The 72,089-nt window shown below is 34.9% G+C and overlaps 2 protein-coding genes, 1 long non-coding RNA gene, 6 other non-coding genes and 1 pseudogene across 10 annotated transcripts; all 10 read left to right on the top strand.

Annotated features, from left to right (window-relative positions):
• The first annotated feature begins 19,054 nt into the window (after positions 1–19,054).
• LOC146921963 (lysine-specific demethylase JMJ25-like) lies at positions 19,055–24,778 on the top strand. Of its 2 annotated transcripts, none has more exons than XM_085715155.1 (11): positions 19,055–19,674; positions 19,891–20,029; positions 20,468–20,534; positions 20,627–21,365; positions 21,498–21,815; positions 22,306–22,683; positions 22,844–22,916; positions 23,013–23,098; positions 23,688–23,807; positions 24,412–24,470; positions 24,599–24,778. In XM_085715155.1, exons 1-11 carry the CDS (start codon positions 19,186–19,188, stop codon positions 24,624–24,626), a joined length of 2,496 nt encoding a protein of 831 aa, XP_085571281.1. In that variant the 5' UTR covers positions 19,055–19,185; the 3' UTR covers positions 24,627–24,778. The 2 variants fall into 2 exon arrangements, with proteins under 2 accessions (XP_085571281.1, XP_085571282.1); XM_085715156.1 differs by having other exon boundaries at positions 24,412–24,512; positions 24,588–24,778.
• Positions 24,779–31,572: 6,794 nt separating this feature from the next.
• On the top strand, positions 31,573–32,207 carry LOC146921962 (agamous-like MADS-box protein AGL80 pseudogene; annotated as a pseudogene).
• Positions 32,208–38,185: 5,978 nt separating this feature from the next.
• Positions 38,186–41,160, top strand: LOC146921961 (uncharacterized). Its single transcript, XR_015012283.1, has 2 exons — positions 38,186–39,024; positions 40,963–41,160. It is a non-coding gene; the product is annotated as an uncharacterized LOC146921961 (long non-coding RNA).
• Positions 41,161–43,192: 2,032 nt separating this feature from the next.
• Positions 43,193–46,597, top strand: LOC146921960 (receptor-like protein EIX1). The gene has a single exon (XM_085715154.1). It carries the CDS (start codon positions 43,239–43,241, stop codon positions 46,515–46,517), a length of 3,279 nt encoding a protein of 1,092 aa, XP_085571280.1. The 5' UTR covers positions 43,193–43,238; the 3' UTR covers positions 46,518–46,597.
• Positions 46,598–53,360: 6,763 nt separating this feature from the next.
• Positions 53,361–53,466, top strand: LOC146921959 (small nucleolar RNA R71). Its single transcript, XR_015012985.1, has one exon. It is a non-coding gene; the product is annotated as a small nucleolar RNA R71 (small nucleolar RNA).
• A 2,448-nt stretch (positions 53,467–55,914) lies between these two features.
• On the top strand, positions 55,915–56,021 carry LOC146921958 (small nucleolar RNA R71). Its single transcript, XR_015013007.1, has one exon. It is a non-coding gene; the product is annotated as a small nucleolar RNA R71 (small nucleolar RNA).
• A 2,473-nt stretch (positions 56,022–58,494) lies between these two features.
• On the top strand, positions 58,495–58,601 carry LOC146921957 (small nucleolar RNA R71). The gene has a single exon (XR_015012987.1). It is a non-coding gene; the product is annotated as a small nucleolar RNA R71 (small nucleolar RNA).
• A 2,488-nt stretch (positions 58,602–61,089) lies between these two features.
• On the top strand, positions 61,090–61,196 carry LOC146921956 (small nucleolar RNA R71). Its single transcript, XR_015012986.1, has one exon. It is a non-coding gene; the product is annotated as a small nucleolar RNA R71 (small nucleolar RNA).
• Positions 61,197–63,726: 2,530 nt separating this feature from the next.
• LOC146921955 (small nucleolar RNA R71) lies at positions 63,727–63,833 on the top strand. Its single transcript, XR_015012999.1, has one exon. It is a non-coding gene; the product is annotated as a small nucleolar RNA R71 (small nucleolar RNA).
• Positions 63,834–66,288: 2,455 nt separating this feature from the next.
• Positions 66,289–66,395, top strand: LOC146921954 (small nucleolar RNA R71). The gene has a single exon (XR_015012993.1). It is a non-coding gene; the product is annotated as a small nucleolar RNA R71 (small nucleolar RNA).
• Positions 66,396–72,089: the final 5,694 nt, after the last annotated feature.

Raw genomic sequence — 72,089 nt, 5'->3', positions numbered from 1 at the left:
TCACGAGACAACACTCGCTCCATGATTATACGTAAGAAGGTCTAACTTGAGTGTAGTATCGCGTGACGACTAAAATTCGAGACAACACTTGGTTTAGCCTCCGCACTACATCCTAGAAAATGGCCATGGATGGGTTCGGTTATCTACGGTTCATAGCGTCATAGAACAATTAGAAGTAAAGAGCCTAAACGCGACAACACGCGCCGACAACATCACCCCCAAAATGCCTCAGCTATGTGCGATTGATCGCATAATCCAAAACACGAGGCAACCCCTGGAATGAATTGTCGATTATATCCCTCCTAAATCCTAAGTTCACTCAGTCCAGGTGTAGGACTTTTGATATTCTCACCCCACACGTTTGCAAGAATTGAAACATTTATTCACATAGGAAAAGCAAATGAAAAAAGCAAATTGAATTGAAACATTTTGGGTGTCAAACATTGATTACGTTTGAACCTTTTTAACCGGTGATATCTTATTTTTTTCTTGGGAAGGGAAAAAGTAAGCAAAACCCTTGAGAATCGAGGTCCGGGAGTTGTTTTCGCTACGGGAAGGTGTTAGGCACCCATAACGACTATAGTACCCTATAGGAACCGTCTTTATTTTCTACGCGCGCGCTTTATTTTTAAATGCTATTTTGAAAAGTGATATTAAGCCTAAGAGTTTTCTAAGTGAAGAATTGGAGGGAGAAGAAGATGTTTGAATTTTTAATTTATTTGAATTGAAGGAATTTTGTCCTTGCCTACGTACCCGTTTAAGGGATCAAATCCACCGTAGTTCTCTTCCAAAAAAGATTTTTGTTTTTGTTGGTTGATTTTAAGTTTGAAGATTGGGATTTTGAAGAATGGAGATTGAGAGGCCTTAAAGGCATGAGATTGGAAAAAAGTGAGGTGGAATTAGTTATTTTGAAAAATGAAAGTCAAAGTATGATTAAGATTCATTAAAATTTGATTAAGAAAATAAAAGAGAATACAATGGAATTTTGGATCCCAAGGTTTGTTATGAAAAAAGATTTGAGTGATGTTGTTCATATTTTTTTTGGAAAAGGGATTTTTCTAAGTGTAAAGCCTAAGCATACATCTAAGCATTCAATCCTAAACATACATCTAAACATGCATATCCTAGCCATACATCTAAAATATCTATGTGATGTGTGTGCATGTGTCGGTGCTTGTGTCGGTGTACATCATTAGAGTCCATTGTCCTTTACATTATTGGCCTAGATACATTCTATGGTCTTGCAAGAATTTAGACATAAAAGGAAATTGCAAAATTTCTAAGTCTTAGCATAGGAATTAAAGTGCAAGAGATGGAGCTAAGGTTGAATGATGGAATATGCTTATGGAATGTATGAGACATGAAACACAAGAAAATGGTTAGTAGCACATAATAATATAAAGGGAAGTAAGGCAAGGAATACTATGGCCAAAGTATGGAAACTAACACAAAATAAAGCCAAAAACAAATGCAAAATATGACTAAAATTCACCCACAAAATGTAAGAATCCTATTGCCTAAAATCCTCTCATTCTCATACATTTTCCAAAGGCTTAGAATCAAGTCTTAAAGTGAGAATTAGGGCAATATGATGGACTTGAGATTTTTTAAGGTGAATTTAGACATATATGCATTATTTATTCACAAATGTGACTTATAAACCAAGCAACTAACCAAGACCCACACACAAGCATCAAAATTATGTACAAACAGTGGCTAAAGATTCATAGAAACACATATCATGTATATCAAATAGTCATCAAGGGCATAGCATAGAATTAAACAAATTTTAAGAGGTTTTTCACATAAAAAGAACAAGAAATAATGCAAGAAAATGTGTTAACACCTCTTGGCAAAATTTTCAGTGAACTAAATGTATAGATGTATCACAAAATTAACAAGAAACATACAAAAGATTTTTATAGAATTTTTAAAGGATTTTTAAAGCTCAAGAACATATAAAACTCCACAAATTTCAATTAAAATAGGAACAATTAGCAAGAAAATACCACACATATTTTTTAATCAAGGTTTAACACATAACACATCACAAAAATATCAAGAAAAAAGATCAAGAACACATAGGAAATTTTTTAGGAATTTTTAAAGGATTTTTAATGAGACAGGGGTGCAATTTAGCAAGAAAACAAGTGCATATAGCAACAAAAACAAAAAAACGAAAAGAAAAGACCCAGGCCCAACGGGAATATGGATCCTGGATCATCTAAACACATCAGGAGCGTTGGATTGATCCAGGAAGCCAAAACCCTAGATCCTACGTCTCAGAACGCAGGGGAGCATGATAAGCAGGATAAGGTGCATGGAAACACAAAATTTGGGACGTACACGTGTCATGAACGGTTAAGATGACAGGAGGGAGGGTTGAACCGAAATGAACCGGCCGGTCCAAGCGTCTATAAAGGTGAAACCTAGCCGGTTCACCTCATTTTCTTCTCTTCACTCTCTCTCTAAGTTTTAACTTAGAGAGAGAGGCTCTCCCTTCTCTCTTCTTCGCCGTTCATCTCTCTTTGTCAATTCAAGCAAAACGAAACCCTAAATTAACCCAAATTCCACACAGTTCATGAATATGAACTCTAATTTTCGAAATAACGATGAAACGTTATAGATCTACATGTTGATGTTTCGGTTTCAAGATTTTTTAAGCTTTTTCTGAAGGAAAAGAGTTCTAAACTCTTCGATCTAACCTGTTTCACCGTTTATTTCGTCATGTGAACCTTCGTTGAGCCTTGGCAATGAAAACGAAGAAGTTTCAAAGTGTTACCTGAGTTTAATTCGGAGATTGGTACGGAGATTCTTCAGAAATCTTCGTGATATTCTTTGAATCTTCTGGTAAGTGTTGGTGAATCTTCTTCTTCTCTCTTTGCTTCTTCCCTGTGATCGTACCGAACTGGTTCTTTCTACTTCAATCTCTCTTCTTCTCGCTTTCCCTGTGATCGTTCAGATTCACTACTTCAATGGTGATCTTGAGCTCGAATTGCAGGGAAGAAGGTTCGATGATGAGATTTTCGCAGAAAATCCTGAGAACCGATGCAAATCGAACAAACTCTTTTTTCCGAAATTTTACTGAACTGGAGTGATTTTGATTAGGTTTCTGTGAGATTCATGTTGAACTTGTATGATTGATGATGAATTCTGTGAGAATCAGTGGACAATTTTGTGGATTCGTGGTGAATTGAGTTCGGTTAGGGTTAGAATTGGGGATGAACATTCATGGTGTTCATGTGGTTTCTGGAATTTTCTGGTGTTTGATCCTTGATGATCAGAGAGAGAAGTTGAGAACTGTTTTTGGTGATTTGGCGCGTGATGAATGGTTATTCTGACACATTGCAGTAAATGCTCCTTTTATAGGGAGCCATGTGGCTCTTGACCCTATGAGTGGCTGACACGTGTGCTAGACTGAATTGTAAGCTTGGGGACCTTTCTGCAATTTGTTAGAAATAAGGACTGACCTGCAAATTTGAAAAAAAACTGGACTGCAAACTTTTGGACTAAAAGGACTTAATTGTAAAAAAATAAAAAGATTTAAAGGACTGGAAAGAAAGAAAAAAAATGGACCAAAATGCAATTTTAGGAATTTTAGGACTAAAATGAAAAAATTAAAAATAAAATTGAATTAAAATTTGGTAAATGGAAAACAACGTAAAGTGAAACCAATAAAAGACACAAAACGGACTAAAACGAACCAACTACTTAAATGAGGTACTTTAAAGCAACCTCTCTCTGTCAAAATTCCGTGTGAAATGACCAAAATGCCCCTAGGGACTAAAATGACTAAAAATGACTCAGATGCAATTTAAAAGTGGTTTTTAACGGAGAATCAAGGCAGGATTTTATTCAAACCAATTGAAAAGACTCAGAGACAATTTTTAGAAATTAAACAGAGCTTTAACATATGAAAAGACTAAAATGCCCCTAGGGGCTAAACTGACTCAAAATGACTTCAAATGCAATTTTTAAAATGGCTTTTGACATGGAATTGAAATAAAAACTTATTCAAACAATTGAAAAGACTCAAGCAATTTTTAAAGGACTAAAAATGAGCTTCGACACAGGAAATGACTAAAATACCCCTTTACATGAATTTTGCAAGTAATATTGAAATAAAACGCAGAGAAAGATGTAATTGATCAGAGACAGTTCAAATGACCTGAAATGCAAGAAAAGAGGAATGGAGCTAGTATTTTTAGGTCCAAAATTAGGGTATAACACCGGGGTAGTGGGACGGCTGAGTGTGGGACCACCTGGGCTGTTACAAAAAAACCTGGGGATAAGTACTACTTCAATGCATTCCCACTACCAATGACATCTATACATGAGAATGATGAGAATGCTTCTTAGCCTTTGGATTAAAATTATATGCCCGAGATTAGATGGTCCACTTAAATAGTTCACGCGCTAGATTCTTCTTGTCTCATCATGGTTTGATTTTTTTTCAATGACTATGACAAAAACAAAAAAAAACTAAACTTCCACCATTTCATTGTTATCGTCATCACCATGGATGATTCCTCAACATAATAACGATGTTGTAATTTTGCAGATCAAACTGCTCAGATCTTAAAAACAAATCTTTTTACAACCTATTCAATTTCAATCCCTTATTTTTTAATTAAACAACAACCGTGAGTGGTGGTTAGGGGTTATCGGTGACCCTCTTGGTGTCGACCATGGTTCTAGGCACAGCAACTGCCGTTTCCGAAGTCACTAGTGTTTTGGACTTGCTTCGACTCCACCGCGGGTCGCCGGTGTTTTCGACTTTGGTGGTTCGAAGAGAAGCGGTTGCGCCACCATAAGTGGAGAGATGCGGTTGCACCGCCGTGGGTAGAGAGGGAGACGCGGTGGAAGACGAAGAGGCAGATGGCAAGGACGCAGGAAGAAGAAGAAGCCAAAGGATGCGAGTTACATGGAGAAGATGAACAGTGAATGGTTCATGAAAATTGATAGGCTAGGGAGAGTCCATGTGTTGTTTAAAATTATGATTTTTAATCTGGACCATTTATGTTTGATCTAAAGGTTCACATGTATTCTCATCATTCTCATTTAAAATACTCATTCTCATAATATATGTCCTATATATATATATATATATATATATATATATATATATATATATATATGTGTGTGTGTGTGTGTGTGTGTGTGTGTGTGTGTGTGTGTGTCTGGTTTTTTTCCTTTATCATTTGAAAAGTGTAACAGACTATATGAGCGTATTTATACTGACTTTTTCATTATCTCAATTATACCATTAAACAATTTTTTCTACAATAAAGATCGTTGTTGGTGTCATTAAAAAAATTTAGATTATATATTTTTTATATTGTTGGTGTCATTGAAATAAATAATCATGATTTACATGCAGTAGATATTAAAAAAAAATTTGGGCCTCAAATTTTTGAAGACCCGATTCGGTAGAGCTGTTTGCACCCCTCAAATTTGGCCCTGATGTTGTATAATTAAGGTCCTACATTTAGTCCTAAATTTGCTAACTATTTTGGAGCTGATTGTGTTATTAGATTTGAAGGTACAAGAAACACAAGAAGTAAGAGGTTTGGGATAGGTTTAATTAAAAAATAATCACAAATACCTTTTAGATGCTTGTTTTTCCTATCGAGAAATTATGTTTTATCAATATAAGTACAATAACGATAAAATCTAATACATAATTTTGCTATAACTCTAGATAAATTTCCTCAAGTGGATAATGAGATTGGACCCATCAGATTAATGACCGGAATATCGAGTTTAAAAAAAACAATAAAATATAATAAAAGATAAAGAAAGAAGAGAGTAGAAAATCACACAGAGACTTTTATATTAGTTCACTTTCCTACTTGAGAGCTACTTAAAGTCCCGTTATACTTGAGATAATTTACCTTTGAACACCAAATTATTTAATCCACTATAACCAGCATTGATTATAACAATTTTTCTCCAATGTGACTCCCTACCTCAGAGGCAAATCAAAACAACTTGAAATAAATTATAGTCCTCTCTAATCCAACTACATGCCTTTGAGGAAATCAGTCTACCACTATAGGGAGTTTTTCAAAATCAATTTTGTGATTGGCTAACACAAAATTTTGTCAAATGACTACTCTCTACAAGAGAGAATAAAGACTTTAGCTTGGAAGAAATACATGATTCCTCACAATAACATAATATCAAGATGAAATCATCTTCAATGGCTATTATGAGTGTGCCTTTCTATAGTGATGCCAATATTATTTCAATGTTTCTCTATTCGTCTATATTTCTCAACTTCAACGGTAAGGGAAATTTTTTATCAAGGTGCAAGTAATTACATAAGAAAGGGGGTTTAAACTATTTTAAGACACAATTGACCTTTTAAAGTTTTTGCTAATCTTACTTTCTTTTAATGAGAGTACATTTTTATGATCAAATGAATAACTTTAGAGCTCAATAAAAAGTAGAGAGAGACACAAAAACAAACAGAATCACTCGTGTAGTTTAAACGAGTTCACAACCCAAATTGGGTGATACATCTAGTCCTCTTTTTACAACTAGATTATGTTTCTTTCACTCGAAGAATTTAATCCAGAAATAATAACATTGATTAGTTTTAAAACTCTCATCTCCAAAATAACATTGATTATGTAAAGAGAATAATAGCTTTTTAACACCCCTATTTTTTCTCACATTATAGGGTGCGTCACATACAATAAAAATCGCAAAATGTAAATAAATATAATCCGGCCGCGTCAAAATAATAATATTAATTTTTTTCTCGTCTTAACTATTATGTTTTTTTTCTTTCTTTCTCACCATTTTTTTTTGTATGTTTCTTTTTAAAACAAAGAAACAAAATAATAGCATGCTTCAGTATATTTCTTTAATAACATTCTTTCTTTTTTTCTACTGAATGTTTCTTCTGTAGGTTTACACAACAAAATAAATTTGAAACATAATTAACAAATATTTACATCATAATATATATACATATCATTCGGTCTAAGCCTGCGGCTCATAATGCTAAAGTCATCATAGTGAATATTTTACAATGATCCATAAGTCTTCATGAGACTTAATATAAACAAAGCATAATTACCATCTAGCTAGAGCCAAAATGCATTAGTCAAAACTACATCAGTCCTATTATGTTACCAAGGCTGACTACTATCCAAAATAAAAGAGTTTTAAGAGACATTAAGTACATAACAAACTAATTAGCACTCTTAAACTCTTTCCCACACACTAGAAGTCACATCTAAACATGGCCATTAGGGTCTCCCCCAATGAACTCTCCCTCCTCAAGGTACTCCTCTGGGTCCTCCTCTAGTTCCTCCTCTGGATCCTCCTCCTCAGGTGCATGGACTCCTCCTCCTCCCTGCTCAGCAACATCAACAGGATCAACAACCGGGGGAACTATAGGCTCCTGTGGGTCTGGTCCTACAGGTGGGAGAGCACCCATGTTATGGAGAGCTAGGTACAACCTCTGCAATGGTAGAATCATCTCTGTGGTCTCATGAGTAACAATAGTAGTAGTAGGCTGGCCACCAAACCCTGTGGTAGTGCGAACAAGTCCGGTAAAAATCAATGTTTGGGTGGCCAAATTTATTTCCCAAACATCGTCCCTCGGATCCTCAAGGAACTCGATCATGCGTGTTCCTGAATGAGCTAAATATCTCCCTGGCATCATCTACAAAAACGTCCGAACATACCCAAAAAAAAACAACAAGATACAAAAACAAACAAAGAAGGGTGAATTACTCGTACACAAGTTTTCCACGTGATTTATTACATAAGGAAAAAGAAAATAATCTATATATAACAATATGATAATTACATAAATATTTTTCTTTACATCCACTGTCCAACAATTACAAAGCATATTATATATAAAAAAAAAACTATCTTTTAAAAGGTCAAATTAGAATTAATAGTTTGACATTCAACTTGACACATGCATGAACTCTTTTGACTTTTCTCTCGACTCTAGTTTATTTTTCATTTCACATTTTACTACTCCATGGAGGTTCCACTCTAATGAGCATAAGGCCGTTTCGGAGACTATAACATGATTATTAGTATTCTGAGCAAGATATACTTAAACTCTAATCATTCTAGTCTGATCGCACTACCTTATTATAGTCACAATCATTAAAGGCCAATTCAATAGTTGTTTCCTCCTCTTAAAACAGTATTCCTTTTAAATTTTGTTTCAACCTTTACAACTTATCAGTGTAAAATATAACAAATTAAATCTTGCCTTTTTCTACTGAAGTCTGAAATAGATCTGAGATTTTTTTTTCTTTTTTTTTTATTGAACAATGTTTTTTGTTAAAAAAATGGTTGAAAAGAATTAAATTACTTTCATCAATTGTTTTGCTTAGGTTGAAAGAACTAAACCTGATAAAAGAACATTATAATCCTATGTTGTTGTCTTCTTCAAAAAAAAAAAAAGGTTGTGGGGACCAAATTGGTGGTTATTTTAGTAACAAAACTTGTCTCTTTCAAAAGAATAAAGAATAAGTACAGATTGAATAGAGAAAGTATAATTCAGAAAAGGAAAGGAAGAGAGAGAGAAGACTAACCTGGTTTGGTTTTACAGAGAGAAGAGAGTTTTTGTGGTGTGTTGGTGATTAGCAAAAACCCTTATTTATAGGAATATGAATGTGTACTCTTACTAGAAAACTTACGGTTCCTATCTTCTTCCTTTAATTATCCATTCCATTTTTTTAATTTTTTTTTTATAAACAAAGTAACGTGGGGAGAAAGATAATTTTATTCTTTTATATTTTTTTTTCTTTTAACAACAAAAATACTATTTCCACCCCCCCCCCCCCTTTTACTTTTCAATTCTTATATTATTATTATTATTCTATTATTTATTTTAAAACACTTTTAAATATAAGTTAAATTTTTGGATGTTACATTACTACCCCACTAAAAAAAATTTCGTCCTCGAAATTCGTATACCTTCAAATAATTCTGGATATTGAAATCTCATCTTCTCTTCTAGTTCCCACGTGGTGTCTCCCGTCATTTGATCCCAGACTACTTTAACCAAAGGAATTTTTTTACCTCTAAGTTGTTTGATTCTTTTGTCATCAATTCGTACAGGTGATGACTCATATGACAAATTTTCTTTTAACGGTACTACATCAGGCTCAATTATATGAGATGGATCGGAAATATATTTCCTTAATTGGGAAACATGAAACACATCATGGATGTTTGAAAGAAAAGGGGGTAAAGCAATTTGATATGCCACTGGGCCAATACGATGAAGAATTTGATATGGTCCAATAAATTTAGGAGTGAGTTTTCTGGACTTAATAGCTCTACCTACCCCAGTCATTGAAGCGACTCTCAAAAATACGTGATCACCTTCCTCAAATTCAAGAGGTCTTCTTCGTTTGTCTGAGTAACTCTTTTGTCTGCTTTGCGCGGTACGCATCTTTTCACGGATCTGTTTGACTTTATCGGTCGTTTGTTGTACAATCTCTGGTCCTAAAATGCTGCTTTCCCCATCTTGATACCAGCACAACGGTGTTTGACATTTCCTTCCATACAGAGCTTCATAGGGTGCCATTCCTATGCTTGAATGAAAACTGTTGTTGTAGGTAAACTCAATTAATGGTAACAATTTATCCCAACTTCCCCGGTTATCTAAGACACAAGCTCTCAATAAATCTTCTAGGGATTGAATCGTCCTCTCGGTTTGTCCATCGGTTTGTGGATGATATGCAGAACTTAATCTTAATCTGGTTCCTAAAGATTTTTGTAAACTCCTCCAAAAATGAGATGTGAATTTCGGATCCCTATCTGAGACGATACTTGAGGGTATGTCGTGCAGTCTAATGATTTCCTTAATATAAATCTGAGTCAGCTTTTCTACATTGTAGTTAGTGTTAACAGGTAAGAAATGAGCTGACTTTGTCAATCGATCGACAATGACCCATATTGAATCAAAATTATTGCTGGTTTTTGGCAATCCTACGACGAAATCCATTGAAATGCTTTCCCACTTCCATTCAGGTATGTCTAAAGATTGGAGCATTCCAGCAGGTCTTTGATGTTCTACCTTTGCTTTTTGACATGTCAGGCACGAGGCAACATACTCAGCAACTTGCTTCTTCATTCCTGGCCACCAAAACTTTTGTTTTAAATCTTGATACATTTTGGTTGTTCCTGGATGAATACTTAGATTGCTTTTATGTGCTTCGTCCAAAATCATTTTTCTTGTCTCCGGATTATTTGGGATGCAAACCCTCCCATTACAGCGTAAAATTCCGTCTGCTCCTAAACCAAATTCCGAAGTTGTTCCTTGTTCAATCAATCTTATCTTCTCCTGAAGTTGGTCATCTGTTGCTTGTTGCTCTTTTATTGTATCCATCAATCCATTTGATATCTTTACCATTCCCAAATGAATTATTAGGTCTCGATATTTTTCTATCAGCTCTAACTCTTTGACCATCATTGCAGACATATGAATTGTCTTACGACTCAGCGCATCAGCTACAACATTTGCCTTTCCAGGATGGTATAGCAGGGTAAAGTCGTAATCTTTGAGAAATTCAATCCATCGTCTTTGCCTCATGTTGAGTTCCTTTTGATCAAACAAGTACTTTAAACTTTTGTAGTCGCTAAAAACTGCAAACTTCGCTCCATACAAATGATGCCTCCAAATTTTCAACGCAAACACAACTGCAGCTAACTCCAGATCATGCGTAGGGTAATTCTTTTCGTGGTTCTTAAGCTGCCTTGATGCATTTGCTACTGCCTTTCTATGTTGCATGAGAACGCAACCTAATCCTTGATGTGAAGCATCACAATAGACTTCATAAGGCTCGTCTAGTTGCGGTAGGACCAATACTGGTGACGTTGTTAATTTCTCCTTCAATGTTTGGAAACTTTCTTCACACTTTTTAGTCCAGATGAATGCTTGGTCCTTCCTCGTAAGTTGTGTTAATGGAGCTACTATCTTTGCAAATCCTTCAATGAATCTTCGATAGTATCCCACCAATCCAACAAAACTTCTGATCTCCGTCACCGACTTTGGTTGTTCCCATGAGAGTACCGTCTCTACCTTCGCTGGGTCTACGACAATACCATCTTTTGTGATGACGTGACCTAAGAATTTTACTTCTTCAAGCCAGAACTCACACTTTGACAACTTTGCGTATAACTTCTTTTCACTGAGAATCTTCAAAACTTCACGCAAGTGTTCTTCATGCTCTTCCTTGTTTTTAGAATAGATAAGAATATCGTCAATAAATACAACTACGAACTTATCGAGAAAAGGGTTAAAGATCCGATTCATGTAATCCATGAAAATTGCAGGAGCATTCGTCACTCGAAACGGCATTACGAGATACTCATAATGTCCATATCGAGTTCTAAATGCAGTTTTGGACACATCCTCTGTCTTTACCCTAATTTGGTGATAACCTGTCCTTAAGTCAATCTTTGAAAAAATAGAAGCTCCTTGGAGTTGATCCATCAAGTCGTCTATGCGAGGTAATGGATACTTGTTCTTGATCGTCACTTTGTTGAGTTGTCGATAATCCACACAAAGTCTCGAGCTTCCATCTTTCTTTTTCACCAACAACACTGGTGCTCCCCAAGGTGAAACACTTAGTCTAATGAATTGTTTCGATGATAAGTCCTCAATCTGAGTTTTTAGTTCTGCTAACTCATTGGGTGACATCTTATACGGTGCGATTGAAATTGGACTTGATCCAGGTACTAGATCAATCGAAAATTCGACGTCTCTAACTGGGGGTAAACCTGGAACATCTTCCAGAAATACATCCGGAAAATCTTTTGCGACCTGTATTTGGCTCAATACTAATTCACTCTCGATTTCTAAAGAAGATAATAACATGTATCCTTGAGCTCCTTCTTTTAAGGAAGCTTTTACTTGATTGGCAGATATAAATCCAGAAACCTCAGGGTTAGGAAAAATTATGTTCTTATGTGCACAATCTAAAAGGATCTGGTTGACAGATAACCAGTCCATGCCTAAAATCACATCTAATTGTTTTAAAGGCAAACATATCAAATCAATAAGGAATTTTCTATCCTGAATAACAATAGGACAGTTTTGACATACAAAATGTGCAGAAATAGGTTCAGAGGTTGGAGTAGAAACAATTAAGTTAAAAGGCAATGCTGTAATTGGTAAATTTAACTGGTTCACACGATCCATGGAAATAAATGAATGAGTTGCGCCTGAATCATATAGTACAGTTAGAAGATTACCTGACATATCGCAATTTCCCTGAATGAGATCTTCTGATTGAGAAGCTTCAGCACCATTCAGAGTGTAAATTCTTCCTCTAACAGTTGGTTTGACAGCTCTTACATTGTTCACCTTTGGTTCAGCTTTTGGATTTGGGCAGTCTCTAGCAAAATGTCCTGAATATCCACATTGATAACATATCAATCCCTTAAGTGGACAAGTGTTCGCCAAATGGTCTGTTTTCTGACATTTGAAACACTTTCGGATATTGTTTAGAGATTGGTTCCTCGATTGTCCTCCTCCAAAAGCATATGCAACTGGACGATAAGGTTGTTGATCGCGGTTGTTACCTGAAGGTCGTGAGTAGGGTTTCTTTTGTGGTGCCTTTCCCTTCTGGTTCGATCCTTGTGAAGGATATTTCCCCCTAGATGGTCCTCCTACATTGTTTCGATTAATTCCACCTTCTTTCATCCTTTCTATCTTTCTGCATTTTTCAACCAAAGGTTGAAACTGACGAATTTCCAATGGCAATACAGACTCCTTGATACTAAATCTAAGTCCACCTTCAAATCTTTCACACAGCCAATCTTCGTCAATTTGGTCCTGGAAGAAACGAAAATGTTTGGACAATGATTCAAACTTAGCCGCATATTCATCAACTGTCATTCCACCTTGTTTCAAGAGAAGGAACTCTTGTTCTTTGTTAGTTCTAGCACTTCTAGGAAAATACTTGTCGAGAAATTTCGTGCGAAATATTTCCCAAGTAATATCTTGGTTGTTAGCTTCAATCATCTTGCGAGTTCCTTTCCACCAGTATTCGGCATCTCCCAATAGTAAGTAAGATGCATATGTTACCTTTACTTCGTCAGGACACCTCAACACAGCGAATATCTTCTCTATCTCTTCGAGCCATAAGTCAGCTTTCTCTGGTTCGGTTTCTCCAAGAAATTGTGGAGGATCGTGCCGTCTGAAATCTACCAATCCTTTATTTTCAGCGTTTCGTTCTTCCCTTTGTTGCTTTCGAATATCCCTTTCAGTCTTCGCAGCAGTTTGTTCTGCAATGGTTGCTGCCATTTCTGCCATAGCTTGAATAGCTCTTTCCATACCTCCTTCGGTATTGCTTGCTTCTCCATTATCTGCTTCTATATGATTATTTCTACGAGTCATTGGGTTCCTAAAAGTCATAATTGGTTAGAACCTAATTATTAAATAATATAATAATCTATACAAAGTTAGTACAAACAAACGTAATTAGTACAGACATCCTCTAACGTTCCCGAAAGAATCAACCGTGCTCTGATACCACTAATTTAACACCCCTATTTTTTCTCACATTATAGGGTGCGTCACATACAATAAAAATCGCAAAATGTAAATAAATATAATCCGGCCACGTCAAAATAATAATATTAATTTTTTTCTCGTCTTAACTATTATGATTTTTTTTCTTTCTTTCTCACCATTTTTTTTTGTATGTTTCTTTTTAAAACAAAGAAACAAAATAATAGCATGCTTCAGTATATTTCTTTAATAACATTCTTTCTTTTTTTCTACTGAATGTTTCTTCTGTAGGTTTACACAACAAAATAAATTTGAAACATAATTAACAAATATTTACATCATAATATATATACATATCATTCGGTCTAAGCCTGCGGCTCATAATGCTAAAGTCATCATAGTGAATATTTTACAATGATCCATAAGTCTTCATGAGACTTAATATAAACAAAGCATAATTACCATCTAGCTAGAGCCAAAATGCATTAGTCAAAACTACATCAGTCCTATTATGTTACCAAGGCTGACTACTATCCAAAATAAAAGAGTTTTAAGAGACATTAAGTACATAACAAACTAATTAGCACTCTTAAACTCTTTCCCACACACTAGAAGTCACATCTAAACATGGCCATTAGGGTCTCCCCCAATGAACTCTCCCTCCTCAAGGTACTCCTCTGGGTCCTCCTCTAGTTCCTCCTCTGGATCCTCCTCCTCAGGTGCATGGACTCCTCCTCCTCCCTGCTCAGCAACATCAACAGGATCAACAACCGGGGGAACTATAGGCTCCTGTGGGTCTGGTCCTACAGGTGGGAGAGCACCCATGTTATGGAGAGCTAAGTACAACCTCTGCAATGGTAGAATCATCTCTGTGGTCTCATGAGTAACAATAGTAGTAGTAGGCTGGCCACCGAACCCTGTGGTAGTGCGAACAAGTCCGGTAAAAATCAATGTTTGGGTGGCCAAATTTATTTCCCAAACATCGTCCCTCGGATCCTCAAGGAACTCGATCCTGCGTGTTCCTGAATGAGCTAAATATCTCCCTGGCATCATCTACAAAAACGTCCGAACATACCCAAAAAAAAAACAACAAGATACAAAAACAAACAAAGGGTGAATTACTCGTACACAAGTTTTCCACGTGATTTATTACATAAGGAAAAAGAAAATAATCTATATATAACAATATGATAATTACATAAATATTTTTCTTTACATCCACTGTCCAACAATTACAAAGCATATTATGTATAAAAAAAAACTATCTTTTAAAAGGTCAAATTAGAATTAATAGTTTGACATTCAACTTGACACATGCATGAACTCTTTTGACTTTTCTCTCGACTCTAGTTTATTTTTCATTTCACATTTTACTACTCCATGGAGGTTCCACTCTAATGAGCATAATGCCGTTTCGGCGACTATAACATGATTATTAGTATTCTGAGCAAGATATACTTAAACTCTAATCATTCTAGTCCGATCGCACTACCTTATTATAGTCACAATCATTAAAGGCCAATTCAATAGTTGTTTCCTCCTCTTAAAACAGTATTCCTTTTAAATTTTGTTTCAACCTTTACAACTTATCAGTGTAAAATATAACAAATTAAATCTTGCCTTTTTCTACTGAAGTCTGAAATAGATCTGAGATTTTTTTTTCTTTTTTTTTTATTGAACAATTTTTTTGTTAAAAAAAATGGTTGAAAAGAATTAAATTACTTTCATCAATTGTTTTGCTTAGGTTGAAAGAACTAAACCTGATGAAAGAACATTATAATCCTATGTTGTTGTCTTCTTCAACAAAAAAAAAAGGTTGTGGGGACCAAATTGGTGGTTATTTTAGTAACAAAACTTGTCTCTTTCAAAAGAATAAAGAATAAGTACAGATTGAATAGAGAAAGTATAATTCAGAAAAGGAAAGGAAGAGAGAGAAGACTAACCTGATTTGGTTTTAGAGAGAGAAGAGAGTTTTTGTGGTGTGTTGGTGATTAGCAAAAACCCTTATTTATAGGAAGATGAATGTGTACTCTTACTAGAAAACTTACGGTTCCTATCTTCTTCCTTTAATTATCCATTCTATTTTTTTAATCTTTTTTTTTTTTTTTATAAACAAAGTAACATGGGGAGAAAGATAATTTTATTCTTTTATATTTTTTTTTCTTTTAACAACAAAAATACTATTTCCACCCCCCCCCCCCCATACTTTTCAATTCTTATATTATTATTATTATTCTATTATTTATTTTAAAACACTTTTAAATATAAGTTAAATTTTTGGATGTTACAAGCTTCATCCACCATTTTATTCTTAGATAATACATTAATCATGACATTGTAGTTATGAACATTATAAGTCACTCCCCCTTCGAGCGATAGTGTTGAATACATATGTGGTCTTGCTCACAACTTTAACCAAAAAATACCCATCAATTTAAGAATTATATAAGTGACAACATTAGGTTTCACATCGTGTTTTTTATTTTATTTTAAAAAGACACTAATCCACCAAAATTAGCATCTAAGAGAGTTGAACTAATTAACCTTGAGAGGGATACACTCTATGATCTCAAACCAACACTACAATGTTAAGTGCCAATCCAGGTGGATTTTCACACCTAGCTTTATTATAATAGCAAACATGTTTCCAGCTTTCTTAATCTCCCCCTCCTTACATAAACCGTCAACCAATATAGAAAGAGTAAGAACATTTAGGTTGATATTTCTCAACATTTCTTTTAACAAACCAACTGTTTCTTGCAACTGACCGACAATGTCACAGCCATATATTAAAGTAATGTAAGTGACAACATTGAGATAAATTTTCTTGACAATCATTTCATAATATAAATGAAAGACATCAGTCCCATTTTTCAACATAAGGAGGAATTGTTGCAACACTAGTTATACAAAGTTAAACTTCTATCTTTTTTTTTGTTTGAAAGCAAAGAATGTTACTTTTCTTTTATATTTTCATAGTCGGTGACTTAAGCTCTTTAGTTTTGTGGCTTCTGTTTTAGCTTTGAAACTATTTGTTCAAACTTCTAAGTTATCTCTTGGCATTCCTTATACTCGTTAGAATTCATCGTTCGATTTAAAATATGGTTAGAATCAACATGAAAGGTTTTCTTAAATATAAAAAAAAAGCTGCTATTTACTGTGATACTTTCTTCTCGAACGGGGTGTGTGCGGCTACACCTTGGTTTGCTTTGCTCTCACCAATGAAGCCCATACACTTGATACAAGATGGATCTGATATGTTACTGATACGGACAATTTTTAAAAGAGTGTTACTTTTCCCACCCTACTGCTTTCTCACATGCCCTGCAAAATTTCAAAAATGCCATTGATCCGGATTTTATTTTTCGAACCAGATTGTTAGTGTTTTCCGGAAATTAAAATCCGGACAAATACGATATAAAATTTTGTGTCTTTCTTTGACGTCAAGGGTCTCTGTTGACCGTCATATAACACCCGCATAAGCAGCAATGCAATTGCAGGGGTAGTATTTTTGATGCACCATGGCTGACTAATGGCGAGTGTATTGATGGTAACATAGCTGAAGGTCTTTATGTTCGTGATTTCAATGTTCAAAGCTTATTATCGGAGCATGATAAGAGTTGGAATGTGCCTCTTGTTCAACAAATTTTTAGTAATGACATAGTTGAAGCAATTTTGCATACACCCATGTATGATCAAGTTATTCATGACCGTCTCATTTGGAAAGCGGAAGGAAACATACGTTATACGTTGCGGAGTGCATATCGGTTATGTGTGAAAGAGCTGATGGATGTTTCTCACCTTCGTCGTCCAGGTAGTTGGCAGAACATTTGGAGTTTAAAGGTTCTGCCGAAGGTTAAAAATTTGTTATGGCGTATGTGTCAGGGATGCTTACCGACTAGAGTTCGCTTGCAAGATAAAGGAGTCTTGTGTCTGACAAATTGTGAAAGTTGCAGTGCGGATCATGAGGACTTGGTTCATTTATTGTTTGAATGCACTTTTGCAATTCAAGTTTGGAATTGAGCCGGAATTTGGCACGAGATTCAACATGTTGTCATGCAATCGGATTCTGCTATTAACTCCATCTTCTATTTGTTAAATAATCTTCCCATGAATATTCAACAACGAGTTGCTGCTATTTTCTAGAGTCTATGAAGCATTGGAACCTAAAAATTTGGGATAATGTTGATGAAAATAGTGTGTAGGTTGTTGACAGGGCTCGGAACATGATTGAAGATTGGCAAGAGGCCAATCTGCCGCGTACAGCCAAAGCACAGCAAGCAGATGAGCAGCTGCAGCAACCTGCTGCATCCCTACAGATTCACGAACAGAACCATAACAGACCAGCAGGTTCTGTTCAGCCGACGTGGACGCCACCGAGCAATGGGAGATACAAATGCAATGTAGATGCGGCTTTTTCGGAACAGTTTAAAAGGACAGGTATCGGCGTGTGTATTCGGAATGATTTCGGAACCTTTGTGCTAGCTAAAGTGCTGCAATTTGATCAAGTCTATCCTGTAGCAGTCGGTGAAGCGTTGGGTTTGTATCATGCTCTTCAATGGATGTAAGACATGCAATTTGATAATATAAACTTTGAACTTGATTCAAAAATCACACGAGATGCTTTCCATTCTCACACGGTCGATGGTACAGAGTTTGGCCATATAATTGATCGTGCCGAGACATTTTTTCCACCTATTTTACAAATTCCTGGGTCGAGTTCACTAGGCGACAAACAAATGCGGCCGCTCATGCTCTGGTTAGAGAAGCCACATCCTTAGCTAGTCTCATTATTTATTATGCTATCCCACATTGTATTGAAACTATTTTTGACAAAATATTTTTTCACCTGTATCTAAAAGCAAACTAAATTAAATTGCTTTAAAATGGATTAGATCAAAATTATTTTTAGTTTTATAATTCAAATTCAAACCAGACGACATGTAATCTTTTGTTCTCAAAATTGTAAAATTCTTCTACGACCACAATTCTAAATTAAAAATATTTTAATGCACTCACATCAAATAAAAACAACTAAAAAAAAAACTTAATCACATCAAACTTATTCAAACACTTTTATTAAATCTAGGATAAAACTTATGTTTTTAGTAGCACAAACACTTTTATTAAAACACTTTTATTAAATCTAGGATAAAACTTATGTTTTTAGTAGCACAAACACTTTTATTAAAACTTGGAGAGAAAAATAAATAATATTTACAACTTTGTCTCATATGCTCACATTATATTTTTGTTTTATTTCTCTATTGTTTTGACTTTCATATTAATATCTATTTTTATTTTTGTAAATAAATAATTATTTTATAAGTTGTTATACAAATGATTGTTCAAATAACATATTCATGATAAAAAAAATAAAAAATATGAGTTGATTTAATTTATAGGTTAGATAGCTTTCCATCAAAGATCAATCGGTCATAAAAAAGATGCATTCCATCATCAAACAAAATCTTTGGGTTAGATTTGAAAACCCCACTTCCTCGAAAACACTACTTGTTATTATTACTCTAGTGTCTAGTCTAATCACATTGCATGTTTGTTTCTACTTTCTCTGTGTTAAAATCAGAAGAAACCCAACATTTACCTCGCTTGTGCTAGCAAATAAAAAAAAATATTAAATACAAACAAAAGCTTCAAGGAAGAAGAAACTTGAAAGAATGAGTAATGCAGAGAAGAAGGAGGCTTTAAGGAGAATGTTAGAGAATGATGAAGAAACTGGTAAAGATCCTTCTTCTACTGATCTGAGAAAGAAACGTGGCAGAAAGAAAAAAGTGAAGATGGAAACTGAAACAGCGCAGGAATGTTCTTTTTTTGTTGCTGTTGCTGTAAATAAGAGTAAAGTGGTGGAAAAAGTTGTGAAGAAGAAAGAAAATCGAGGTAGGAAAAGGAAGACAACAATTTCTGATGAAAATAATGCTGCCAAAGAGAAGAAGAAGAAGAAGAAGAAAGAAAATCGTGGTAGGAAGAGAAAGAGAATGTTTAGTTCTGAAGCTGTAAAAGAGGAGGAAAATGGTGGTTTTGTGAAGAAGGAGAAGAAGGAACCTAATGGGAAAAGAAAAATGCCTGTATCTGATAATAATAATAATAATAAAGGAGGTTATGCTTTAAGAAGTGCTGAAAAAATGAAACTTGATTGCATGCATAAGGTAACATCACATTACATGATATCTTTGATCTTTGTAGTTATTGCTATATGCATGTTTTTGTTGATGCATGTGCTTTGGTTTGTGGTAATTGCAATTACAAAGCTAGTTTGCATTCATGTGATCAACTAATCAAATTCTGTTATTCATGGAATATACTATTTTTTTTTGTATTCTATATTTGATTTGAAATGTGATTCATCATTTTATTCACTACAGAAGACTAAGAACAAGACAGAAAGCAACAATGATCATGACATTGAAGCTTCCAAGTATATGCTAGAATACCTTCTTCCATATTTAAGACAATTAGATCTAGAACAAATGGCCGAAATGGAGATAGAAGCCAAAATACAAGGTGTTCTTTTCCTTCAATCCTTGTTTTTTCTTATTAATGTCATTTGCTTTGCTCATGATTCATAGTTTTGATACTACTACATAATTGATATCCTGGTATGCACTATTTTTATTGTATGTTTTTTTTTCTTCTTGTTATGTGTTAAGTTTGAGGGGTAACCTTGACGCAACTGGTAAAGTTGTTGTCATGTGACTGGAAGGTCACGGGTTCAAGTCCTGGAAACAGCCTCTTGTGTAAAAAACAGGGTAAGGCTGCGTACAATACACCAAATGGTGGGACCTCTTCCCGAACCCTGCGTATGCGAGAGCTTTAGTGCACCGGGTTGCCCTTTTTTATTATGTGTTAAGTTTGTATTTCATCTCATGCATGATCCAATAGGAGATCATTCTTAGTTTCATATATATATTTTTTAAATTGCTATTGGAATGATCATTACAGGGCTCTCATCACTCTCTGAGCTAAAGATAAAAGTAGCATATTGCTCTAAAGATGAGTGTGCTTACTGGTCAGGACTTATACTTTACCATGTTTTGGTTTTCTTAGTTATAATTATAATGCTATATTATTGTTGTTGCTGACTTAAAAAACTTTTTGTAGTGACAACTGCCAGACCTCGATATTTGACTACCACAGAAGTTGTGCAAAATGCTCTTTTGACCTTTGTCTTCGCTGTTGCTATGAGCTTCGTCGTGGGGAGCTTCTAGGTGGTACTGGTCCAATTGAGTTTGAGTTAATCAACCGAGGGCAAGATTATCTGCATGGTGAGATAATAATCAGAGAAAATGAATCTCATGCTGCCGCCCAGCCTGAGATTCTGGAACGGTCAAAATCTGAGTGGCATGTAGGCAGAGATGGTAACATTCGCTGTCCAAAAGCCAATAATGAAGGTGATCATGGTTTCCTTGAGCTGAGACGAATGTTACCGCCAAATTGCATTTCTGAGTTGGTATGTAAAGCAAAACAATTTAAAGAAGCCGTTAATCTCGAAGATATCGAGGGGACTCTTGATAATGTTTGCTCTTGTTTGAAGCCTGTTAAGAAGGAAGATAATATACTGAATAACACAGGGAAGGCGACTTTTCGTGAAGATTCCAGTGAAAACTTTTTATACTGTCCTAAGGCTATTGATCTACATAATCACGAGAAGGATTTAAGACATTTTCAATGGCACTGGAGAAAAGGGGAGCCTGTAATTGTCAACTACGTTCTTGAATCAAGTACGTCTCGTTTAAGCTGGGAACCGATTGCCATTTGGCGTGCATTTCATCAGATAAGTGATACCAATGACAATTCACTTTCGAATGTGAAGGCAATTGATTGCTTAAATTGGTGCCAGGTTTGTTCGATTTCTTAATCCTGAACTTCTCAAATGACTGCTTAGTTTTACTAATTGTTCTTACTATACTAGTAGTGTCTACGTGTTGCTGATAATTTCTGAATTTTTATTTCTCTTGTTGATTCAATGCAGGGAGATATTAATGTGCATGATTTCTTTACTGGGTACACAAATGGTCGCAAGGATAAGCTTGATTGGCCTCAGCTATTGAAATTGAATGATCGGCCTCCTTATTTATATGAGAAAAATTTGCCTCGCCATTGTACCGAGTTCATATCCTCCTTGCCATATAAAGAATATACAGATCCTTTCAAAGGTGATCTTAACCTTGCTGCGAAGCTGCTTGATAATGTGCACGTGGGACCAAAAACATATATTGCTTATGGATTTCATCAGGAGCTTGGGCGGGGTGATTCTGTGACTAAGCTCCACTGTGATATGTCTGATGTAGTATGTTTCAATTCTGTCTTTCCTGGACTGTATTTTCTAGAATGTCTTACAAATCTTTCAATACTTATATTGTTATTTTTATTTGCGTAGCATATTGAAAGGTGCATAGTTTGAAGGATGTATACTGATAGTTATGAAGTTTGACGTACATGTCTTGATAATTTGCTTATTGATGTCTTTGAAAACACTCATTTGATTTTATGTTTTATTTTGTGTAATTTACGTTGGTGTTTTGGTAATTGATAATGATAATTTGAAGAAAAATACTCTTTTTATGATAAGTTGTATCATTAGATAGTCTTGAAGTATGAATGATGACTTTCCATTAGAAAGTTGTAATCAATGTAAACTCCCAATAAATAAATTGTCTATCCGGATTAGTTCTTTGTCTGTGCTTTATATTTTTTGCTTTGTGTCTCTAAGTGCATACTCTATCAAGTGGAGAATGAAATGTTGCCGTGTTTTTTTCTTTGATAATTTGGCTTTTTAGGTAAATGTGTTGACTCATGTTGCTAAAGTGGAACTGGAAACTGTGGGCATTACTGCAATTAAGAAATTAACACAAAAGCACCTTGAGCAAGACAAGAGGGAGCTACATGGTGATAATCAGGATGGAGAGACCAATGTTGACAGGCTTGATAATCCGTCTTCTTCCGTAATTGCTTCAGATGAGCACAATAGTGTTCGAGTCATGGAAAATGAAAGTGGATTATGTGATGCGAAGGTGGTTGATTCAGTTCATCAAGAAAATAGTTTAGATGGTGCTCTCTGGGATATTTTTCGGAGAGAGGATGTACCTAAATTGAAGGAATATCTGAAGAAGCATTTTGGAGAGTTCAGGCATATCTATTGTTCTCCTTTAAAGCAGGTAAAGTCAGATATGCGAATAAGAGATCTCAATTATCTGCCAACATTTTCCTTCATTTTCTCTTGTTTTCTCAGCTAGTGATAACTAAAACCTGGTGGGTTCACTAATTATGTATGCGTGCATTTTCTTGAGTTGAATGACGTATCCATTGGTAATGTAGGTTATTCATCCCATCCATGATCAGACGTTTTATCTTACTAACAATCATAAGAAGAGGCTTAAGGAGGAGTATGGTTAGTAGTGTTTATAATATTTGTACGCTGTTTGGTTTGTTGAGTGTTGATCCATAGATTGTACCATTTTGTTAACAATTCAACATTGACTTCTAGGGATTGAGCCTTGGACTTTTGTTCAGAAGGTAGGAGACGCTGTTTTCATTCCAGCTGGTTGTCCCCATCAAGTCAGAAATCTGAAGGTAAAACTTATGTACATGGTGGATTTGTTTTATCTTTAATGAAGGTGCAAGTTTTCCTTCTATGGTTAAAAAAAATAGAGAGAATTAATATTACTATGGTTAAATATAATTGATCATGACTTGAGAACCAACATCATATAATGAACTATTATGAAAGTTTGAGACCGTCGTAATTGTTTTATACTTCCATATTCCCATTAGATCATTCCCAAGTGAGGCGGTTGAGAAAATGGATTCTCGTGAATGTGGGCCGGTGTAGAATTTGGATTGAGCCTACAAAATAAATACTTAGTAATTGGTAATCCAATGGATATAGGATAGGTTTTGATATCTTAGTATTTTGGTTGGTCGTAACTCAGACGAATGAATCATTTAAGTTGATGATTTTAGTTCCTGTCAATTCTTTTTGGATACTGCATTTGTTTTTTTATAATAACAGCATGAAGATTTGAACCAACATACAATTTTTTACAAATTACCCTGGCTATTTACCACTAGCTCATCACTTTTATGTCTCGATAGCTATTCTTTCTAGCTAATGCTTGAAAAGTTTGTATGAATGTCAATGATATGCATTGTTGTGTTGCAGTCATGCACCAAGGTTGCACTTGATTTTGTCTCTCCTGAAAATGTTGGTGAGTGCTTCCGTTTGACAGAGGAAATCCGTAAACTTCCAGTAAATCACTATTTCACAGAGGACAAATTGGAGGTATGCCAGACTACTTTTATGGATTTGATTCTGACGAGTATACTCTTATCAATTAATTTGAGATATTGCATCTTTTATTCTCTACTTTAATGTTATTATAGCTTCATAGAAATTTTAGAATCCGGGCTTGACCTGCCAAAACAATTGGGCCTGATTGGAAGCTGTCAGTATACTACACCTATCGTTGGCACTCTCATGCTGCATTTGTCCAAATCCGAACACTTATATTGGTTGAAATGGTTCAAGCATATTATTCATTGAAATGGTTCAAGCATATTATTCATATTTCCTTGAATTAAACTTATTTTACCATCTAGATCCTTGACTCTGCAAGGTGCTATTCGGTCTACTTTTGTAATTGTAATGTAATGTCAATTACTGAAAATACGATCGGAATGGGAAAAATGAAAAATGGTTCTGTATATTTAGTAGGCAATTTATAATTTTGATTGAATGTTTCTTTGAAAAGTCATTAATTGGTTTTATATTTATATTTTTCTATCAAGTGTTCATTTCTGAATCATACCATCATGTCATGTCAATAGATTCTTATTGGTATTTTGTGTACTGTTTTTCTGATTGCTGCTTTTTTGGTAACCAACAGGTGAAGAAAATGATTATACATGCTATGCTTGATGTGGTAGAAAAGTTGGAGAATGCAAGGTTAGTGATTGCATACTTAAGGCTCAAGGTTATGAATTTGTGATACTTTCAGTTATTGAATATACCATGTTCACTTTGCTGGTCAAATGCATCGACAATCATATATTGTATTTCTACTTTATTTACAGGTCTGAGGAAACCGATGTTCCTTCGTAATGTATCTGTGAGAGATTGGAAATTTTTGTAAGTTGCTTAGTAAGGTGTGGTGATCTTCAGTTCTTTGTATTGCAACTGTAGGAAATGTTCTGTAATTTGTTCTATCTGGCACACCTTCATGACATTATGTGGAATTATTGTATAACTTCTCATATCACCATACCTAGTGTGCTTATTCTTGTGATGGTTAGATTTATTGAGAGAAGCTAATATTAGTATCATATATTATGATCATAATTCTACAAGTGAAGTGAACTATACCATGAGCAGCGGCGAAGATAGATAAATTTTTACGAGGGCGCCAAATAGAAAGAGACTAACAATTTCTTTTTCAACGTAAACATAAGCTATTTGCATTAAAGTGTTGTCCATTATGTTGACTATTGGTAATTTTTATTGCATTAAATGTTTTCTCTATAGTTGTTGTAGATACCGAAATGTTAAAATAAGACAAATTAAGTTTATTAATCAAGTAATAATTTTTTAACCTTTTAATTTATACTAATTTTTTGCAAATAAATTTGTTTGAGGTAGCTTTTTTTTTTGACAAAAAGAAGCATATAGTGGAAATGTTAAGATGAAATTGGAATGTTGAGGTAGCTTTTTTTTTATGAATACAATGTGGAATGTTAAGATGAAATTGGAAACTAGCAATTATGTAATGCCTCCCTAGCTAAGCTATGGGCAACACTATTGGCTTGTCTTCTAATGAACTTCACATTAGAGTTCGCTAAATCAGTCATCAACAAAGTGTTTACAATCATGAATTATAACCATGAAATTAGAGACACCATCCCCTTTGTAGATACTATTTGCCACAACTTTTGAGTCGGTTTCAAAATCCATATTTACAAGATTTTTCACTCACTGCATAGCATTTAGGAGGCCTATAGCTTCTCCCATCTCAATATTGAGTAAAGGGGTGAAGCAAGCAGTCCGTCCTATAACATAATTTCCTTCGGCATCTTGAATACAAACTCCGAAACCAACTTTATTGAGAGAAGTGGAGAAGGATGCATCAACATTGCACTTGAATCTTCCAACACTTGGCTTTGTCCACTTTGCTATATCAGTGTGCGAGCTATTAGAAGTGTTGTGAGTCCTTGTTTCTTGCGCATTCATCCAGCTACTTTGAAAATCCTCCGCGCATGCACCAATCTGTTGAGTAGTTTCCAAGACATTGTTCCACACTTTGTTGTTTCCACATGCTCCATAAGGTGACCGCAAAGATATGTTTTTGAACGATGTCTAGCTGTTGGAATAAATGAAAAATCATGTCGGCACAAGAAACAGTAGATGACCAAACATGTTGAATTGAAAATTGTAACACTCTAAACTCTAAAAACGATAATCTACACAAATGATATGATCATATAAAGAATTTAGATGTTACTTCTTCAATAAGTTCAACATGCATAAATAATTTTCTCAAACATCGCAGTGGAATAATAATAATATCTCATCAGATAAATAAAAATAAAATATCTCAACAGTTTCATCGATAATAAAATAATTCTCCAAGTAGTCATGTCAACATACTAAACATATCATCATCAATACATAGACTCAAAAATCTCTAATTGTAATAATATAGGTAAACATCAAAGACCGACCCCTAGTCAGAGCCCTAGAGACTAAGACACCAAAAGCAGTAAATGAGGTAGCTCCAAGTTATCCTCAAGCAACTCACCAAAGCAAAGCAAACTATTCATGCACGTCGTCTACCCATTCATAAGAATAAGGTAGGCGGTCAATCAAACGACCAATGAGGGTTAGTCCACAATTCATAATCAAGACATAAGCATTCAAGAATTTCATGCATAGCACATATACATACTCAACATTCCAAGAATACTAACTCCACATGAATATTATCTTCAATTCAACACAAATTATATCATCCTACCTCAATCATAGTACATCAAGTATATTCATACTTTAACTCATCATCAAAGCTCATCATTTATAACATCAATCAATATAAGAATTACTCACGTTATTCCTCATTTAGCCTAATTAACTCAACAAATGAAATTCATCATTTCAAAGTATAATTAAGGAAATCATCGTCACCAAAGAAATCATCAAATCACATACATATAACTCACACTTTATTATTTTCATCAAAATAAACATCATCAATTAAAATCACGAAGTGTACAAGTATCCCCAAAAATAACAAACATCATAAAGTACACATCTTCACATGTTCACCAAATTTCACCAAGTACATAATTCACCAAGTTCACCAATGCACATAAATCACCAAGGGTCACCAAGTATATAATCAAATATGGCACATTTATCAACTTCACCAAATGTATGCAATGCTCCTAGACACGGCTCTATATGCATATGGTCTCAGTCGTCACCAAGGTCGTCACCTCAAGATACATCTGTATCATAGTCATCGCCAATATGAATACAAAATATTCGTCGTCGCCAATATGGATATAAATATCCGGTCGTCGCCATTATGAATATGAATATCTGACTCAACATTTATGAATGCATAAACATATGACTCAATCAATGCATATGTTCAACAGCAAATTGTCAACAATCAACATCAACATTTTTCAATACATGCATATACCATCAAAGTCGTCGCCAATTTGCATGTAAGAATTCATCACCATTAATAATTTATCAACATATTCATCATCAACATCATTATAATCATCATAAATCATAATCATATATATCACCAAACACTCATCAAATAGTCATCACCAAATGAAACACCTTCACTTCATAATTCACAAGTCATAACTCAACAAGAGTCATCACCAAATCATCAAGTTAAAATCACCAAAAGAATCATCAACAACAATCAACTTAGAGAACATAAAGTTCAAAATCACATCTTTCATAAAATACGGACAACTAACCACATCACGTCATTCATCAAATTAAACTTCCAATTATCTTGATTCATTCTTATTCTACCATATCATCATGAATATTAAGAAAATTGTAAGTTATTCGACCATGAAGTCTTAATTTGATAAACTTCGTCTATATTTACAAAAACTAGCATTTTTCGATTATCCCACGAAAATCAAAGTAACCAAGTTCAAACGCCTCAACCGAGTATATGCACAATTCACATATGAGTGCAATGGCATATACATATACGTTTCATAGGCCAATTCCGATGAATTCCAAAATTTCACAAAGTTCGTATTATCTTGTCATTTTTCCAAAGAATTCAAGTTTCCAAAGTAAAACCAAATTAAAGCTCATGATTATCATCCAAAACCATTTCATAAATCATAACTACAATAGACAATCCTAATCATATCCTTTCACTTTGAGAAAACGAGTTTTCGGAAAATTATGCGTTCTTGACATTTTTCACAAAGTATGATTCGATTTCACAAAACCTAGTTCAATCTAATTCATTTGATGTTTCCAAAGGTTTAGAAAGCTTAAATGCAGTTAAGTACATCTAAAGAATTGTGTGGAACCGCCCGGATGGACCCCGGGTGCCCGGAACGACCCAAAACATGGGTGTCTATCCTGTGCAACTCGTTGCAGCGAGCTATACCAGAACAGGTCACCCTGTTTTGGTTGTTCTCTCTCGGGAACTCTCCAATTTTCACCCAAAATCCCCATTTTTGATTCCCCTTGACCCAAATTCAACCCCAAAACTTGTACATTAGTTTGTAAACATCAAAAGGCTTTCAAACAACAAAAAACTTGGAATCATAACACCAATTCACCTCAAATACATCATCTAGTTCATTTTCACCAAAACCCTCAATTAATCAAAAATCATCAAAACAACTTAACAACAACAACAACAACAACAACAACAATGAAGTTTAAGCTCTTAACACAACAATTTCATGAAGTTTATCATACCCACAAATTCACATGAATTAGGAGCACGAATTTCATCATTCAAAACCACAAAAAGTCACTAGGACTGAGCATGACATCCGGACCCGCCCGAAAACCGATGTATCCGAATAAACCGCGGTTCATACGGGTCGGGTTAATACTAGCTTCGGGTGAAGAAAAAGGGAAAATTGGGTCCATGTGAGTTTGTACGGTCGGGCTCGGTTTTTTCAAATCCAAAACGCTATACCCGTAACCGACCGCACAAGTGGAATACTTTGTATAATAATCAAATGTTATGCTGTACTACATCCATACAGGTCCTTGTCCAATCAATACATGTACATATTTTCTTGAGACCACAAAGCACACTGCCATATGCCCATAAAGCTTTTACAAGCTACCTGTTTTAACCTTGTATCTACACGTTAACCAACTCAAATGAAAAAGACAATTTAAAAATTTTAAAATATTTGGCACTTGGCAGACATGTTTAAGCTACTAGCAGGTGTGGTGTGTATATGTACCAACTTACTACCATGAACTGATGAAGATAAATAAAAAAGTCAACAAAAGCATCAATAATTGAATATCATTTAAAAGCATTGTCCAATCCTACACTGTTTTGAGACTGACTTTAATACCTTGAGACTCACAATTCACATTCACAGAATAAAAATTAACTACTCCAATATTTAGTTTAATATATGTTCTAGAATTTGTGCTTTCTTCCCGGTTCATACTTTCATTCTTCTTCCTCATGTTCTTGGCAATGGTTATTTCCCCCTTCAGTTTCACCCAATTCAACATCATCTCCTCTCCAAATTCATCCTTCCTCTTCTTCTCTCTATGGCCAATCTCCAAAAACTGATTTCATGTAACAATAATTAGAAAACTAAAGTCATGGTGGTGCAGTTTTCACTAACAAAGATCGTTTCTCCATCTATCAATTTCTTTGTTCGTATGTTTCTGAAAAATGTCATGGACAACATATTTGATTTGCATAACCGATTCAACCCACCCGTTGAACCCGTCACCCGTCGTACCCGTCACCCGCTGTGCCCGTACTCTCTCACGGTCGGAGATGGTTTTGTTTATTATGTCATCGGTTTTGAGCAGATCTGGATTCTCGAGCCCGAACCCGGCCGTACCCGACCGATGCTCAGCCCTAAAAGTCACAATTAACACAAAAACACTTAAACTCATAATTGAAAATAATAGATTATGACTTAATTGATGAAAAGAAACCATCCCCCTTGCCTCTAGCTCTTGATTCCTCTAGCTTAAGCTTCACTTTAGCTCCTAGCTCTTCAAACCCCAAGCTCTCTCTCTAGCTTCCTCTTCTATCTTCTTGATTCACTTTCTCTCTCTACCTCTCTCAAAATATTTTGTGAAATGAGTTAATGAATGTAATGACCTAATTTTCTCACAAGTGTTGCGTTTATATACTCACCATATAATTGGGCTAGGTCTCTAATTATATTAATGTGATCAATATTCTTACCAACTATTTTACCAAAGTTACTACTCACTTCAACCGTTAAAATAACGAATAATAATTGTCTCTAAATAATTACCCCAATTCACTATTAACTTAGTAAAAATAATTATTCTCACTTAAAACACCAAAAATAACCTTTTAAATAAAATGACTAATTTACCCTTGCTCACCAAAAGACGAAAATACCCCTGAGTCTACAATGACTAAAAAATGCCCTTCTTAAGCCAAAATCCAATAATCCCGAATAAAATACACATAGAGACAATTAATCACATATAAACACACATAATAAATAATTAAAATAATTCTAGCGAAAAACGGGCTGTAAAAAACTTCTCAACATCTAACTAGAAACCATATCTAAGAGGTTACTGATGACTTAATTTGGCAACTGTACTAAACTGTTTTCAAGTAATAAAGTAGTAAGTAAAATCGTCTCCACAAGTATTTCCGTTTTAACTAGGCTACTAGCTATAATTATTAAAGTAGAAAATAAAAAGTGAATAAAGTAAATAAAAGCGAGTAAATTGGGGGAAGTTTGCATGTTTAGTTTGATTGCATAAAGCAGTTGAGTTTGATAGAAGAAAAGTAAATGCTTGATTGCAGAACTTAGTGGTGGTTAGCTTTGAATCCTCTTTATTTACTTGTTTGATTAAGGTAAGTAATTACCAATTTTGAGATCATGGTTCAATTTAATTGACGAGTCAGTGGAATTGTTACGGTCCCTTCAGATGTCTAGTATCACCTGCTAATCACAATAAAGTTATACGCGCTATACATACATACATACATACATATATATATATATATATATATATATATATATATATATATATATATATATATATATATATATGGTTGTCAATACTACATGGTCTGTATGCCTACGTAACGTTGTTAAAGTAGAGCCTTACTCTCTTTAAATAATCCCACTAACCTTCTTCTATGCACAAGATTTACATTTGTCTTTTATTAATCTAAGTTTTCATAAAACTTCATCGATAAAACACAAAAGTCAATTTCAAAAAGTTTTCTCTAATCCATAGATAAATTTTGTAACTTATATATGTTTCTAGCATCCTCTGAGTTAACGAAATCGTGTGTGTTTATATATCTTTTAATATGTTTTTGTTTTTTTAGTCAAACATATTTTTTCCCTAAAAAAAATCGTCAAACATATTTTTAGTTATACCTTACCGAACATGTTATAGTCATTAGAATAATCATAAATATAGTAATTAGTCAATAGGATCTAATGAATTTAATAAAGAAATATTTTATACCTTGTATAGTTAGCAACTAGTCAAAATATATTAATAGATATAGTAACTAGTCAAAGAATAAAAAAAAATGATAAAATAAATTAAGTTTATAGCAATCCTAAAATTTTATTTAAGTTAATTGTTTATTGAAATAATCGTCTTTAATATAACTTTTTTAGTAAAGTATATTAAACACATAGATTTTGTTTTGACTAATAATAAACACACACACGTGCGTGCTCGCGCACACACACGGACACCTATATTTGTTTGACATAGCTCATTATAAAACCCACAAGGTTCTGAAGAAATAATGCAAAAAATATTATAATTCCTCATTTCTTTCTTTGCAGTTGCATCACAACGCCATGACTAGGAAGAAGGTAAAACTTGCTTTTATCTCTAATGATTCGGCAAGAAAGGCAACCTACAATAAAAGAAAAAAGGGTATCATCAAGAAGGTTAGAGAACTCACCATTCTTTGTGGTATTCCAGCATGTGCTATAATTTCCAATCCTTTTAATTCTAAAACAGAGGTGTGGCCAGATCTAGAGGGGGCCAGACAGGTAATTGAGAGGTACCAGAACTCATCAATGAAAGATGAAACAAAGAATGTGAACCAAGAGAGTTTCCTATTGCAGAGGATTACTAAAGCCAGAGAGCAACTTCAAAAGCAAAGCCATGATAATCGTGAGAAGGAGCTGAACAATCTTATGATTGGGTATATGAAAAATAAAAAGCTACCAGATGAATTATCTGTTTCTGAATTGAAAGACTTTGATAAGCTTATTGAGAAAATTCTGAAGGACATGGATAACAAGATCGATGCACTTGGTTGATCAAATTAATGTTGTCTTAAACTTTAGAAACTTTTTATGTTGTGATTTTGATCAATGTTATTTTAATTGAAAATGTGATTGTTGTTTAGAGAGGCATTACCTTGTTGTTTAGTGCATCTGAAAAAGCTCATGGATTTTGAATTAAAAAAAAGATTGTTAGATAAAATAAGTAGTAATATTCACACACACACACACACGCGTGTGTATATATGTCATATCTAGTGAGAATGAGTTTCTTATGTGAGAATGATTTATCAACCATTAGATCAAAATAAATTGTTCAGATCAAAAGTTTCAATTAAAATAACACACGTGTCTTTCCATACTCTCTATCTTAAACCTGTTTACCTTCTCTCCTTCTTCAACCCACCTTCTTCCCCCAACCCACCATCACATGAATCCTTGGGCCCTATATTATTCTGCCGTGACACCTTCAATTCTATTAAAAACACCATCACATCTTTTTTTAATGTATGAAATCTGATTTTTTTTTGTATTGTTGTTTTAGTTGCCTGAGATTTTAAATCTATGCAGTGACAAATAAAAGTGTTTTCCTTTTGCTTATCCATCATCTCAACAACCATTTCCATCGCTACTAGAATCCAAAACAGAAGTTACGGGGGATTTGCGGTCATTTTGGTTTAGGGTTACGATTAAGAATTATTAAAGTTTGGGATTTTTTTTTTGAAAGGAGAGATTCAAAATTCTGATGATTGGAACATGGTGGTTTACTGATTGATGAATTAAAACCAATTAGAACATGGTGTGGTGTATTGGTGAATTAAAATCGGTCAGCCATACAATGTCGCAGAACGGTGGATTGGAGAAGATGAGAAAGTGAAAGGTTCTATATTGATTGACTGTGGAAAGACACATGTGTTAATTAAAATTGAGTTTTTAATCTAGACCATTTATTATAATCTAATGGTTGATAAATCATTGTCACGTTCTCACGTAACAAACTCATTCTCATATATATATATATATATATATATATATATATATATATATATATATATATATATATAGGGGTTTGTTAGAACACACCCACTAGTTTTTATGTGGGAGTGTTTTAGCAAAGCTACACCTTAGGGTGTAATTAACCACTTTTTAGTTATTTACTTGCTAAAACACTCCCACATAAAAACTAGTGGGTGTGTTCTAGCAAATGCCTATAGGATTTGCTAGAACACACTCACTTGTTTTTGTTAGAAGGTGTGTTATAGCAACATACACCTTAGGGTGTATTTAACCACTTTTTAGTTATTTACTTGCTAAAACACTCCCACATAAAAACTAGTGGGTGTGTTCTAGCAAACCCCATATATATATATATGCTTAATGGGGATCCATTTACATAATCATAATCTAACCAGTGGTCACATTCAAAGGATATAATAATAGGTCTATCATGCACTTAGTTTAATCTAATGGATCCTTCCCCATCTCTATTTGATACAGCTAGAGTTTTAACACAAACGCCTTGACTCGCCTATCCTTTTCCTCTACTTTCCTTGGTCGTTCACCTGCCCTGCCCGGTCTGGTGAACCTTACCCGCTGGCTTGGACGAGTACAGTTCACTGATTTGAATCACTTAAACTAAGGATGTTCGTATTGATTCAGAAGGGAAGAAACATGAGTCTTTCAAATTTCAGTTCCAGGTGCGCCTAGAAGCACCTCGCTTAAATAATCAATATGCGGGAAGGTCCTGGAAGTATGATTTTATTAACAAAACTACTATTCAAAGAGAATCTTATTCCATCTAGGGGAGATATTCGTTTATTCAGTATCGGACCATCCATATCAGTAATATCAATTCTAATAAGTTATTCAGTAATTCCTTTTGGCTATAACTTTGTTTTATCTGATTTCAATATCGGTGTTTTATATATATATGGTTTTGCTAATACACACCTATTCATTTTTATGAATGTGTGCATTAGCAAGGTGCACCTTTTTGAGTTGGACAAAAAAACCAATATTTTCTTTCTTAAAGCAATTAAAGTAACATGTATATTGGTAATTTAAAATTTCATATTATTTTTAAAATCAAAATCCTTTTCGTTAATCTCCTTCCTCATTTCCTTTCTCTCTCAAGCTTTTCCTCCACCTCCTCTTTGAATCATGTGTCATGCACTTTCCCTTTGCATAGTCAATTCCATGAAGAAATCACAACTTCTATTTAGTTCTATATTCGTTTTCATATTGAACTCAGGAGATCCTTTCATTTAAATCGGTATTGTTCTCCTATATCTCACCTTAATACTAAAATTGGGTTGGTAATTTGGTGTAATTTACTAGGTGTCCTTTTGTTCTTCAATTTTTACCATCACCTTCTTTAAAAAATTAACTATAACTAATTTAACCAATATGAGTAATCTGCAAATAATAGAGAATGAAGATGAGGCATGCTCCCAAAGAAACAAAAATGGCAACACGATTTTTGCCCCTTTTCAAAGTAATAATGAATGTGGAGATAAAGAAGGAGGAAGAGCGAAAATCCACAAACAAGAGAACGAAAAATGGAAAGAATTCCGATTTAAAAAAGATATGAAATTTTAAATTACCAACATACCCATTACTTTAATTGCTTTTAGAAAGTAAATGTTGGTTTCTTTATCCAACTCAGAAAGGTGCAACTTGCTAATGCACACCTTCATAAAAATTAATGGTTGTGTATTAGCAAACCACCCCCCCCCCCCCCCCCCCCCCCCCCCCCCCCATAAAGCAATGGAATAATTAATCAACGTCAATTAAAGTAATTTAAGGTCTCAAACCATGGTTTACTATTCAAGACTAAAATAAAGATGGAAGCGACTTCCAGCATCATCGTCTCACTACCTTGCAGCTAAAGCTCCTCAACATGAGTATCTATAAACATATATTTGGTACACATAAAAAATATTAAATATTAATAGGACTTTTTAGTCATCAACATTCGAACACATCATTCACATAGCTGATCAGTTTCAAACATGAACAATTCATGTATATTTTCAAAACACCACCATCTTTCAAACATTAACAATTCATATATATTTTCACAACATCACCATCTATCAAAACATCGTCAATTCACATATTTCACAACATCACCATTTCAAACGTCAACAATTACACATCACTCACAGTACGCACCATGTTCAAACATCATCATTTATATGACAAATGTTATTTATTCATTTCATCAGTATGCATATGTGGTACCAATTCTACTCATCAGTTTTTGTATGTCAGAGTTGTGTTACTGAACATACACTCATCAATCTCATCAATTTCCTAATAATAATATGATGCATATGGAAAACTCATCAACACAAATACGCAAGTAAAAAATTACCAATAAATCAACATCATAATTAGATTGATCTCATCATCATAAATAAAGATTATCTCATCAAACAACATCATCATAAAACAATGTTTAACTAATCAAAACATCATCATAAATAAAGATTATCTCATCAAACACCATCATCATAAACAAGGTTCAACTCATCAAAACATCATCATAAATGAATATTATCTCATCAAAATTCAACATCAAACCAATATTTAACTTACCTGTAACGACACATTATCACAGTTTATTCATCTCCTTTAACTCATCATTTTAATACATTACTTGATCTCTTTAATGATAACTTTTTAATATATTAACTCGTCTCACGTTTAACAAAACTTTACTCGCAATCATGACTTTAATAAAACCTAAAACTTCATCTCACATTTATCATCTTCTATAACCTCAACCATCCCCATAATCATACCATCATTTTAACTTAAGATCTTTATCTCACCATATTATTATTCTTCCCATTTTCAATTATCTTAAACGACCACTCCCTATTTTTCGTTTATTTTAATCTTATACCCTTTTATGTGACAATTACCTTAGACACATTACTACTTTAAGAATATCACCCTCATCCTCATCCATCATCTTAAAAACACTATCACATACTTTCAATTATAATTGTCTTAAACTTCTCTAGCTAATTTGCATCTTAAGCTCACCATTTCTCTAAGGAAATCACTTCTATAACACTTAAACACACTTCCCTCAATTAGGAAAAAAATATATAATATGACGAAATATCAGTTAATAATAAACATGACATATATTTGTCATGATAAATATATAAAAAAATACATAGGGTAAATATTTATCATTGATACATAAAAATTATAGATTAAGTATTTGTCATTAATAAATATAAATAAAAAAACCGTAAAAATATTAGTCATTGATATGTAAAAATTAAAAGTTAAATATTTGTTATCGATAAATCTAAAATAACAATTGACAAATATTTGTGATTGATAAATAAAAAACATGGACAAATAATTTTTTTTTCGTTGATAAATATAAGAAAAAAGGAAAAAAAATAGTTTTTACTATTATATAAAAATCACATGACACATATTTATGACTAATAAACATAAAAAATAAGTGACATATATTTATCATTGTTGCATAAAAAACACGGGACACACGATTCACATTGATAAATGAATAAAACACGAGACAAATGCTTTTCATTGATAAATTGAAGAAAAAAAATGAAAAGCAGTATATATTTTTTTTGGTAAATAAACAATTAATATATTTCCATGTACAAAAAGATAATAGTTTGTCACCCGTACATGACACAGTTAACACCACTAGCTTATTTATAATTGTAATCAGTCAGCCTTCACAAATGAGTCCACAGTAGGCATGACATGAAAACCCATATCGCGGTTGTTCGTCTAAACCTATCCTAATTTGATGAGTTTTTCCCGCTTTAACTAGGTTTGTGTATGAGTTTGAATTTTCTCCAGTTTCAAAACATAGCTACAGGACACGTAACAATGACATATGTACCCACTCTGAACTGAGTTCAGGTATGCTCCATTTAGGCAATGCTCCATTTAATCCATTTAGGGTCTAGATGTATGACATGTGGCAAAAAAATATTTAAGGGTTGAGATTTAACGTTAAAAAACAAAGTTTATTTAATAAAAAAAAATAACAAATCATGTGAACATGTTTTCTCTCTTCAGAAACCTCCCCTCTTCCTCTCACAAGCTTTCCACCGTCCTTATTTGCACACACCAAGTCCTATTCACATATTTAACAGGTAAACAAGTTATGTATTCATGGTACTGCTACATCTATTTGATATAATGATGTCTTTTGAACAAAATTTCCAAATCAATTATAAAGCCACGATTGTTCAAATTACAAAGAGTTGTATAAAATTTTAATGGATATTGATATTGATAACACACGATGGTGGAGGTTGGAACGACGGCGTTCATAGCATAACTGAATTTACCAGTAGAACAGTAACAACAACGCTGAATCAATTTTTGACGGCGGCGGCGAGACAACGATGGGACGATAAGGGTAACGATGCGAGCATAGATAAGAGGAAGAAGAAGATATGGGTGTTGTGATTGACGGTGGTGGACGTAGGTTGATGGCGGCGACACTAATGGAAGAAAGAGGCTAAAGTGATGGTGCGTACAGAAGAAGAGAGGAACGTAGGTTGATGGGACACAGATGGGAGAAAGAGGCTAAAATGGTGGTCCGTACAGAAGAAGAGAGAACAAAAGGATAATTTTTTTTAATTTATTAAATAAAACTTGTTTTTTAATTTTCAATCCCAACCGTTGATTGATGTTTTGCCACATGTTATAGATCATAAATGGACTAAATGGAGCATACTTGAACTCCTTTGAACTCATACCCAAACCCCGTCATGAATGTAAAAAATTACTCCCTCCGGTCACTATTATAAGCAAAAGTTCACTTTCTAGATTCATATATTGAATGAATCTAGAAAGTGAACTTTTGCTTATAATTGTGACCGAAGGAAGTACTTATTACTCTTTAATATTTGTTTGTCATGTTATAAAAACGGGTAAAAATCCTCTCCATTTATAACTTTCTCTATAAAAACTATCATTGAAATTTAAAACATCTACCAAATCTTTCGATCAAGTAAATGTTTTTTTTTGAGAGATCGATCATATTCCTGACCCTTACAATGGAAAAGAAACTTTTTTTATTAAGATCAAGTAAATGTTAAAAAACATATTCCTGACCCTTACAATGGAATAAAAAATATTCACTCTCGGCAGTGACTTTGGACCGGTCATAGTCACTCTCTCCGACTCTTAAACCCTAATCTGAATATTCCCTCCCTCTCTCTCTCTCTCTCTCTCTCTCTCTCAATGGCGAAGAAAAAACACTCTTCCGGTTCAAATAAATCTTCATCTCAAAAGCCACTAGAACAGAAAACCACACAACAAGATTCAACTCGAACAGCACCCCCTTTTAAAACCCTTACACCCCCTTCCCCAAAATCCTCATCTTCTTCCGATTCTCACCCTAAAAAAATGGAACCAACTCCCCTTTCTAACTCAATGAAGCAAACATTGGCTTCTTCTGCCACCGCCGGCGCTGCGAACTCATCGAACCGGCGACGTAAGAGGCTCTTTACTAAGAATTTACTTAGTACCGATTCCATGAAACATTTCAGCTTATTTTATAATTCGTTTAGTGTGAAACCTAGAGGAAGGAAACTTAGAAAGAGGATTTTGAAGTTGAAACACAGATTTGAGAAGAAAGTGAAAAATGGAAAATCACCCACAAAGGAAAATGTTGTTAAGAAACCGATGCCAGAAGAGTCAATGTATTCACAGGAAGAATTTGTGAAGGGGGAATGTAGTTATCAAATGGGTTATGCTTGTATAGATATGAATATGTTGAATAGGGAAATGGAATCGATTGAGGGATCGGAGAAGGAAGAATTGGAAAGAAGGTGGAAAGAGTTGAAACTTCAAGAGTTGAAACTGTTTGTTGAGGAATGTGAGTTAGTTGAAGAGACAGGTCGCTTGATTTTGGAGGCATGGCGAGGTTCGTCTTAGACACGAAGCATACTGGTTGGAAAGTTTTTTGTATGGTAAATCTAATATAAGCTGATACTTTATGGTTAGATTTATAGTTATTTTGTGGCTATTGTAGTATAGTCATTCTTGATATAACAATTGTTGTTCGTGATGTTTTGAGTAGACTATGTTAATCTACACAAATGCAATGCATAGATTGTGGATGGTGTTTTGATGATTGTAATGGTGTTATAGAAAGTGTAGAAAATCTTGTTACAAGACCACAAATCATTGGCTCAAATATGCATTTTGGTTTTGGTTGAACTTATATTATTAGTGATTTTTCAAATAATTTGATGCTCATTGTGTTACGGATATTGGGAATTTGTGAACATGTTTTGTTTTATATGGTTAGTTACTTAGTTTGTTAGTTGGTCTACTAAGCATGATATGGATTTATGAATGTGGATATTTTTGTAGTTAGTGAAAGGTTACCTTTTAGGGATAATGTCACTTGTTTAAATAAATGTCTACACACAGTGACAAAACATTTCACTTGTCTACACACAGAGTTGTTTTTGAACAATACACACAGAGTTGTTATTTGTTGAATTTGAACAGCACTAGGAGTTCTAATTCCACTTCTATACAGTTCCTCTAAGATCATAAGTTGTTCAGTTGTAGGGCTCTATTTTGATGAACCAGGTGGAGACATTATTGATTTCTCTCTTTAGAAATTAGGTTTTTGTGACAAGAAGAGAGAGGTAAAAGGGATGTATAAATATAGGGACAAAGAGAAAGAAATAGTAATGTAAAGGATGAGACAAAAAGGAAAGAGAATACAAGGGTTAGGGTAGTGTGGTGAATTAGATGGGTAAAAAAAGTACTGTCTCTTATGTTGATATTCCTTTTAGAGGAGGATTCAAGTATGGGTTAACAGTTCATGCACAGAGAGAAAGAGAGAGATGAATCAAGATAACTGATTGTGGTTGTATGAGTTATCATGACCTTATTGTTAACTTTTCTTGTTTATATGGTTGTATGAGTTGGTCTACTTTTTTGTTTATATGGTTAGTTTGCTTGCTTTCACAATAAAACCAATTGAGTAAACATTTCACTTGTCTACACACAGTGATTCCGCATTGCGAAAAGATCCTCCTCCAACATAAAGTTTTTACGCAATATTGGAATAAAAATTGCAATGTAGTTGAAAAACATGCTGATTTATTAAAGGTTTCTTTTAAGACTGTTGGTGCTTGTTTAAATCTGTTTCTGGGACTGCGTTACTTAATTATTTGGTTGCTTAATCTTTAGTTATTTACATTATTTATTGTGTTGCTTAATATGCAAGGAACCAAGTAGTGGTAGATTGTTATATCAGTGTTGTGTAATCTGGTTTGCCACAAATGAATGTGCCTTATTCATCTTCCTTCTTAAGTGAATTTTAGAATGAATCCTTTACGGTTCATCTGTGACAGGTTCTGTTTTAGGGTATATATATCTTCCTTCTTAATAACAGGTCCTGTTTTAGGGCATTTATATCCTTTTAAATCTGGATTGATAGGTTGAGTTTATAAATGTATGCTAAGTTTACTGGACTGGTGGTCGGTCTTATGGCAAGTTAGAAATATTCATAGCAAACTATATTACGGGTTTAAAAGGTAGTAATGAATGAATGATTGTTGAGAAACAATCTGCAAACAGTCTCGACGGACGTACTTTGTTTGTTAAATGAAACTATTTTTAAAGCAGAATGTCACAATGATTTACCAAATGAGGCCTTTTGTATGACACGGTCTTATCTTTAGTGCTACTTTTATTTTTGTTATGTATTATTGGGTATACCAAAGAGTTTTTTTGGGCTGTAATTATTCTGCGTTAATTGTATTCTTTTTGGTTTTGGAGGTAGTATCCTTAATCTGTTCTACAAATTGTTTATTCTGTTTGAGGTTGCTTTTGATTTGTAGTGTGATAGCTAGGCTTCTTGTTTAATGTTCTGTGCAATCGTGCAGGTTCTGTGTTGGTTTTTGGTGCTTGGTAATTTTTGGAAGGTTTTGGCTTTCGGGGATATTGGCATTAGGTGTTGGGGGTTCTTAATTGTTTTCAAATATATTTGTTTGCATGTACAGTAACTTGTAACTGTGGTACATCCTGCACCATTTTATTTTTGGTGTTTAATTATTCTGTGTTATAAAATCATGGGTTGTTCAGTTTGGTCCAGTGTTATAAAACTTGACTTGACTTAGCACAGCCGGCCTGCAAACCAGAGATGTGGCTGGTCTGAGCAGCTTCGTCAATCGGATATGCGCTAAAACTGGAAAATATTGTGAAATATTTTTTTGTCAAACTGGTGAATTGGCTGTGTAGGGGCAGAACTATATCCATCAAAACATAAGCGCACTTGCACTTTGTTTTCGGCTTAAGTAAATTTAATAGCTTATATACGGAGAATGAAAAAATTAATGGCAAGCACAGGCAACCTTCAAAGAAGGTGTAGAAATTTGTTTGAAATTTTGGGAGTGTTGAGATGAATAATTACAATAGGAAGAGACTTGGCAGATGGTTGGGCAGCTGCACAAGATATGGAGTGAATGGGTGAGGAAAAATTTCAAATATTATTAATAAGATCAAAGTAAGATTTGAACCAAGGATTTAGTGCGTGAAAAAACTAGTAATTTGCAGAACAACATATTCGTTTGTGTATAAGTATTAGTTATCACCTTTGTTGCACCGACACTTGTGATTACGTTGAATTATCTAATTTTTCTTAAAAATTTATTGGTGTCGATGTGTCCGTGTCGTGGCCGGTACCGTATTTGTGTACTTGCTTCAAACTTCTTCTGACCAGTCCAGAACACTTATGTAGCACAACTCTAACAATTATGGGCATCTTTAGGAGTTTGAGGAGTTCGGGGACTTTGACACTTGTGGTGGTAGTTGTCTAAAGATTCAAATGATGTGATAAAAACAACGACTCAAACTTCAAATTCAAGTCTTTTCTACCATGACTTGGTCCAATTTATGTGAAATTTTATTGGAAACTTTGAAAAGTAACAACCATCCAGTTACATCACACTAGACTTTAAGCTAGTAATTTTGTTTTTATTTGAATGACTTTGAAATGTTCAAGTCATCTTGGGTGTAGAAAGAAATATACGTGGCAAACTATTGTGAATGGAAAATACTCAAATATCACATCACATAAAAGCATCCCACAATAAATGTTTTCTAATTCATTTTTAAATATAATATACTTCTTAACCCTGGTTGGCATGGTAGCGAATGTTTGAGATTTTAAAATGTGCTCCTTTCAAATTTTGGGTTTGAATTCTCATATAATGCTAACGATTCATGTGTTAGATCAGTTTATACATGCTTTTACTCTAACTTCAACTGGGTTTCTATTAGTAAATGATGAGATTGGCCCCCTAAATTAGTCATCTTTGAGTCGGATATTGAGTTTTCAAAAAATTATACAATATTACCTTCCTTTCTTTGATAATTGTCGAAAAATAAATATCTATTTGCTAATAGCTAATAAGATTAAGTTTTTGTCTTAATTATTTGATTCCCAGGAACGTTATCTTAATCTTGGCTAGAGCGTAAGTAAAGTTAGACCATTCGCTTGAGCCTAACTACCTGTTTTAATAATAAGATTAATTTTAAAATATTAAATATTATTATTTATAATATATCTTTCTTTTTTTTTTGTTTGGTGGTGTCCGGGGTTCGAACCCCGAACCTTGCATATATTATGCATTGTCCTTACCAGCTTATCTAAGCTCACGGGACATATTATTATCTTTCTAAAAATGTAACTATCCCCTCCGTCAAAAAAAAAAAAATGTAACTATCCCTTTAATTGGTATGTAGTACTACAGATACATCAAAAAGTCCTCGTGAGCTTAGTTCAGTTGGTAGGACAATGCATAAAAAATAGAGAAATGATATTTGAACAACCAATTTTTGACAACTTTTGTGACAACTTTCTCTCTCAAACTCACATTCTCTTTTTACTTTCTTTCTCTGTTGTTTTGGTTTTTGTGTCACTACCTAAATTTCTTTGTAAATTTTAGTTGTCCAAGAAGTTGTCCCAAGAAAGAGTTGTTCAAATAACATTTCTCTAAAAAATATGCAAGGTTGGAGTTCGAACCCCAGCCAACAAAAAAAAAAAAGAGATACATCAAAAAACAATAGAATTGGTACTATAAATATTGCCGTGGAGTTCTGATATGTGGAAATACAATCGTTATTACATTTAAGATATTCATATCAGTAAAACAATAGAATGGGAAATTATATTCTCAAACTATGTTATGCTTTGTTTTTCATTTTCTTGCATTCTGCACGTTCAATCCATGGATATTTCAACTCAACAAGTAGTACTAAAGAAGTAAAATGCAAAGAGAGGGAGAGAGAAGCACTCTTAAGGTTCAAACAAGGCCTCCAAGATGATTATGGCATGCTTTCCACATGGAGGAATGATGAGAACAATAGAGATTGTTGCAAGTGGAAAGGAATTGGATGCAGCAATGAAACAGGTCATGTCCACATGCTTGATCTTCATGGTTCTGGTGCACATATTTTGATAGGTGCAATCAATCTTAGTTTATTGATTGAGTTGCAAAATATCAAATATTTGGACCTAAGCATTAATTATTTTCTTGGTAGTTACATACCAGAACTTATTGATTCTTTCACCAAATTACGATATCTCAATATTTCAAGTTCTGAATTTAGTGGAAGGATACCTAACCAACTTGGGAAGCTTAAGAATTTACAATATCTTGATCTCAAATACAATGACAATCTTGAAGGACAAATCCCTCATGAACTTGGAAATCTCTCACAGCTCAAGTATCTTAACATTGAAGGCAACAATCTTGTTGGAGAAATCCCTTGTGAACTTGGAAATCTAGCAAAACTACAGTATCTTAACCTTGGAGGAAATTCTCTTGAAGGAGCAATCCCTTATCAGCTTGGAAATCTTGCACTGCTGCAGTTTCTTGATCTTGGAGACAATTTCCTTGATGGAAAAATCCCTTTTAAGATTGGGGAGCTTTTGATGTTGCAATCACTAAGGTTAGGTAGAAATTCTAATCTCAAAATTAATAAGGAAAAATATGCTGATGCAAAGTGGCTATCTAGTCTCTCTTATTTGAAAAATCTTGACTTGAGTTCATTTAATATTGGCCATTCTAATCCCTGGTTGAAAATGGTGAGTAAGATTCTTCCAAATTTAAGAGAACTGAGGGTAAGTGAGTGCGATCTTTTAGATATAAATATTTCTCCTTTGTTTGACTCATTTTGCAACACTTCCTCTTCTCTTACCATCCTTGATATCTCTTCTAATATGCTAACATCATCAACCTTTAAGTGGCTATTCAACTTCACCTCTAACTTAAAGGAGCTTTATCTTTCAAATAATAAGTTTGTTTTGACATCTTTGAGTTTGATGAACTTTCATTCTCTCTTGATCCTTGACCTCTCTCATAATAAGTTGACACCAATTGAATCTCAAGATAATTTCATTTTCAACTTCACCTCCAAATATCAAAAGCTTTATCTTCGAAACTGCAGTCTTTCAGATAGAAACATTCCCTTACCGTCTGCATCCAATTCAAAGTTGTTATCTGCTCTCGTCTCCCTCGATATCTCATTTAATATGTTGAAATCATCAGTTATATTCCATTGGCTTTTTAATTTCACAACCAATCTTCATAGGCTTCACCTGTCAAATAACTTGTTGCAAGGTCACATTCCAGATAACTTTGGTAACATAATGAACTCTCTTGCATATCTCAACCTTTCTAACAACGAACTGAAAGGCGAGATTCCAACATCCTTCGGGAACATAAGCACACTGCAAACCTTATTACTTTCCAATAACCAATTAAGTGGGAAAATACCTAAAAGTATAGGCTTGCTATCTATGTTGGAGTATCTCATCTTAAATAAGAACTCGTTGGAGGGTGAAGTCAATGAATCACATTTTGCTAGCTTGTCCAATTTGATAAGGTTAGAACTGTCATACAATTCTTTATCTCTAAAATTCAACAATGGCTGGGTTCCGCCGTTCCAATTAATTAGATTAGAATTAGCATCTTGTAGGTTGGGTCCAAGTTTTCCAAGATGGCTTAAGACACAAAGTTACTTGTTGAGTCTGAATATCTCTAATGCAAGAATTGTTGACACTGTTCCATCATGGTTCTGGCATATGTCACAAAATATGTATGCATTGAATCTCTCCTACAACAACTTGAGAGGAACCATTCCAGATTTACCACTTTCATTTACTTATTTTCCAATATTGATTTTGACTTCAAACCAATTTGAAAATTCAATTCCACCATTCATGTTGAAAGCAGCAGCTTTGCATCTTTCTCATAACAAATTCTCAAATTTGGATTCACTTTTATGTCACAAAAATGATACAACTAATTCCTTGGGAATTTTAGATGTATCAAACAATCAGCTGAAAGGCGAGATACCTGACTGTTGGAATAGTCTGAAGTCATTACACTATCTTGATCTGAGCAATAATAAATTGTCAGGAAAGATTCCACTATCCATAGGCACCCTTGTGAATTTGAAGGCTTTGGTTCTACACAATAATACTTTAACTGGAGACCTACCTTCTTCCATGAAGAATTTGACCGATTTAACAATGTTGGATGTTGGTGAAAATAAATTGTCTGGTTCAATTCCTTCATGGATTGGAGAAAACCTACCCCAATTGGCGGTCTTAAGTTTATGCTTGAATCGCTTCATTGGAAGTTTACCATCACAGATTTGTTATCTTACTCAGATAAAACTTTTGGATCTCTCAGAAAATCACTTATCAGACCAAATTCCAAAATGTTTGCACAACTTCAGTATTATGGCTGCAATAAGTATGAGCATGACTATGAGTGATAATGTAAGTCACATCTATCATAACAATATTACTGGCAGTAGATATGACTACTACATTTCACTCATGTGGAAAGGCGTAGAAGATGTGTTCAAGAATCCTGAGTTGCTTCTGAAGAGCATTGATCTGTCAGGAAATAATTTAACAGGAGAAGTACCAAAAGAAATCGGGTCTCTATTCGGATTGGTGTCTTTGAATTTATCAAGGAACAATTTGAGTGGAGAAATAATGTATGACATTGGGAATTTGAAATCACTAGAGTTTCTTGATTTGTCTAGGAATCATTTCTGTGGTGAAATTCCTAACAGTTTGGCTCATATTGATCGTTTAAGTGTGATGGATTTGTCACACAATAATCTCATTCGTGAAATACCAATTGGAACACAGTTACAAAGCTTTGGTGCATCTAGTTATGAAGGAAATCTCGATCTTTGTGGAAAACCACTGGAAAAAACCTGCTCAAAAGATGATGTTCCAGTGTCATTGGTGTTTGATAATGAGTTTGAGGATGAGGAGTCAAGTTTTTATGAAACATTTTACATGAGTTTGGGACTTGGATTTGCTGTAGGATTTTGGGGATTCATTGGACCGTTATTACTTTGTCGGTCTTGGAGATATTCCTATATCAGATTCTTAAACAGATTCAATTGGTGACACACTAGCTAGGAAGGTAAAGTGTATCATAGTTTTCATGAAAAGGTTAATTTGATGCATGCACTACTTTTTTCTGTAAATATTAATATGTTTTCATGTCACATGTTGATATATGGTAAAATGTATCAGTGTTTTTTTTTTTTTTTATCAAGCTAAAAAAATGATATAAATGTTAGGAGCTGCCTGAACCACATACACAATCAATCCATGGAAATTCTACAGCAAGATAAACATCTCAAGACTAAACATGTTTGGGATTGCTTTTAATTACACCCTTTTTGGATCGAGTTTGGATGTGCTCACTACTTGTGATGCCACCAGAACCTTTTCCATTAGGACTCTTATGTTTTCTAGACTTCCTGCCAGGTTTTGTAAACTTGCCTATCTCCAAAGGAGTGTCTAAATACTTATCAGCATCAGGAGGAAATTTTAAGGTAGCCAACAGCTTCTCAGAGTCAGTATCTTTTTCCATAGTGCTATTAGTTGCAGAGTCTGTGTCTACCTCATCTCCCCAAAACTTACTCAAAATTTGCACACTTTTCATGCTAGCAGCAGAAACATTCTTAGATCCACCAGAAACTTGCACCTTTCCTTTATCAGGGTCCCACACCTCATCAATAGTAGTGATAGCATCATTGTCTGGTTCATACCCCAGAAACTTGCTCAAAGCTTTAGCATTTTTCAAACATGCAGCAGACATGTTTTTAGGGCCAGCAGTAAATTGCACTTTCCTCTTGTCTGGTCCTAAAATCTCATCAGTAATTGTTATAGGAGTAATGACAGGCATGTTACCAGGATCCTCTAGGTTTGTGCTATGATGCAAGTTCTCCTTCTCTAGGGAATTGTCATCGACACTTAGATTGATAGCATATTGCTTATCAATGATAATGGGAGTAGCTTCCTTGTCACTTGGCATAGCCTCCCCTGTGACATGCTCAATATCAGTTTCTAGCAACTCAAGAGAGTTTGAAGTGCTAGATTTAAGGGGTCTCCATTGTTCTGAGCCTTAACAGTTTCATGATTCTCAACATTGAGGATTTCAAATACATTGTCATTCTTATCCTGTGACATTTCTCCCTCCTCAAAAGCATGAACAGAATCATTATGAGCCTCATGAATGTCAAGATGACCAGAGGTGTTAGCAGGCTTTTTACCAACTGCTTCAAATTTGGATTGTGCAACCTTATGAACAAAAACCTCAGCATCATTCTTGCTGGTTATATCAAATTTTGACTGAACTTTGCTGGTAAAATGTATCAGTTGATTACTAAATACGTAGTCAAAACAGTAGTCACTTATATCCAACCTCATAACTGTGAATGAATCATTCCCCAGGCCAGTGTTTAAGCCGTTCCATTCCACGATCAATGATTTATGAAGACAAAGCCATGAACAAACTTGCGAAAAGAAAAAAAAAACATAGTAACATTTTAAATGGTTTACAGTTTTCCAATGTTTTTTATGTCCCGACAAAGTTGTTCATGGCCACATGAACGACGATAGTGCAAAACTAACCGCAAAATGAATCCATGTATTGTAATAACAGCAATGCTAAATAGTGCGACATATACATGCACGAATTGAACACGAATTCTTAAAACAAGTGCTTTTATGTTTTTTTGAAGACTGCACATCCCACATCTAAAATCAAAGTATCTTTTGTAAGACTGCACTCTGGGTTGCTGCTTGTTATACGCCACCACACCATTTCTACAATCACCTTTTTTCTAGAGGAAGTAGCTACAATCTTGATAATATTAACTCTTTAACACTTAATCTTAAAGAGTCTTAAAGCACTATTGGATCAAACAAATTTAAAAAAAGACAAGAAGAGAGTATGGCATAAATGGCAAGAGACTTTACACAAACTTTATGTCATTCGCGGGATACACACGAGAATTCTCTCGTGCTTTTCAGCATTTTCCTTGTAATAATTGCATATCTAACGGTGATGGGGAATTCATGATAAGTTTAGGACAAATTTTTCGCTACAAATAACACACTATTAGATTCACTCATCCATTGACACACTGGATACATTATTGGGACAATAAATCCATTAAGAACAGCTAACCAGGTGTTATGAGACAAGTGTGATAACCTTTGAAGCAGGGCCGTTCCTAGAGTTTACTGGCCTTAGACAAATACGAAAAAAGAGCCCCTTACATAATACATAATAATTTTTTGGGAAATGCTAACCGGTGCCCCCGGGGCACTGATTAAGGATATGAAAAAGGAAATTATATAGTAGTTAATGCATTGAAATTGTGTAATTAATTTATAATAAAGTCAAAAACAGTTTCCTTTTATGGTAATAATTCCCTTTTATGGTATGCTTAACCAGTGCCCCGGGGGCACCGGTTAGCAGGACCCTAATTTTTTTTAGCTCATTGTTGTGTTTTTATTAGGTATTTCGTTTTTTTTTTTTTTGCTTTTCACTACGAGATAAATGTTTTTTTAGGTAACATCTAAAAATAAATTAAATCCTTCATAGACACCAAAACAAAATAAAATATCGTAGAAGTAGAGAATAATAGCACCTACAAAGTGCACTGAAATTTTATCACCTAATAATAATAACACAAAAAAAAATGACATTACTAAATGCGTCTCATGATCCTAAATTCGTCTCACATCGGTTTCGTGTAGGGGTGTAACGGTTCGGTTTGGATTGGTTTTCGGTCAAAAAAATGCCCGAACCGATGAAATCGTCATCGGTTCGGATTGGTTCGGTTTTCACTGTTTTTCAAAAAAGAAACCGAACCAAACTAATCGGTTTGGATTGGTTCGGTTGATCGGTTTGTTTAATAATACAATTAAAAAAAATTCATATTCTCACAAAAATATTTCATAGAACTTTGTATAATTGTATTCCATATTTTGTTTTTTCATGTTCTCTATTTTTCAAACAACTTTTCATAACTAACCTTACTCAATATTTCATACATATGATCCAAAATTCATTCATCCATCATTCTTCAAAAACAACTTCCTCAAACTTAAATATTTCAATCATCCATGATACATACATGCATCATTCATCAACAAACACAAAAATTCCAAAAAGCGCATCCTAAAATTAAAACATTGTCAAAATAACAAATCAATAGCATAAACATGATAAAACTAACCAAGAGATAAACGATCGGAGTGGTGGCCGGTGGTGATGAACAATTGGTTTGGTGTGGTTGATGGCTATGGTTTATTTTTTAGTATAAATGAAAGAGTCTAACTGATGAGATGAGATGAGATGAAGATAATGATGAGAGAAAGTAAATGGATTAAAAAGTATTTTATGTTGGACTTTAATTTTGGGATTTAACCATAAGTTTGTGTGAGGTAAGATAATATTAGTAAAATAAAGAGTGGGGTTATCATCAGATTAGTTCATCGGTTTCACGGATCTCGAAATGAAAAACCATGAACCAAACCAAACTAGATCGGTTTTGATTGGTTCGGATCGGTTTCAAACCGAACCAAACAAGGTCGGATATTTTTTCGGTTTGGTTCGGTTTGGACTTTCGGTTTTGTTGGTTTAGTCCGAACCGCTTACACCCCTAGTTTCGTGATCCAAAAAAAAAAATTGCGCTTGAGAACAATAGGGTCACATGATCCTAAATGCGTCTCACATCGATTTCATGATCATGAACGCGTCTCACATGATTTTGTATCATCAAATTCAATTTTGCAATCTTTTTAATCAATTCAAGAAAGTTGACATTACTATAATGATATAATTTAATTTTTTGGAACCATTGAAAGACAAGATTAATATTAATTTCTTTAATAGATCCATTTTCAACTAAAATATAATTTGTTTTGTTATAAAATTGTCCCAATTTCTTGGATAATAAATATCACAAATATTTTTAATATTAGTGAGGCACATTATTAGGAACAAAGGTCCCAAAAAAATATCACCAATTTCTTTGATGATAAATTTTTTGGCACATTATTTAGAACATTATTAATATTTAGAACATTATCACCACATTATTGTCCCAATTTCTTGGATAATAAATATCACAAATATTTTTAATATTAGTGAGGCACATTATTAGGAACAAAGGTCCCAAAAAAATATCACCAATTTCTTTGATGATAAATTTTTTGACACATTATTTAGAACAACCAAATTTTTTTATAGGGAGGGTGTATATAGAAATCTTTGTGATATATGGGTTATATATAGAAAATCATAACAAAAGGGCCAAAATCATTAACAAGTTTCAGCACAGCCTTTCATCATGTCAATGTTTGTGGCCTTTCAGGGAACTTTGCTATATACACCACTCAAAAACCAAATCTTTCTATATGCACCCTCCAACATAATTTTTTAGGTTCCCTACCGGCATGGGCCCTAGGCCGTCGCACCCCCTACCTATTGATGATATGTTATCTTACGTTATTCTAAGCATGTTTTTCAATCATTTTCAATAGGTTTTAGCAGCAAAAAAGATGAGTATTAGAACGATTGGCTATGATTTCGGGACTTTTGTAATGTTTTCTATATTTGAGTCTGCAAATTCTAGTTTTCCTAAAACATAGCTATTTTAGGGGGGTTTTGAAGTAATTCACAGAGAAATCATGCAAAACGGAAAATCAAGAACATCTGAAGAATCGTCAAGACTTTGGGAAGACCATCAATGAAGATTCAAGAGGACTCATGAGACTTTTAATTAGGGAGGAATTCTATTCCCAAGTTCCGAGGTAAGTTATTTGAAGACGAAGACCTAAAACGATGGAAAATCAGAGAAACTGGGCCCATAAATGCATAACTATGTGCCTTGGGCACATGCCATACGCCTTGTGCATGGCAAACCACAGCCACGCGCCTTGGGCACTATGCATGCGCCTTAGGCATCTAGAAATTTACACTAGATGCGCCTTGGTAATGGGATAAAACTGCAAGTGCACGGTTCACCGAAGTAGTAACAAAGAGTATCGTTCTGACAGGGAGTTATGAATTCAATTAACTTTCAACAATGATTAGAAAAGAGTTTTGAATTATAAAGTTTGGATTTTTAATTAGAAGAAAATAATAAAAATAAAAGCGCATTGGGGTTATTGGTCCATCAAGGTGACAAACCCTTCACAAACCAAACCCTTAAACCTAGAACCTTATGTTAGACCTAATTTCTAAAGACAAGTTTCTCTTTAGCCTATCACTTCTCCTTTTGGTCTCAGTGAGTGTACTCCTCTAGGAACCACGCCTATTTTCATGGGTGATTGCTATTAGAATCCTTGAAGTTCGAAACTTTATATGTCTCAAGGTTTGCTAGACTATTTTCATGTTTTGCAATCCTTGTCTATATTCACTTGTTCCAATATTAAAACTTCATCTTTCGATCCTTCGCTTAATATTTGTGATGAATCAATAACAACTATTAAACTTCATCTTTTGATCCTTCGATTAATATTTGTTATTGATTATAAGAACGGTGAAATAGATTAGAAATTAGGGTTACATAAAATTAAGGTTTAAAGCTTGGTTTGATTAGGATTATGTCATTAGACTTATCCAACGATACCAAGACAAGAAGAGTCTACTCACTAACGTTCATTGTAGACATAGAAGAGAAGAAGAAGAAGAAGAAGAAGAAGAAGAAGAAGAAGAAGAAGAAGAAGAAGAACGTAAAAGTAAATAACAATAAAATAAAGGTGAACATATATTCCAAGAACAAAAGATGAATTGTTGTGATAGCAAGATACTCTATTTAAAGTCTTATATCGACTTAAAACCTTAGCAACTAATCACTAGAATGTTCCACAAGAAACCACGGGCATTTAGGTCAAAATAGGTAGCTTGTTTCCGAAGCAAAAGCAGCAAAAGAGCACCCTGAAGCTTGGCATGGCCGTGCTGCTGGTGGCACGGGCCGTGGCTCCTTGGATTTAGCAAAACCTTGTGTTAATAGAATTTTAGGCTCATGAGGTGGTGAAACAATTGGCATATCATTTTCTCCTATGGCTTTCTTACCTTGAGGCTCATCAATCCCTATCCCTCCCTCATTGTTCTTAACTTTGACAACAGAGTCCTCTAATTGTTTATCATCCCTAAGAGTAATAGCACTTATATGGCCTTTGGGGTTGGTTTCAGTTTGTCCTGGAAAGATTCTGGGGGTTTGAGTGGAAGTAGCTACTTGTTGGGCTACTTGAGAGATTTGAGTCTCTAGCATTTTTTGGTGAGTAGAAATGGAGTCCACTTTAGTTGTAAGCTTGACAATAGAGTCATTCAAAAATCCAATTTGATTTTTAAGTTCTTGAAATTGCTTGGATTGATCCATAACATATTTTTCTAGTAAAATTTCCAAGCTGGATTTTTGATGGACTCCTTGGTTGTTTGCATAACCGGGTGGTGCTGTTTGTTGTCCAAAGGGATTTTGAGGAGTTTTGTTATAAAAATTTTGATTTGACCTCACCCCTTGATTATATTTATCATAGTTCAATTGCTCGAGACTTTCAACAGCACTACCTAGTTGGCATTCAACGCCAGTATGGCCAAGTATTCCACAAAATTCACATGGTGGTGAAACAGGAGCAGGTGTGACAACACTTACGCTTAATTTATCAAATTTTTTTAAAAGTGTGTCCACCTTAGCAGATAGATGATCAAGGGTAGAAACTTTATACATACCTGCCTCTTTTTTAGAGGGTGGAGGAGTAACAGCAGTGATGGCTCTCTCACTTGTCCATTGGTAGTGGTTTTGGGTCATGTCCTCAATCAAAGCATATGCTCATGTGTATGTTTTATTCATCAAAGTTTCACCTGCAGCTACATCAACATTCATTTTTGTGCTAAACAAAAGACCATTATAAAAAGTGTGGATAATAAGCCACTTCTCTAATCCATGATGGGGGCAAAGCCTAAGCATTTCTTTAAAACGCTCCCATGCATCGTAGAGAGATTATCCATCTCTTTGAGTAAATTGTGTGATTTGATTCCTCAATTGAGCAGTTTTACTATGGGGAAAGAATCGGGAAAGGAATGCCTTCCTCATTTGGTCCCATGAAGTGATAGAACCAATTTGCAATGAATGAAACCAAGCATTAGCTCCACCCCTCAAAGAGAAAGGAAAGAGGTGCAGCCTTACGGCCTCTTGGTTTGCCTTCAAAGTTCCACTGAGTCTTAAAAAATTTGAAACATGAAGATTCGGATCCTCACTGGGTGATCCGAAAAATTGATTTTGCTGCACTAAGTAAATAAGTGCAGGCTTTATTTCAAAATTATTACCCTCAACCGTTGGGTACGCAATAATAGCATGTGGCTCTTCCGTAGAAGGGGTTGCATACTCTTTAAGAGTGTGTTCCTCAGCCATATCGTTATTATTTAATGCTTCCCAAGAAGTTAAAGGTAAAAGAAATAGAGAAAGAAAGAAAGAAAAAAAAAATAGAAAAAAAAAGAATTTTTTTTCCAGTCTAATCGTTAAAAAAAATTAATCAAATTGCAATAACTCCCCGGCAACGGCGCCAAAAACTTGATGGGATAAAACTGCAAGTGCACGGTTTGCCAAAGTAGTAACAAAGAGTATCGTTCCGACAGGGAGTTATGAATTCAATTAACTTTCAACAATGATTAGAAAAGAGTTTTGAATTATAAAGTTTGGATTTTTAATTAGAAGAAAATAATAAAAATAAAAGCGCATTGGGGTTATTGGTCCATCAAGGTGACAAACCCTTCACAAACCAAACCCTTAAACCTAGAACCTTATGTTAGACCTAATTTCTAAAGACAAGTTTCTCTTTAGCCTATCACTTCTCCTTTTGGTCTCAGTGAGTGTACTCCTCTAGGAACCACGCCTATTTTCATGGGTGATTGCTATTAGAATCCTTGAAGTTCGAAACTTTATATGTCTCAAGGTTTGCTAGACTATTTTCATGTTTTGCAATCCTTGTCTATATTCACTTGTTCCAATATTAAAACTTCATCTTTCGATCCTTCGCTTAATATTTGTGATGAATCAATAACAACTATTAAACTTCATCTTTTGATCCTTCGATTAATATTTGTTATTGATTATAAGAACGGTGAAATAGATTAGAAATTAGGGTTACATAAAATTAAGGTTTAAAGCTTGGTTTGATTAGGATTATGTCATTAGACTTATCCAACGATCCCAAGACAAGAAGAGTCTAATCACTAACGTTCATTGTAGACATAGAAGAGAAGAAGAAGAAGAAGAAGAAGAACGTAAAAGTAAATAACAATAAAATAAAGGTGAACATATATTCCAAGAACAAAAGATAAATTGTTGTGATAGCAAGCTACTCTATTTAAAGTCTTATATCGACTTAAAACCTAAGCAACTAATCACTAGAATGTTCCACAAGAAACCACGGGCATTTAGGTCAAAATAGGTAGCTTGTTTCCGAAGCAAAAGCAGCAAAAGAGCACCCTGAAGCTTGGCATGGCCGTGCTGCTGGTGGCACGGGCCGTGCCTCCTTGGATTTAGCAAAACCTTGTGTTAATAGAATTTTAGGCTCATGAGGTGGTGAAACAATTGGCATATCATTTTCTCCTATGGCTTTCTTACCTTGAGGCTCATCAATCCCTATCCCTCCCTCATTGTTCTTAACTTTGACAACAGAGTCCTCTAATTGTTTATCATCCCTAAGAGTAATAGCACTTATATGGCCTTTGGGGTTGGTTTCAGTTTGTCCTGGAAAGATTCTGGGGGTTTGAGTGGAAGTAGCTACTTGTTGGGCTACTTGAGAGATTTGAGTCTCTAGCATTTTTTGGTGAGTAGAAATGGAGTCCACTTTAGTTGTAAGCTTGACAATATAGTCATTCAAAAATCCAATTTGATTTTTAAGTTCTTGAAATTGCTTGGATTGATCCATAACATATTTTTCTAGTAAAATTTCCAAGCTGGATTTTTGATGGACTCCTTGGTTGTTTGCATAACCGGGTGGTGCTGTTTGTTGTCCAAAGGGATTTTGAGGAGTTTTGTTATAAAAATTTTGATTTGACCTCACCCCTTGATTATATTTATCATAGTTCAATTGCTCGAGACTTTCAACAGCACTACCTAGTTGGCATTCAACGCCGGTATGGCCAAGTATTCCACAAAATTCACATGGTGGTGAAACAGGAGCAGGTGTGACAACACTTACGCTTAATTTATCAAATTTTTTTAAAAGTGTGTCCACCTTAGCAGATAGATGATCAAGGGTAGAAACTTTGTACATACCTGCCTCTTTTTTAGAGGGTGGAGGAGTAACAGCAGTGATGGCTCTCTCACTTGTCCATTGGTAGTGGTTTTGGGTCATGTCCTCAATCAAAGCATATGCTCATGTGTATGTTTTATTCATCAAAGTTTCACCTGCAGCTACATCAACATTCATTTTTGTGGTAAACAAAAGACCATTATAAAAAGTGTGGATAATAAGCCACTTCTCTAAACCATGATGGGGGCAAAGCCTAAGCATTTCTTTAAAATGCTCCCATGCATCGTAGAGAGATTATCCATCTCTTTGAGTAAATTGTGTGATTTGATTCCTCAATTGAGCAGTTTTACTATGGGGAAAGAATCGGGAAAGGAATGCCTTCCTCATTTGGTCCCATGAAGTGATAGAACCAATTTGCAATGAATGAAACCAAGCATTAGCTCCACCCCTCAAAGAGAAAGGAAAGAGGTGCAGCCTTACGGCCTCTTGGTTTGCCTTCAAAGTTCCACTGAGTCTTAAAAAATTTGAAACATGAAGATTCGGATCCTCACTGGGTGATCCGAAAAATTGATTTTGCTGCACTAAGTAAATAAGTGCAGGCTTTATTTCAAAATTATTACCCTCAACCGTTGGGTACGCAATAATAGCATGTGGCTCTTCCGTAGAAGGGGTTGCATACTCTTTAAGAGTGTGTTCCTCAGCCATATCGTTATTATTTAATGCTTCCCAAGAAGTTAAAGGTAAAAGAAATAGAGAAAGAAAGAAAGAAAAAAAAATAGAAAAAAAAAGAATTTTTTTTCCAGTCTAATCGTTAAAAAAAATTAATCAAATTGCAATAACTCCCCGGCAACGGCGCCAAAAACTTGATGGGATAAAACTGCAAGTGCACGGTTTGCCAAAGTAGTAACAAAGAGTATCGTTCCGACAGGGAGTTATGAATTCAATTAACTTTCAACAATGATTAGAAAAGAGTTTTGAATTATAAAGTTTGGATTTTTAATTAGAAGAAAATAATAAAAATAAAAGCGCATTGGGGTTATTGGTCCATCAAGGTGACAAACCCTTCACAAACCAAACCCTTAAACCTAGAACCTTATGTTAGACCTAATTTCTAAAGACAAGTTTCTCTTTAGCCTATCACTTCTCCTTTTGGTCTCAGTGAGTGTACTCCTCTAGGAACCACGCCTATTTTCATGGGTGATTGCTATTAGAATCCTTGAAGTTCGAAACTTTATATGTCTCAAGGTTTGCTAGACTATTTTCATGTTTTGCAATCCTTGTCTATATTCACTTGTTCCAATATTAAAACTTCATCTTTCGATCCTTCGCTTAATATTTGTGATGAATCAATAACAACTATTAAACTTCATCTTTTGATCCTTCGATTAATATTTGTTATTGATTATAAGAACGGTGAAATAGATTAGAAATTAGGGTTACATAAAATTAAGGTTTAAAGCTTGGTTTGATTAAGATTATGTCATTAGACTTATCCAACGATCCCAAGACAAGAAGAGTCTACTCACTAACGTTCATTGTAGACATAGAAGAGAAGAAGAAGAAGAAGAAGAAGAAGAAGAAGAAGAAGAAGAAGAAGAAGAACGTAAAAGTAAATAACAATAAAATAAAGGTGAACATATATTCCAAGAACAAAAGATAAATTGTTGTGATAGCAAGCTACTCTATTTAAAGTCTTATATCGACTTAAAACCTAAGCAACTAATCACTAGAATGTTCCACAAGAAACCACGGGCATTTAGGTCAAAATAGGTAGCTTGTTTCCGAAGCAAAAGCAGCAAAAGAGCACCCTGAAGCTTGGCATGGCCGTGCTGCTGGTGGCACGGGCCGTGCCTCCTTGGATTTAGCAAAACCTTGTGTTAATAGAATTTTAGGCTCATGAGGTGGTGAAACAATTGGCATATCATTTTCTCCTATGGCTTTCTTACCTTGAGGCTCATCAATCCCTATCCCTCCCTCATTGTTCTTAACTTTGACAACAGAGTCCTCTAATTGTTTATCATCCCTAAGAGTAATAGCACTTATATGGCCTTTGGGGTTGGTTTCAGTTTGTCCTGGAAAGATTCTGGGGGTTTGAGTGGAAGTAGCTACTTGTTGGGCTACTTGAGAGATTTGAGTCTCTAGCATTTTTTGGTGAGTAGAAATGGAGTCCACTTTAGTTGTAAGCTTGACAATAGAGTCATTCAAAAATCCAATTTGATTTTTAAGTTCTTGAAATTGCTTGGATTGATCCATAACATATTTTTCTAGTAAAATTTCCAAGCTGGATTTTTGATGGACTCCTTGGTTGTTTGCATAACCGGGTGGTGTTGTTTGTTGTCCAAAGGGATTTTGAGGAGTTTTGTTATAAAAATTTTGATTTGACCTCACCCCTTGATTATATTTATCATAGTTCAATTGCTCGAGACTTTCAACAGCACTACCTAGTTGGCATTCAACGCCAGTATGGCCAAGTATTCCACAAAATTCACATGGTGGTGAAACAGGAGCAGGTGTGACAACACTTACGCTTAATTTATCAAATTTTTTTAAAAGTGTGTCCACCTTAGCAGATAGATGATCAAGGGTAGAAACTTTGTACATACCTGCCTCTTTTTTAGAGGGTGGAGGAGTAACAGCAGTGATGGCTCTCTCACTTGTCCATTGGTTGTGGTTTTGGGTCATGTCCTCAATCAAAGCATATGCTCATGTGTATGTTTTATTCATCAAAGTTTCACCTGCAGCTACATCAACATTCATTTTTGTGTTAAACAAAAGACCATTATAAAAAGTGTGGATAATAAGCCACTTCTCTAAACCATGATGGGGGCAAAGCCTAAGCATTTCTTTAAAACGCTCCCATGCATCGTAGAGAGATTATCCATCTCTTTGAGTAAATTGTGTGATTTGATTCCTCAATTGAGCAGTTTTACTATGGGGAAAGAATCGGGAAAGGAATGCCTTCCTCATTTGGTCCCATGAAGTGATAGAACCAATTTGCAATGAATGAAACCAAGCATTAGCTCCACCCCTCAAAGAGAAAGGAAAGAGGTGCAGCCTTACGGCCTCTTGGTTTGCCTTCAAAGTTCCACTGAGTCTTAAAAAATTTGAAACATGAAGATTCGGATCCTCACTAGGTGATCCGAAAAATTGATTTTGCTGCACTAAGTAAATAAGTGCAGGCTTTATTTCAAAATTATTACCCTCAACCGTTGGGTACGCAATAATAGCATGTGGCTCTTCCGTAGAAGGGGTTGCATACTCTTTAAGAGTGTGTTCCTCAGCCATATCGTTATTATTTAATGCTTCCCAAGAAGTTAAAGGTAAAAGAAATAGAGAAAGAAAGAAAGAAAAAAAAATAGAAAAAAAAAGAATTTTTTTTCCAGTCTAATCGTTAAAAAAAATTAATCAAATTGCAATAACTCCCCGGCAACGGCGCCAAAAACTTGATGGGATAAAACTGCAAGTGCACGGTTTGCCAAAGTAGTAACAAAGAGTATCGTTCCGACAGGGAGTTATGAATTCAATTAACTTTCAACAATGATTAGAAAAGAGTTTTGAATTATAAAGTTTGGATTTTTAATTAGAAGAAAATAATAAAAATAAAAGCGCATTGGGGTTATTGGTCCATCAAGGTGACAAACCCTTCACAAACCAAACCCTTAAACCTAGAACCTTATGTTAGACCTAATTTCTAAAGACAAGTTTCTCTTTAGCCTATCACTTCTCCTTTTGGTCTCAGTGAGTGTACTCCTCTAGGAACCACGCCTATTTTCATGGGTGATTGCTATTAGAATCCTTGAAGTTCGAAACTTTATATGTCTCAAGGTTTGCTAGACTATTTTCATGTTTTGCAATCCTTGTCTATATTCACTTGTTCCAATATTAAAACTTCATCTTTCGATCCTTCGCTTAATATTTGTGATGAATCAATAACAACTATTAAACTTCATCTTTTGATCCTTCGATTAATATTTGTTATTGATTATAAGAACGGTGAAATAGATTAGAAATTAGGGTTACATAAAATTAAGGTTTAAAGCTTGGTTTGATTAAGATTATGTCATTAGACTTATCCAACGATCCCAAGACAAGAAGAGTCTACTCACTAACGTTCATTGTAGACATAGAAGAGAAGAAGAAGAAGAAGAAGAAGAAGAAGAAGAAGAAGAAGAAGAAGAAGAAGAAGAAGAAGAAGAACGTAAAAGTAAATAACAATAAAATAAAGGTGAACATATATTCCAAGAACAAAAGATAAATTGTTGTGATAGCAAGTTACTCTATTTAAAGTCTTATATCGACTTAAAACCTAAGCAACTAATCACTAGAATGTTCCACAAGAAACCACGGGCATTTAGGTCAAAATAGGTAGCTTGTTTCCGAAGCAAAAGCAGCAAAAGAGCACCCTGAAGCTTGGCATGGCCGTGCTGCTGGTGGCACGGGCCGTGCCTCCTTGGATTTAGCAAAACCTTGTGTTAATAGAATTTTAGGCTCATGAGGTGGTGAAACAATTGGCATATCATTTTCTCCTATGGCTTTCTTACCTTGAGGCTCATCAATCCCTATCCCTCCCTCATTGTTCTTAACTTTGACAACAGAGTCCTCTAATTGTTTATCATCCCTAAGAGTAATAGCACTTATATGGCCTTTGGGGTTGGTTTCAGTTTGTCCTGGAAAGATTCTGGGGGTTTGAGTGGAAGTAGCTACTTGTTGGGCTACTTGAGAGATTTGAGTCTCTAGCATTTTTTGGTGAGTAGAAATGGAGTCCACTTTAGTTGTAAGCTTGACAATAGAGTCATTCAAAAATCCAATTTGATTTTTAAGTTCTTGAAATTGCTTGGATTGATCCATAACATATTTTTCTAGTAAAATTTCCAAGCTGGATTTTTGATGGACTCCTTGGTTGTTTGCATAACCGGGTGGTGTTGTTTGTTGTCCAAAGGGATTTTGAGGAGTTTTGTTATAAAAATTTTGATTTGACCTCACCCCTTGATTATATTTATCATAGTTCAATTGCTCGAGACTTTCAACAGCACTACCTAGTTGGCATTCAACGCCAGTATGGCCAAGTATTCCACAAAATTCACATGGTGGTGAAACAGGAGCAGGTGTGACAACACTTACGCTTAATTTATCAAATTTTTTTAAAAGTGTGTCCACCTTAGCAGATAGATGATCAAGGGTAGAAACTTTGTACATACCTGCCTCTTTTTTAGAGGGTGGAGGAGTAACAGCAGTGATGGCTCTCTCACTTGTCCATTGGTTGTGGTTTTGGGTCATGTCCTCAATCAAAGCATATGCTCATGTGTATGTTTTATTCATCAAAGTTTCACCTGCAGCTACATCAACATTCATTTTTGTGTTAAACAAAAGACCATTATAAAAAGTGTGGATAATAAGCCACTTCTCTAAACCATGATGGGGGCAAAGCCTAAGCATTTCTTTAAAACGCTCCCATGCATCGTAGAGAGATTATCCATCTCTTTGAGTAAATTGTGTGATTTGATTCCTCAATTGAGCAGTTTTACTATGGGGAAAGAATCGGGAAAGGAATGCCTTCCTCATTTGGTCCCATGAAGTGATAGAACCAATTTGCAATGAATGAAACCAAGCATTAGCTCCACCCCTCAAAGAGAAAGGAAAGAGGTGCAGCCTTACGGCCTCTTGGTTTGCCTTCAAAGTTCCACTGAGTCTTAAAAAATTTGAAACATGAAGATTCGGATCCTCACTAGGTGATCCGAAAAATTGATTTTGCTGCACTAAGTAAATAAGTGCAGGCTTTATTTCAAAATTATTACCCTCAACCGTTGGGTACGCAATAATAGCATGTGGCTCTTCCGTAGAAGGGGTTGCATACTCTTTAAGAGTGTGTTCCTCAGCCATATCGTTATTATGTAATGCTTCCCAAGAAGTTAAAGGTAAAAGAAATAGAGAAAGAAAGAAAGAAAAAAAAATAGAAAAAAAAAGAATTTTTTTTCCAGTCTAATCGTTAAAAAAAATTAATCAAATTGCAATAACTCCCCGGCAACGGCGCCAAAAACTTGATGGGATAAAACTGCAAGTGCACGGTTTGCCAAAGTAGTAACAAAGAGTATCGTTCCGACAGGGAGTTATGAATTCAATTAACTTTCAACAATGATTAGAAAAGAGTTTTGAATTATAAAGTTTGGATTTTTAATTAGAAGAAAATAATAAAAATAAAAGCGCATTGGGGTTATTGGTCCATCAAGGTGACAAACCCTTCACAAACCAAACCCTTAAACCTAGAACCTTATGTTAGACCTAATTTCTAAAGACAAGTTTCTCTTTAGCCTATCACTTCTCCTTTTGGTCTCAGTGAGTGTACTCCTCTAGGAACCACGCCTATTTTCATGGGTGATTGCTATTAGAATCCTTGAAGTTCGAAACTTTATATGTCTCAAGGTTTGCTAGACTATTTTCATGTTTTGCAATCCTTGTCTATATTCACTTGTTCCAATATTAAAACTTCATCTTTAGATCCTTCGCTTAATATTTGTGATGAATCAATAACAACTATTAAACTTCATCTTTTGATCCTTCGATTAATATTTGTTATTGATTATAAGAACGGTGAAATAGATTAGAAATTAGGGTTACATAAAATTAAGGTTTAAAGCTTGGTTTGATTAGGATTATGTCATTAGACTTATCCAACGATCCCAAGACAAGAAGAGTCTACTCACTAACGTTCATTGTAGACATAGAAGAGAAGAAGAAGAAGAAGAAGAAGAAGAAGAAGAAGAAGAAGAAGAAGAAGAAGAAGAAGAAGAAGAAGAAGAAGAAGAAGAAGAAGAAGAAGAAGAAGAAGAAGAAGAACGTAAAAGTAAATAACAATAAAATAAAGGTGAACATATATTCCAAGAACAAAAGATAAATTGCTGTGATAGCAAGCTACTCTATTTAAAGTCTTATATCAACTTAAAACCTAAGCAACTAATCACTAGAATGTTCCACAAGAAACCACGGGCATTTAGGTCAAAATAGGTAGCTTGTTTCCGAAGCAAAAGCAGCAAAAGAGCACCCTGAAGCTTGGCATGGCCGTGCTGCTGGTGGCACGGGCCGTGCCTCCTTGGATTTAGCAAAACCTTGTGTTAATAGAATTTTAGGCTCATGAGGTGGTGAAACAATTGGCATATCATTTTCTCCTATGGCTTTCTTACCTTGAGGCTCATCAATCCCTATCCCTCCCTCATTGTTCTTAACTTTGACAACAGAGTCCTCTAATTGTTTATCATCCCTAAGAGTAATAGCACTTATATGGCCTTTGGGGTTGGTTTCAGTTTGTCCTGGAAAGATTCTGGGTATTTGAGTGGAAGTAGCTACTTGTTGGGCTACTTGAGAGATTTGAGTCTCTAGCATTTTTTGGTGAGTAGAAATGGAGTCCACTTTAGTTGTAAGCTTGACAATATAGTCATTCAAAAATCCAATTTGATTTTTAAGTTCTTGAAATTGCTTGGATTGATCCATAACATATTTTTCTAGTAAAATTTCCAAGCTGGATTTTTGATGGACTCCTTGGTTGTTTGCATAACCGGGTGGTGCTGTTTGTTGTCCAAAGGGATTTTGAGGAGTTTTGTTATAAAAATTTTGATTTGACCTCACCCCTTGATTATATTTATCATAGTTCAATTGCTCGAGACTTTCAACAGCACTACCTAGTTGGCATTCAACGCCAGTATGGCCAAGTATTCCACAAAATTCACATGGTGGTGAAACAGGAGCAGGTGTGACAACACTTACGCTTAATTTATCAAATTTTTTTAAAAGTGTGTCCACCTTAGCAGATAGATGATCAAGGGTAGAAACTTTGTACATACCTGCCTCTTTTTTAGAGGGTGGAGGAGTAACAGCAGTGATGGCTCTCTCACTTGTCCATTGGTAGTGGTTTTGGGTCATGTCCTCAATCAAAGCATATGCTCATGTGTATGTTTTATTCATCAAAGTTTCACCTGCAGCTACATCAACATTCATTTTTGTGGTAAACAAAAGACCATTATAAAAAGTGTGGATAATAAGCCACTTCTCTAAACCATGAAGGGGGCAAAGCCTAAGCATTTCTTTGAAACGCTCCCATGCATCGTAGAGAGATTATCCATCTCTTTGAGTAAATTGTGTGATTTGATTCCTCAATTGAGCAGTTTTACTATGGGGAAAGAATCGGGAAAGGAATGCCTTCCTCATTTGGTCCCATGAAGTGATAGAACCAATTTGCAATGAATGAAACCAAGCATTAGCTCCACCCCTCAAAGAGAAAGGAAAGAGGTGCAGCCTTACGGCCTCTTGGTTTGCCTTCAAAGTTCCACTGAGTCTTAAAAAATTTGAAACATGAAGATTCAGATCCTCACTGGGTGATCCGAAAAATTGATTTTGCTGCACTAAGTAAATAAGTGCAGGCTTTATTTCAAAATTATTACCCTCAACCGTTGGGTACGCAATAATTGCATGTGGCTCTTCCGTAGAAGGGGTTGCATACTCTTTAAGAGTGTGTTCCTCAGCCATATCGTTATTATTTAATGCTTCCCAAGAAGTTAAAGGTAAAAGAAATAGAGAAAGAAAGAAAGAAAAAAAAATAGAAAAAAAAAGAATTTTTTTTCCAGTCTAATCGTTAAAAAAAATTAATCAAGTTGCAATAACTCCCCGGCAACGGCGCCAAAAACTTGATGGGATAAAACTGCAAGTGCACGGTTTGCCAAAGTAGTAACTAAGAGTATCGTTCCGACAGGGAGTTATGAATTCAATTAACTTTCAACAATGATTAGAAAAGAGTTTTGAATTATAAAGTTTGGATTTTTAATTAGAAGAAAATAATAAAAATAAAAGCGCATTGGGGTTATTGGTCCATCAAGGTGACAAACCCTTCACAAACCAAACCCTTAAACCTAGAACCTTATGTTAGACCTAATTTCTAAAGACAAGTTTCTCTTTAGCCTATCACTTCTCCTTTTGGTCTCAGTGAGTGTACTCCTCTAGGAACCACGCCTATTTTCATGGGTGATTGCTATTAGAATCCTTGAAGTTCGAAACTTTATATGTCTCAAGGTTTGCTAGACTATTTTCATGTTTTGCAATCCTTGTCTATATTCACTTGTTCCAATATTAAAACTTCATCTTTAGATCCTTCGCTTAATATTTGTGATGAATCAATAACAACTATTAAACTTCATCTTTTGATCCTTCGATTAATATTTGTTATTGATTATAAGAACGGTGAAATAGATTAGAAATTAGGGTTACATAAAATTAAGGTTTAAAGCTTGGTTTGATTAGGATTATGTCATTAGACTTATCCAACGATCCCAAGACAAGAAGAGTCTACTCACTAACGTTCATTGTAGACATAGAAGAGAAGAAGAAGAAGAAGAAGAAGAAGAAGAAGAACGTAAAAGTAAATAACAATAAAATAAAGGTGAACATATATTCCAAGAACAAAAGAGGAATTGTTGTGATAGCAAGATACTCTATTTAAAGTCTTATATCGACTTAAAACCTTAGCAACTAATCACTAGAATGTTCCACAAGAAACCACGGGCATTTAGGTCAAAATAGGTAGCTTGTTTCCGAAGCAAAAGCAGCAAAAGAGCACCCTGAAGCTTGGCATGGCCGTGCTGCTGGTGGCACGGGCCGTGCCTCCTTGGATTTAGCAAAACCTTGTGTTAATAGAATTTTAGGCTCATGAGGTGGTGAAACAATTGGCATATCATTTTCTCCTATGGCTTTCTTACCTTGAGGCTCATCAATCCCTATCCCTCGCTCATTGTTCTTAACTTTGACAACAGAGTCCTCTAATTGTTTATCATCCCTAAGAGTAATAGCAGTTATATGGCCTTTGGGGTTGGTTTCAGTTTGTCCTGGAAAGATTCTGGGGGTTTGAGTGGAAGTAGCTACTTGTTGGGCTACTTGAGAGATTTGAGTCTCTAGCATTTTTTGGTGAGTAGAAATGGAGTCCACTTTAGTTGTAAGCTTGACAATAGAGTCATTCAAAAATCCAATTTGATTTTTAAGTTCTTGAAATTGCTTGGATTGATCCATAACATATTTTTCTAGTAAAATTTCCAAGCTGGATTTTTGATGGACTCCTTGGTTGTTTGCATAACCGGGTGGTGCTGTTTGTTGTCCAAAGGGATTTTGAGGAGTTTTGTTATAAAAATTTTGATTTGACCTCACCCCTTGATTATATTTATCATAGTTCAATTGCTCGAGACTTTCAACAGCACTACCTAGTTGGCATTCAACGCCAGTATGGCCAAGTATTCCACAAAATTCACATGGTGGTGAAACAGGAGCAGGTGTGACAACACTTACACTTAATTTATCAAATTTTTTTAAAAGTGTGTCCACCTTAGCAGATAGATGATCAAGGGTAGAAACTTTGTACATACCTGCCTCTTTTTTAGAGGGTGGAGGAGTAACAGCAGTGATGGCTCTCTCACTTGTCCATTGGTAGTGGTTTTGGGTCATGTCCTCAATCAAAGCATATGCTCATGTGTATGTTTTATGCATCAAAGTTTCACCTGCAGCTACATCAACATTCATTTTTGTGGTAAACAAAAGACCATTATAAAAAGTGTGGATAATAAGCCACTTCTCTAAACCATGATGGGGGCAAAGCCTAAGCATTTCTTTGAAACGCTCCCATGCATCGTAGAGAGATTATCTATCTCTTTGAGTAAATTGTGTGATTTGATTCCTCAATTGAGCAGTTTTACTATGGGGAAAGAATCGGGAAAGGAATGCCTTCCTCATTTGGTCCCATGAAGTGATAGAACCAATTTGCAATGAATGAAACCAAGCATTAGCTCCACCCCTCAAAGAGAAAGGAAAGAGGTGCAGCCTTACGGCCTCTTGGTTTGCCTTCAAAGTTCCACTGAGTCTTAAAAAATTTGAAACATGAAGATTCGGATCCTCACTGGGTGATCCGAAAAATTGATTTTGCTGCACTAAGTAAATAAGTGCAGGCTTTATTTCAAAATTATTACCCTCAACCGTTGGGTACGCAATAATAGCATGTGGCTCTTCCGTAGAAGGGGTTGCATACTCTTTAAGAGTGTGTTCCTCAGCCATATCGTTATTATTTAATGCTTCCCAAGAAGTTAAAGGTAAAAGAAATAGAGAAAGAAAGAAAGAAAAAAAAATAGAAAAAAAAGAATTTTTTTTCCAGTCTAATCGTTAAAAAAAATTAATCAAATTGCAATAACTCCCCGGCAACGGCGCCAAAAACTTTATGGGATAAAACTGCAAGTGCACGGTTTGCCAAAGTAGTAATAAAGAGTATCGTTCCGACAGGGAGTTATGAATTCAATTAACTTTCAACAATGATTAGAAAAGAGTTTTGAATTATAAAGTTTGGATTTTTAATTAGAAGAAAATAATAAAAATAAAAGCGCATTGGGGTTATTGGTCCGTCAAGGTGACAAACCCTTCACAAACCAAACCCTTAAACCTAGAACCTTATGTTAGACCTAATTTCTAAAGACAAGTTTCTCTTTAGCCTATCACTTCTCCTTTTGGTCTCAGTGAGTGTACTCCTCTAGGAACCACGCCTATTTTCATGGGTGATTGCTATTAGAATCCTTGAAGTTCGAAACTTTATATGTCTCAAGGTTTGCTAGACTATTTTCATGTTTTGCAATCCTTGTCTATATTCACTTGTTCCAATATTAAAACTTCATCTTTCGATCCTTCGCTTAATATTTGTGATGAATCAATAACAACTATTAAACTTCATCTTTTGATCCTTCGATTAATATTTGTTATTGATTATAAGAACGGTGAAATAGATTAGAAATTAGGGTTACATAAAATTAAGGTTTAAAGCTTGGTTTGATTAGGATTATGTCATTAGACTTATCCAACGATCCCAAGACAAGAAGAGTCTACTCACTAACGTTCATTGTAGACATAGAAGAGAAGAAGAAGAAGAAGAAGAAGAAGAAGAAGAAGAAGAAGAAGAAGAAGAAGAAGAACGTAAAAGTAAATAACAATAAAATAAAGGTGAACATATATTCCAAGAAAAAAAGATGAATTGTTGTGATAGCAAGCTACTCTATTTAAAGTCTTATATCGACTTAAAACCTAAGCAACTAATCACTAGAATGTTCCACAAGAAACCACGGGCATTTAGGTCAAAATAGGTAGCTTGTTTCCGAAGCAAAAGCAGCAAAAGAGCACCCTGAAGCTTGGCATGGCCGTGCTGCTAGTGGCACGGGCCGTGCCTCCTCTCTGACTTGGGGAGTGACATATTTTTGTCCCATATTTCGTATTTTCATCCCGAATCAGCATCTAATCCTCGTTCTTTTGCTCCAAGACTCAATCTATCAAATATTCGTTCCTGAAATATAATAATTTGCAATTGAAGTAAAATAGTTCTAAAAGGAAATAATATTTAAATAAAATAAACTTAAATCTAAATAAAACGGAATCAAATATTATATTAAAACTACTAATTATTGACTCATCACTTTGGCGTGTTATATGCGCCTTAGGATTTTTAAATGTCAAGGGCGCATGCGTAATTTTGTGCATTTTTGTGGGTAAAGCCCACGTTTTTACCCTTATTTAAACACTACTAATGTGTGTGTTCTATTTTATGTGGGACCCCCACACTCTATTTTTTTCAATTCACACAACACTATATAAAAGTTTAATTACTTGGTGTTTAATCTTCTAACCTTCCAATTTCTTTCCATTTTCACACCAGTGTTCCAACAATCCCCAATTGAATTTAAAAAATGGTTTTCATAGTAACGTCAAGACGTTCCTATAAGGTTGCTAATAAACAAAGGTGTCGCCTACAACTTGAACCTTGCATATCGGATAATATTCCAATTTAACAAGAATTGATTTCAACATTGAACTCTATCTCATACATAGAACCGACAACCACAAAACTTTTCCTAAGGTGTATTCTAAAAGCCTGTGTGTTTATGGCCCCGCACGTCTATCCCAGTTTTAACGAACACTTTAGGTATTCTGCCATGAATTCCATAGGAATCGGCATCAGTTCCATTCGTATATATGAGTCTATCAAGAGTACTCATGTAGTTATGTACTCCACTCCACATAGAGTATAAATCTCATCAAGAGTTTCTATTATCTCATCCTTCTATCGCTGCAGTATTCATGCTTTCTTAATTTTCTCATAGCATGTTTTATCACTCATGACTTGTTATTACCCATTAAACCTATTTATTAGGATCTTCAGTCATTTAGGTCGGGTTACCATCACTTGTGATCTTTAGGCATTAGTCTCATCCTATTGGATGTGTTTATGACTTTCTTTCTAGTAATTCCTTTCGTCAAAGGATTGACTAGTTCTTTATCAGTACGTACATGATCTACTTTAACCGTTTCTTTTAAGAGTAGCTAGCTCTCTAATCCTTTATGTGTCCCTGCTTTAATTATCGTCTCTTTCCATTGTAGTAACGATTCTCAATTTTTGTAATGGCTGCAGTACTATCACAATGAATTAACACTTATGGCAACAGATTCACCCATTAAGGGTTCTCAACTAGCAAGCATCTTATCAACTTGCTTCTTCACTAGTTTTCTCCAGTGTTCTCATCCCAGATACATTCCATAGTGGACTGAATTAATATCATTTCTTTCAACAAACAACTCCTCCAGTGATGCTTAATGTGTAGCCACTGGTTATTAAATACTCACCTGAAGGATGTTCTATTTTATATCTTGTAACATTTAAGTATAATAGGTAACTCCTCATAAACTAATCCTAGAGTCATAATATTCTTATGGCACCTTATAACCCCTTCAATAGCATGGCAATGATTCTCATCCGTCTACTAATAAACTTGCACAAGAGTTTCACGACATCGGTAATGTCGGGTCTAATACATTCAGTGGCATACCTAAAGACTGCCAATGATGCTCACATATTCTGTTTGTCTAACACCATTTCAAGTGTCTTACACTTGGATCATAATATATGCTTGCAAGTTTACTGTCAAATAATTACATTTCCATAAGATATTCTCAACTTTGTGAGATTCATCAAAAAAAATTCTTTTTCTGATCTAGTAATCTTGAAACCAATAATTACTTCAACTTCGTCTAGGTCTTTCTTATCAATGTTGTTGATAAACAATGTTTTCACATAATTCATAACATGAATCTTTAAACTAAATATGAGCAAGTCATCTTCATAGAGACATATGATCGGTCAAATATTATTTCCATATTTGTTGTAAATACATTTGTCACTTTCATTCACTTTATGCTCATTCGATAGCAATAAAATGTCAAATTTTTCATGTCATTCCTTGGGAGTTTATTTTAGACCTGTTTACCAGTGTTTTCGGCAAACTACGGGCTAGTTATGATTATTACAAAAGAGACCGAACTAGAAATCTCAGGACATGTTGTGCAAAGGTTTTGATCAAAAACGGTTTGAAAAAGGCCACGAAATTCCCTCAGATTACTTAGAGAGCAGGACGAGTTTTAGAGTAGAAAGGCACTGTCTCTTGACAGGTTTGAGATTGCAAGTAAAAGCAAGATAAAATTAAAGGAAAGGGTAAAAGTTTAAACACATAAACTTAAAGGAAATTTAAAATGCATTGCATTAAATGTAAAATGGTGTGTAAACCATTTTACATACATTCTATATAACTCGTTTCCCTAGACGCCGGTAGTTTGAGTGTTGTAGAATTTCTATAAATGATATGCGACCCATTTTTCGACTAGGAAACTCTTATTTATCACAATGGCCATCAACTCCCTCTCATAAACTGACTTCTTTTGGGCCTTGTCAGACAGTGTTTGACTCATGTAACCTATTGGTATGCCTGCTTGCATTAATACTGCTCTTATACCCTTTCCTAATGCATTTGTTTCCACCACAAACTCCTTGTCAAAATCATGCATAGCCAACACCGAAATTGTGGTCATAGCTTGTTTCAGACACTCAAAAGCAGCTTGAGCCTCACTACTCCAGACAAAACTATCTTTCTTCAGCAATTGAGTCATCGGCCAAGCTTTCTTCCCATAGTCTTTCACAAACTTCCTGTAATATCCAGTTAGGCCCAAAAAACCCCTTAAACCTTTCAAATTTGTGGGAATTGGCCACTTTACCATGGCTTCTATCTTTTTAGGATCAGCTGCCACTCCTCTTCCAGATATGAGGTGACCCAGATACTCAGTTTCATCCTGTGCAATGGAACACTTCTTCTTGTTAGCATACAACTGGTGTTTTCTCAAAGCCATTAATATTGCTCTCAGGTGCTTCTTATGATTTTCCTTATTCTTGCTACAAATAAGTATATCATCAAAGAATACCAAACAAAATTTTCTCAAATATGGTCTCAAAACTTCGTTCATTAAAGCTTGAAATGTTGATGGAGCGTTTGTTAGACCAAAAGGCATCACTAGGTACTCATAGTGCCCTTTTGCCTTAAACTGAGTAATGGTCCCAAAGGATTGTGCAACAACCCTAGTTGAAAACGATGAATTACTGCTAGTTTAAACTCGTCTCAGGTTCGCAATGGTGTTTGCTCCTCCCACCACTGACACCAGATCAGCGCCTTATCTTCCATAGCCAACACTACTGCATCCATCTTATCATGCACACATACCTCGTTCAATCGAAAATATCTTTCAATTCTCACCAGCCGTCCATACGCGTCCTCCCCCTTAAACACCGGAATCTCCAATCTCCTCCTTCCTCCGTAAAAGTCGGGACCGTGACCGCCGTTTTGATAACGATGACGTGGTCGCGATTCCTCTGATACTCTGCCTTTGTCGCTTTCTTCCTCATCATCAAAATTCTGATCTCTCCTGCCAAGTGGTCGTCCCTGACTCGGTTGAGGTCGTGCTTGTTGTTCCAAAACCAATTGACGGATCTGCTCCACCGTCGCTTCAACGTTGCTCACCCTCTGTTCATTCGCATCAACTCTACTCTCCATGATGTTTCTCGTAATTACCATCCACTAACGAGACTGTAACCAAGACTATAGATACAATTTATAAGATTCAATTTAGTATTAGGACTGAAATAGTAAAATTCTGATGAGAAAAGGGAAATATTATTTTTGAATAATCCAGTTAGAGTTCAAATGAGATCTAACTGTTGATTACAATGGTTGAACAACAGAAATTGTAAAATGAAGAAAAATAAAGATAGCCTAGGTAATTCAAGACACCTAGAATCTCCCAGTGTAGTGAGACTACGTACTAAATTCCTATCCTCCAATACTGAACTTTCCTTCTCTATATATCCATCAGATCCACACTAATCATGTGCCTCCCCCATTAAATCAGTTATGAGATTTTGATTCTCTGCATTATTGTTTTGATCCTCCGCATTATTGTTTTAACTTTCTACATTACTGTTTTGACTTTCTACATTATTGTTCCCTTGTTTCCTTTTATAGATTCTCT

This window comes from Medicago sativa, chromosome 5 (genome assembly GCF_051527215.1).
Source record: "Medicago sativa cultivar Bolivia chromosome 5, Bolivia_mono, whole genome shotgun sequence".
Taxonomy (NCBI): Eukaryota; Viridiplantae; Streptophyta; class Magnoliopsida; order Fabales; family Fabaceae; genus Medicago; species Medicago sativa.
The sequence above is the reverse complement of the archived record's forward strand: the minus strand, read 5'-3'. Positions and strand labels throughout refer to the sequence as shown.

What these genes read in the sequence shown, in the direction of transcription:
- LOC146921963 (XM_085715156.1), top strand. Translation starts at nt 19,186, where the DNA reads ATGAGTAATGCAGAGAAGAAGGAGGCTTTAAGGAGAATGTTAGAGAAT. An exon ending in GAGGCTTAAGGAGGAGTATG is followed by an intron (nt 22,917 to 23,012) that starts GTTAGTAGTGTT and finishes ATTGACTTCTAG; the next exon opens with GGATTGAGCCTTGGACTTTT. An exon ending in TCACAGAGGACAAATTGGAG is followed by an intron (nt 23,808 to 24,411) that starts GTATGCCAGACT and finishes GGTAACCAACAG; the next exon opens with GTGAAGAAAATGATTATACA.
- LOC146921960 (XM_085715154.1), top strand. Translation starts at nt 43,239, where the DNA reads ATGGGAAATTATATTCTCAAACTATGTTATGCTTTGTTTTTCATTTTC.